The 72089-nt window shown below is 39.5% G+C and overlaps 1 protein-coding gene across 2 annotated transcripts; it reads left to right on the top strand.

Annotated features, from left to right (window-relative positions):
* Positions 1-7408: 7408 nt before the first annotated feature.
* LONRF1 (LON peptidase N-terminal domain and ring finger 1) lies at positions 7409-45286 on the top strand. 2 transcript variants are annotated; one of them, XM_043560463.1, is made up of 12 exons: positions 7409-8270; positions 18135-18253; positions 19235-19357; positions 30331-30480; positions 30971-31211; positions 31308-31404; positions 33257-33371; positions 36244-36365; positions 38565-38723; positions 38834-38996; positions 41542-41694; positions 43955-45286. In XM_043560463.1, the coding sequence occupies exons 1-12, from the start codon at positions 7556-7558 to the stop codon at positions 44111-44113; spliced, it is 2316 nt and encodes a 771-aa protein (XP_043416398.1). In that variant the 5' UTR covers positions 7409-7555; the 3' UTR covers positions 44114-45286. The 2 variants fall into 2 exon arrangements, with proteins under 2 accessions (XP_043416398.1, XP_043416408.1); XM_043560473.1 differs by lacking the exon at positions 41542-41694 and having other exon boundaries at positions 7465-8270.
* The last annotated feature ends 26803 nt before the right edge of the window (positions 45287-72089 follow it).

Raw genomic sequence — 72089 nt, forward strand, 5'->3', positions numbered from 1 at the left:
TCTTGCTAGCTGCATTGAGCTGTCTAGTTACATTTGGAGCCGAATAACTTGGCTACATCAAATTTAGGAGAAACAAAAATGGAACTGTTCTATTACTCAAAATGCCTCTTCTGGTCAGAAAGGTTTGATCTAAATCTGGAGAAGCACTTTCTATGGGATAGGCCTAATTCTTTTAGGCCTGAGTTGATGTAATAGGGAGAATGATAAAGTGATACCTGGACAAATAAATCCTCTAAAGCCAAAGGCACTTGTAGCAAAGTTACCCTGGTAATAAATGCCTTTTCGGGAAGCTTTGGTTCCCTCCACGCTGGATCAGAAGCACTGTCACCTAACAAATGAGTCAGAGTCAGAGATCTCAGGTTCTGAATTTTATAGAGATCGGGGTCAGAATCGGATTAAATTAGTGGCCAGAATTCTTGGAGTTCATTTGAGCTAGTCAGGAATGAGAAGAAATTAACATCAACCAATACATGTGCTGATAAATATGAACATATTCCTGTATTTTACAATCTGCTAACAGCTCAAGTCAAGACATTTTTGATTGCAAGGCATTTTATTCGAAGCTATTATGTGTTTGTGATTTGGTTTCCTAAGGGTGTTGATTAGTCCCTTAGTCTAATAAGTCCTAAGGACTTATTAGAACAACACATAAGAATGCAGGGACCAGGGGCACCTGGGTGGCTCAGTCGGTGAAGACTGTGACTTCGGCTCAGGTCAGGATCTCGTGGTTGATGAGTTCGAGCCCCACATAGGGGCTCTGTGCTGACAGCTCAGAGCCTGGAGCGTGTTTTGGATTCTGTGTCTTCCTCTCTCTCTCTGCCCCTCCCCTGTTCATGCTCTGTCTCTCTCTGTCTCTCAATAATAAATAAATGTTAAAAAAAAAAAAAAAAGAAAGAAAAAGAATGTAGGAACCAACTTACCGGATTAGGTCCTCGGACCCTCCAGCCCAGTATTCTCTTATTGACAAAAGCACCAAAGGATGCATCATGGGAAAGCATCACTGTCTTTCTTGCTAACCTAAAGCTCCACTTGAGTCTGACTTCCCTCAGTAGTATTTTAATGTATCCATCATTCTTAAATTTGTTCAAAACCCTTTATTTTTGTGACAGTTTTCCATGCTGGGGGACAAGAGTCTATGTTGTCATAGACTCAATTTATTTCACTTAAGTTTGAAAGAATGTGACTTCATCTAGCTATTTCAGAATTGGAAAAGGGATAGAAAGAGATCCTTCCCCATTGTCCAAGGCCCCAAGCCAGCCTGGCCTAAAGCATGCACTTCACCCTGAATAAAGATGGTTTGTAATGCACACCCACCTGAGCATTCCATATCTTCCTCTTCCTCTGGTTTTCTCTTAACCCGAACCCTCCAACCTGTTGCTCATTCCACCATTACGTCCTTGCTCTGACTCTCTCGTCTGTACATTTTCATCTCCTGGTTGTGAACTCTTCCGTCATCTGAGGTCCTTATCTCTCCTTCTTTGGAGAATGTGTGGACCAAATTGGGACACAGATCATCTGGCCTAATCTAGTCACATGTATTTTCCTACCTAATCTGGCGGATCTCCTTCACCAGCTTAAATGCCCACCCCGCCCAGATAACTTCCTCCAGCATCTCCCTTTATACACATCAGCCATTCTTTTACGAATTACAATCTTGAATTTTTGCAATTTAATAACTCAGATTCTGAAACAGTCACACAGGAGCTGAAAATGAGCCAGGGAAAAGTGTGTTGCACTTCTGGCTACATTCTGAAGGTAGAAGCAAAGGATTTGTGAGCCTAGTGTATGTGAAATATGAAAGAAAGAGCAGAGCTGAGGGTGGCTCCAGGATCTTTTGGCCCATACAGGCTTCCCACCGTGCCTTCTCAAATCTTCAAAGGCTTTCTACTATTCCCACTTTAGCAAGCATTTCTACATAATAACAGTAGTAATAATGCTAGATTCAGTCCAGATTGTTAGTGCTTTTCAAATTATTAAAGCTTCATTTGCTATGTTAGGTGGGTACACAGTTGCCTCCTGAACAATGCAGGGGACAGAGGCACTGACACCCGCCCCCCATGCCGTCCAAAACCCACGTGTAACTTTTGACTCCCCCAAAACGTAATTACTGAGGGCCTACTGTTGACCAGAAGCCTTACCGTTAACATAAACATTTGCTTAACATATATACTGTATGTTATATGTATTATATACTATATTATTACAATAAAGTAAGCTAGAGAAAATAGTATGAAGAAAACCATAAGAAAAAACACCTTTATTTTTTTTTTTTTTTTTTTTTTATTTTTTTTTTCAACGTTTATTTATTTTTGGGACAGAGAGAGACAGAGCATGAACGGGGGAGGGGCAGAGAGAGAGGGAGACACAGAATCAGAAACAGGCTCCAGGCTCTGAGCCATCAGCCCAGAGCCCGACGCGGGGCTCGAACTCACGAACCACGAGATCGTGACCTGGCTGAAGTCGGACGCTTAACCGACTGCGCCACCCAGGCGCCCCGAAAAAACACCTTTAGAGTACTGTATTGTATTTATTGGGAAAAAAATCCACGTGGAAATGGACGTGCACAGTTCAAATTTGTGTTGTTCGACTATATATTTCTTTGATTTCTTGATTTGTGTATACGTATATATAGTTGAACATAATTTTTATCTGTTTCCATTTGCAAAACTATTTCTCTTATTCTAAAGAATACCACAACTCAGGGCACCTGGGTGGCTCAGTCGGTTAAGTGGCCCACTCTGGATTTAGGCTCAGGTCCTGATCTCATGGTTTGTGGGGTTGAGCCCTGCGTTGGGCTCTGTGCTGACAGCATGGAGTCTGCTTGGGATTCTCTCTTTTTCCTTTTTTCATCTTCCCTGCTTGCTAGCTCTGATCTCTCCCTCTCAAATAAATAAATAAATAAACAAACACTTTTTAAAAAATACCCAAACTGGTTACTTTAGGAGGAGAAATGTTGATAGCCTGGGCGAGGGTGACTGCGGGGAGTGTGGAGGGGGTGTGGGAGGGAGCAAAAGGTTAGGGAGCAGAGTGAGCAGTGAGGAGGGGTCAGATTGTCAATACAATCTGCAGGCAGAACCCAAAAACTTTTCTGGCAGACCAGGTGGGAGGTATGAGAGAAGGAGAGGAGAAATGAAGAAAATAAATTGTCCTAGTGTCTTAGTGGTAAATGTGTGTCCATCACTAACAAGAATGAAGAATATTAGGTGGCATCATAATTTGTCGGTGACTCATTCAACAGTGACTAGCTAGGGTCTTTTCAGTGCCCTAGGTGTTAGAGACACATCAGTGAACAGGATGGGCAGAAAATCCTAGCTCTTGAGGAGTTTACATTCTCCAGGATAGAGACAAATAATATAGATCTCTATATAAATATAACATGTCAGATGATGGTAAGTGCTAAGTGCGTGGGGGCAGGGTGCGGACAAGGGAGGAGGAGAGAAAGTACCGGAGGAATTCATATGTGGTTAATTCTTAGAACTTGTTGAATAATACATGGCATTTATTCCTGCATCTATTTCTTTTTTAACAGCTTGATACTGGGAAATACATTCATTTTATCAATTTGACTACCATGAAATGGAATATGGGTTACATACTTAGTATTTCTAGATTCTTTTGAGTATTGGAAAGAAGAATTAAGAATGGTGCCCGTGGTAAGGGTGGTGCCCCTTTGGCACACTGACAGTGTTCCCCATGAGGATAGCAGAATATTTTAATAATCAGTAGTAAACTGCACTTGGTTAAGACAGTAGTCATTGCAGACGATTGGGTTTCGGCATCTACTTAGCATCACCTCTATTTAACCTACTCAGGTTGTCCTCATTAGGGCTTTTCACTTAGAACACCATTATAGCAATCATATACTGTATTTTTAGCATCTTATATAAACTTCCCCACAAATGCCCAAGTTATATAACCACCCCCCCCCCCCCCAGACTTTCCTCCAGCCTCTCACGGAATTACAGTAGGGGCGAGGAAGTGCGTGTGGTGGGGGGATCCCAGTCCTGTGACAAAAAGTGTTCATGTCCCAGAGACTGGTTCCCCCTCCCCTGGCCAGGGCTGGGCGTGTATCAACAAAGTGTGCTTCCTGATACCCTCCTCTTCTATTCTCAGCCTTCCCTCTGCTATTACATTTTCATCAGGTGTCACGTTGCTGTGTTCCTGAGCTTGGAAGACTCTCTGCCTCCTCTCATTGTGTTCAAACAAACCCCTGGGGCTCAGCTCCAGAAGTAGAGGCACCCAAGAGATTGTTCCATTCCCTCATTTTACGGATGGCAAATGAGGCTCTCTCGGGGCAGCCAGACGACTTCCTCCCAGACACAGAGGGACAAATACGGTCAGCACCAGGTCTCTGCATTGCCTCTCCATTATGACTTCCATTAAACCAGGAGCTTCTCAGATCTCAGTGTTCTCATCCACATAAAAATAAGGGGTAGGAGAGGTGATGTCTGAAGACCTTTTCTTCTGTGCATTATGTACAGATATGCTATTAGGTGTGTACTGATTATATTGGACTTTAGAGTTTACGGTTTCCAATGCATTGACTAGGATGTAACCAGATGAAATAAATCAGGAAGAGGACATCATTTTGCTTGGCTCTTTAAAGCTCAAATTCAGTCTTTTTTAATGGTAAGAATGTGAAGAAACAAATGGTAAATTCACCCACGGCAAAAAAAAAAAAAAAAAAAAAAAGGCTCAAATACACATCTTCAGCTGACTCGTGTCCAGGAAAAGCACTATGTTACGTTATTCTTAAATAGGAGTTTACCTAACTATATCAGGAAAAGTCTCCTTCTGGTGTGGCGGGGGGAGGGCAGGGATATGAACGGAATGATGGTGATAAGCATTTTCCAAATTAGGAAACAGATATGCTTTTCTTCTTACTCTCTTACATAACTGATCTATTTTAGAAGACAACACTAAAAAACTGAAATGAAATACAAATCTCATGATTTTACTACTTGGTTAGCTGAGACAGAAGCAAGTAATGCTCGGAGGAAGAGAGAGGAGAGCTTCACCCTTAGTGTTCTCCTCCTGGCCCCCGGGGGGGGGGGTGTATTTCGCCGGCTCCCTCTTCTCCAACTGCAGCCTGCCGGGTGAGCCAGAGACCAAAGTCCGAATTTTAGAACGTGAATGAAGAAAGGTACTAATTTTCCTCTCCTCTTAATCTAAAAAGCAGTCACATCAAAGTGCATATCCTCTTGTGGTGGCACGGAATGATGGAAGAAGGACCTGTCTCGAGCCGGTGATTGTCTTGCCCCAGACTTCCTGTTTCAGAGGGAAACTGTGCAGCACACAAAGGCCACAGAGGCAGTACAGCCTCTTACATAAATAAGTTACATAAATGAGAACCAGTTATGTAAATGTATAAACCAGCAAACATGAATTATAACCATTCACAAATGCCAAGGAGATCACGGCAAGATTCCTCCCACAGTCCCATTTTTTTTTTCCCCTCTCACATTATCGTAATTGTACCACTTCATTTCACACCAGAATCAGATGTGGTTATCTGTCACATTTATTAGGGAGAGAAGCTCCAAAGGACAAATGATACTTCACACTATTTTCTGAACCATACATTTTACTTTTGGGGGAAATTCCCTAATAAAACCAGATTTGAACTGTATGTGATAAGAAATATAAGCATATTTATGAATTTGTTATACTTTGTGTATAATCATGAACTTATGTATGAAGTATTTACTATTGTACATTTTGCAAGCTGTTAAGGACCGGAATGTATCACAAAAACTCAATATCCACCTACATATGGATATTTGTTTAACCACTTAGGGTTTCAAGTCTTAAATGAGTATGTGAGCATCTGTGTGAAGTCATTCTTCTGCTTATCGAAGGGGGGTAGTACCATGGTAGGGAGGTTAGCATTAAATTCAAGGTTATGCTTATGAATTAATCCCAATATTCCCCACCTCAAATGATGAGGAGTTGCTCCTGTATCTTGGCCACAGTTTGTTTCAGGTGCCATGTGGATGGTACATGAACCTGTTTGCTTCTGTGTCCTGTTGGAACAGAAGCCTCAGTTTTTCCTCAGCTAGCTTTTTCCTTGTTCCTTTTAGGGCAATAGATCTACATCTTTTCTGAAGTTACAGGATTTGCTCATTGTGTAGTAAAAACATATGTAACTCAAAGCAGTTTTGAGCCCAACTGCCTGTTCCATATAAAGAAGGCTGTTAATTAAACGTTAGCCAATTTCAGGCATAGCATGCTCAGGTTAACATTCCATTTACCAACTTCCTTTATTTTGAAAATCTCATGTAATATATTTCTAAGATCTAACACAGTGACCCAACAGTGAAATGAGAGAAGAGAGCAGGGCCTCTGTATATTATTAGCTGTGTGATTTGAGACAGGTAACCTTCCCTCTCTGGGCCATTGTTTCTAACCATTTGAAAAAGGACTAAAAGTTCTAAGTCACTTCCAGCATTAACACTCTAGTAGCCTATAATTAAATCTGTATTTTCAGCTGAGAGCTTTACACTCGCTGACATCAAGTTTAAAGGAAATTTAATCCATTATACAAAACCCAGATTGTCTTTTTTCTTCCGTTGGCAATACTTGGGTTGTAGTGGTATTGTGACCGCCGTAGGAAAACTATTCATCCTGGTGTCTTCTCTTAAAAATGCCAAACATAGGACTTAGCCAGCTGTGGAGCCCCGAATGAGATGTAAAGAGTACGTCTGATACCTTGGGAACCTGTGGGCTTTCTTCCTCGAGGTAGGGGTGGGTTTTAAAGTGGAAAAGCAGCAGTAACTTGCCACCATAGAAAACTGTCTTGCCCTCTGGAGGGAGTCGGCTCAGAAACATGGGTGGGGTTATTTTGTTTCTAAAGTTGACCTAGTCTAGACGTGAGGAGTCACAAAGTCATCAGACTGACTTTGCGCATTCCTAGGCCCTCTGCCTCTACATGTCCATCTGTAACTTGGGCATAAAAAAATGCAGACGTGCACCTGACTACTACTCCGGGAGGCTCCCGCCGGCCAGGAAAAGGGGGCGAGTCGCCACTCAGGAAGCCCGGTGTGTCAGGAGACTGTTGGTGATCTGGGCTTTAGTCCCGGGAGGCCAGACGCCTGGCAGAAAAACCGCCCACCAAGCAAGCATCAGGAGAGAAGCCTTGGCAGGTGAGGGTAGTTGTCCCGCGGATTGGCGACAGGGGCGGAGGCCTGGGTTCCAAGAGGCTTTGTTCAATTACAAGCCAGGCCCCAGTTTCGGGAGAAGCCAATTAGATCCCCGCTGGGGGATCATCTGACCTCGCGTTCCTCCCCAGGAGGGGCTTCGTAGGGGGCGGGGCCAGGCGCGAGGCTCCTCCGGGACCGGGGCGCCGGCCGTGCGGGGGAGTCCCGGGCGCTTTAGCGAAGCCCCGCCCCGCCTCGCGCCCGCCAGGCCCCGCCCCCGGGGCTTCCCGGGCGCGCGCCGCCCCGCTGTGTCCGCGCGCCACGCCCCCCAGCTCGCGGGCCGCGTGCGGAGCCGCGCGCCCCGGAGGCTCCGCGACCGTGGCGGCGGGCGGCGGCGGAGGAGCAGCCCTCCGCGGGCCATGTCTTCTCCGGTCGTGGCGAGGAGCTCCCCCGGAGGGAGCCAGGAGATGGCCCCCACGCCGCGGAGCCGGGGCCGGTTCTGGGAAGTGGGCGGCGGCAGCGGCGACCGGCTGGAGCGCGCGGCGGCGGAGTCGGAGCGCTGGGAGCTGCTGCTCCGCCGCGGCGAGCTGCTGGCGCTGGGCGGCCACCTGAAGGGAGCGCTGGAGGCGTACGCGGCGGCGCTGCGCCGCGGGGCCCCGGTCAGGCCCGAGTGCCTCGGCACCTTGGTGGACTGCCTGGTGCTCAACTACCGGCTTCGCCACGGGCTGGGCTGGAGCGCGACCCTCGGAGCGAGCGCGGACCCCGGCGCAGGCGGGCTGCTCAGCTGCTTGGGCTGCCGGGGCTTCCTGAACGAGCCGGTGACCGTGCCCTGCGGCCACAGCTACTGCCGTCGCTGCCTGCGGAGAGAGCTCCGCGCCCGCTGCCGCCTCTGCCGGGACCGGCTGCCGCCCGCCGCCGCCACAGATGCTGAGGGCACCACCCCGCGGCCGCCGCCTCTGGCCGCCGCCATCGCCGCCTCGGGCTTCAGAACCAGCGTCGTCCTCAACCACCTGGCCGAGAAGTGGTTCCCGGGCCAGCGGGAGCGAGCCCGCGCGGCCGGCCGGCTCGGGGAGCTGCTGCACCAGGGGCGCTACCGGGAGGCCCTGGCCGCCGCCTGCGAGGCGCTTCGAGCAGGTGACCGCGCGGGGATGCGGCGTGGGCCCGGGCGACCCCACCCTCCTTTCCCCGACGGGCTGACTGCCCGGCGTCTCTGCCTCCCCGAGGCTGCCTGACTCCCGTGCGTGGGGTTTCGGGGTCCTCGAGGGTGTGGGAGGGGGCGGCGCCCCAGGGTGCTTCGGTCACAATGGGGATCGCCTTCGGAGCCGACTGTGACGCGGCGCGGGGAGGGGCGCGCAGGCTCGGGGTTCCCTTGGCCGCGGCCCTGCGGTCTGAAGCGGGCGTCCCGAGCGGAGCGGGGGGCCGGGTGGAGGCCGCCGGAGCGCGGGATGGGGTGGAAGTTGGGCGAGCCCGAGCGGCCGCTCGCTTCCTGCCGCGCTCTTTCCGGTAATTGGCCGGCCGGGCCGGGCCCGCCGCCGGCAAACGACAGCCGGGGCGGGGAGAGGATCTCCCCACCGGAGGATAGGCGTGCAACGTTTACCGTCGTCTCGCACGAAAGTCATTGGGGCAATTGAAGCCGCGGGAGGGCAGAATTGCATAAGCTGGTGGGGGGGGGGGGGTTGTGTAACGGGTGACGTCCGGTGGGCGTGGCGGGAGCTCGGCGCCCGCACCCAGCTCCGGGAGGCCCCGCCGGCCACTGGGCTTGGGGCGGGTGTCGGAGCTGCCAGGGGGTGTTAGGTCTTACCTGAAACGTCTGCAACCTTGGTTGCTCTTGATGGTTTACCTGCCTATTTCAAATAATACTTATTTCATAAACACACGTGTGCTTACTTTCCGAGCACTCCTAGTTCTCGGTAAAGAAAAAGAGGTAGTCTCTGATCGAGTTCTTTGACACGCTTTTGTTTGCCTTTCCACTCTTGATCAAGCTGTGGGGAAAAGCCTTTTAGGTTTTTTGTTTGTTTCTTTGCCTCCAAGAAGCAGCATTGGCTTCCTAACCTAGGTTAGCACTCTTAAGGTGGTTTCGGGCTGCCAAAGGGGACCCTGCCGGACTTACCTAGGTGAAATGAAGATTACTTTAAGTCAATCGGTGGTTCTCTACCAGAGGTATTTTAGCAGCCCCCCCGCCCCGGGGGACATTATCTAGAGCAATATCTGGTGATAACTGGAGACACCCCTTGTGGGTGTAGTGCTGGTACATGTGTTGGGTAGAGGCTAGGGATGCTAACATCCTACAGCGCGCAGGACAGCCTCCCACACAGTTGTCAGGCCCCAAATGTCAATAGTGTCACTGTTAAACCTTGTGTTAAATAAGTATATTGCAAGAGTAGTGTCTTTATTGGCATGAAATAATGCTTGAGGGAATTATCCCCGAGAAAACAGACGTCTAAAATATAAACCGGTATTAGGTAAATTTATAAACTGTGTCACCAAAACGATCTTTTTGCAGGTCTTTTATCCTAAGTGCTTAGTCATTTTGAACTAGTGACAATACATTGAGTTACTTAATACCTTTGGAGTTCAAAGCATAAACTTGGCACATGTTCATAGTCTTTCAGTATCTTTATGGGAAGTGTAGGCAGTTATAAAATGGAATAGAATGATAGAAAGAAAGAGAACAACAGTATTTGGAATACAGAATTCAAATACAGACAGCTCTGCCTCTCTGGGTAAATGGAGCATGAGTAAGGAAGCACAAACCATCTAGGCCATGGGCCTCATTTCAACGATGAAGCAGAAGCTAGGGCAGTGAAATGACTTGTCCAAAGTCACACAGCTAGCTGGTTTTAGAGGCAACATCATATTCTCCATTTCTCCTAAATGTTGCACCAGGGCCCATTCTGCCCTTATAGCTCACCCAATGAAAAGTGTTTGATACAAATTTCCAGGGAAGTTTTTCTCTCTCTTTCTTTCTTTCTTTCTTTCTTTCTTTCTTTCTTTCTTTCTTTCTTTCTTTTCTTTCTTTCTCTTTTCTCTTTCCTTCCTTCCTTCCTTCCTTCCTTCCTTCCTTCCTTCCTTCCTTCCTTCCTGTCACTCGTATAAAACAAAGGATGAAACTTATGGACAGCACTATGCAGTATTAATTACTAATTTGACCTCTTAAATTAGACACTTCATAAAAATTCATATCCTAATCTACAGAACAGTGAGCACATTTACTAATTAAGGTCTGGCTTAATATTCTCTAACCAGTAATCTTTTAATTAAGGAAGACTCTGGGCCTTGGGTTAAAGACATTTTTTTTAACAGAAAAAAAAAAAAAAGACCTTTTCTCTCCTTTTTCCAATTTGCATGGACTGCCCACGGGGATTTTGCCTATTTAGCTACTTAAGTCTTACTTTGGCAGAACTAGAACTCAAGTCTTTTGACTTTCACCTCATTAGCTTCTTTTCCCTTATTCTCTGAGGTCTTTCAAAAGTCATGAATTCCATACTGAAAAGTGTGTCTGAATGTTACTAATGAAGAAAAATTTTTTTTATCCCTTAAATTTTTAGTGCAAAGTGGGAAGGAAAAAAAAAAAAACCTTATAGCTAACAAATTGTAGTTGGTCAACTATAGATACCAAGTGTTTAACAATATATGGGGTAAATAATAATGTTTAGTAGAATTATACATCGGTATTATTAGGCTTTGACTTTTCAGAGTCAGCTAGTTCGCTAGATAGGCATTTGAAATGTGTTTATATAATTGTACAGTTCTGTGGTTACTAATGATAGATACTTTTCATTATTGCTGATGAGAAGAAAGACCACTATAATTTCTTCATAGAATTCTTATGATGAAAGAACTAAATACTATTAACTAGAAAAAGATAATCTAGTCTACAGTTAGCCCACACCCGTCCAAATTTATCCCTGTTGACAAGAAAGGCAAGCTTGAAAACCTTTGCCAAAATCAGAAGTTTCCCATTGAGATTACATAAGTTTCTGTTGAATTGAAATATATTTAGATAACATTTAATCTATTGATCTTTTGGTATTAACTCTCAGATGTTTCATAACTTTCTGTCTGTTTAGGATTCAGGAATATTATGTAAAAGTCCTTTCTACATGGAATCTTTATACAATATAAGAGCCTATTGAAGTGATCTCACTTTGCTATGCTATTTTCCTTTTATTTTTAATAAATTTGTATGCTGGCTTGCCTCTTCCCTGTGTACACCCCTCTCACCCAAAGAACCGTATAAGTAACAGTTTGAACTGATTAAAAGAAAAAAATAAAGGTCATAAGGGGGAGAATAGTGTATTTAAAATACTTGTAAATTTTTGTCTTTAAAATTAATTATGTAGTTCTTACCTGTTAAGCATTTAAAAAAAATTTTTGTATCATTTGGTCTTCACAAAGAATCCTCGGAAGGAAACTGAGGGATCTAGAAGTGGAGGTGCAGTGTGGTCTAGTGGTTAAAGCTAGCTGACTGCCTCAGTTTGAATCCCAGGGCAACCTTCCACTTACTCTCTGACCTTGGGCCTGTTGTCTAACCTGTCTGTTTTGGTTTCCTTATCTGAAAAAGCGAGAATGGTATCTGCAAGATAGATACCAGTAGTAACAGCTACCTAGAGCTGTTGGGAGAGTAAATGCCTAGTAAATAGTAACAAAAATGTTTTTAAAATATGAAAGTTGTGCTACAGCCAGAAGGCGATTTGGCTAAAGTTAAAATCTAAACTTTGTAATGTCAAGTCCTGTTCTTTTCTGTCTACCACATTAATAATATTACCCGAGTGAGGGTTGAATCTTGATTCTAGCCTGTATATGTGAATTAGTAACATTTTTGGCATACATTGATAAAATACAGATACTACAAGGCTTTAGTTATAAAAAGAATAGTCAGATTATAGGTATCTACTGAATACATTTAAAGAAGATATGAAGGTGTTTAATATCTTAACTAGGTTAATGTGAAGAAATTTCAATTTATTTTATCAGTAAACTTCTGCGTGTCCTAACTTACTCTGTAAGACACTTGAAACTGTAAACACTTGGACGTTTATATGATGTTTCCTAGTTGACAAAATATTTTCATTTCCATTATCTTAACTGATCCTTAGGAAAGCTCATGTGATTTAGGAGGGCAGCTTTCGCATTGCTAATTCACAGACTGAAGATGGGAGCTCCAAGACTTTTCAGTGACTTTCTTGAGGCAAGTAAATAACCAAGTTGGAACTGAAAGGTAGAAGCAGTGGATATTGCTTCTAAGACTAAAATTGATATAAAAAATGAGCATATAGGGGCCCCTGGGTGGGTCAGTTGGTTGAACATCTAACTCTTGATTTCAGCTCAGGTCACGATCCCGGGGCCCTGGGATCCAGCCCTGGGTCGGACACCCTTGGGCTCCGCACTTAGTGTGGAGCCTGCTTAAGATTCTCTCTCCCTCTGTCCCTCTCCCTCTTTCAAAAAAAATTAGCATAAAATCAAATCTCAAGTATCCATACTGTCTTTTCAGCAGATACTTACTGAGTACTTAGTACATAAACGGCATTGTTTTAGGTGCTGGAAATATAGAAGTGAACAAAATAAAATATCTGTCCTTACAGAATGTGTATTTTTTCGTGTGTTTCCTTTAAAATTGTAGCAAATTGGTATTTATTGAAAATCACTACAACAGGGGTTTATATTGCTAAATTGACTTCTAACAAACAGACCCTATAACGTGGTAGATCTTTGATTCATCCTTTCTTTAAGGATGTTACTTTACTTAAGTTTGAGGATTTTTACAGTGCCTCAGCATCACTACAAGGATCAGTTAAATGGCATACTCTTATTGATACAGAAGATGGGAAAAGGGGTTATGTAAATATTATATTTTCTGTTTTAAATAATGCCATTTTTTATCTTTTTTGATTCATCAGACAATGAAAAATTTACCAAAACTCCATTGTCTTAGATTTCTAGTTATTTGTACATTAACCTTTGGTATATTCAGAATTGTTTTTCTGTTTAGTGGAATATTTCTAAGAGGCTTAGATATATTCGTGTGAAATTTTAAATGAATTTATATAGTATTCTACCACTCGCATTGGAGAGATATTTTTCAAAATCGTACTGTGTTTTACTGTACAAGATGAATGACTTAGACTCTAAAATGCAATACGGAAACTTCTGTTCAGATTTCCCCCACTTTGGTAGAATAGGATCAGTCTTTTTTTTTTCTTCTCCTCCCTCTCTTTTTTTTTTTCCTTCACCTTCCTCTCTCTCTCTCTTTTTTTAATGTTTATTTATTTTAGAGAGAGAGCACGAGTCGGGGAGGGGCAGAGAGAGAGGGTCTCACAGAATCTGAAACAGGCCCCAGGCTCTGAGCTGTCAGCACAGAGCCCGACACAGGGCTCGAACTGACCAACCGTGAGATCATGACCTGAGCTGAAGTTGGACTCTTAACCGAGTGAGCCACCCAGGCGTCCCTCTTTTTTTTTAACTTATTTATTTTGAGAGAGTGTGTGTGCGCGTGCCACGTACATACATTAGGGTTTGGGGCAGAGAGAGACAGAATCCCAAGCAGGTTCCATGCTGCCAGTGCAGAGCCAGATGCGGGCCGAACTCCCAGACCCAGAGATCATGACCTGAGCCAAGATCAAGGGTCTGGCGCTTAACTGACCGAGCCACCCAGGCGCCCCTCTTCTCCTTTTGTTCAGTCTGCACTACTGATCCCTAAAGATGTTGCTCACTGGCAAAGATCTATTTGGATAAAAGAAAGTACTTTTCCTAATGCCTTGTATCAAGAGCAAATCTCACTGCTATCCAACTTATTTAGAAATGTTTTGTAATACTAACGTTTATTGAGCATTTGTGTGGCGGGCATTGTGTTGTCAACATGCGTGGTCTTACGTAGTCTTCACGACAGTCAGAAGATGTGTCACCAGCATTCTCTAGGTCCTCGAGGAGACTGAGGTTTAAAGAGTAAGATAGACTGTCCAAAGTGGATCTCAAACAGATGTTCTGAATCCAGTGGTTATGATCTTAAGTATGCCAGTTACTATTCCTGGAATTTATTAATCACTCCCTAATAACTTGTCAATTGGCAGCTTTTAGTTTATGATAACAAAGTCCTACCATACTGAACTTGAAAAAGTAATCGAAGCAAAGAAATTTGGCATTTTGGTTAGCTGCTGAAATTGTTGAAATAGCTCAATATAGAAATCCAAGAAAAAAACACTCCGAAGAACAAGTAAAAGATTATGAACATGGAAGGCTTATTCTTATGCATACACAATCTAAGTAATCAATAAATATATATTGTAAAGGTCAAACTTACTAAAGTTTAAGCACATTAAAATAAATTTTTTTGTATTTTTCCAGGAAACAAAAATACATAGCTTGTGGGAATATAAAATAAGTTTTTATAAAAGGAGGGTTAGCAGAATGTATTGAAAACTTTGCCATTCATCTTTGTAGACTGTGACTAAGGAAATAAGCAGATAATGTAAAGGCATACAGATAGATGTTCATGATAGTACTTTTTATATTAGCAAACATTGGAAGTAAATGCTGAGTTGGACATTTTTAAATTGTGAGCATGGTAGAATACTTTGCGACCATTAAAAATCATGTGAATTTAATGACATTGGCAAAAAAGCAGGTTATAAACTGTATATATGGTAGATTTCATAAAACTATAAAATTACAAATATAATCTACACACAGAGGAGAAAGATGTGTTTTATGCCAATACTAGTTATTTCTTTATGATGGGGAGAAAGGTTTTTATTTCTTAATATTGTATATTTTTCAAATTTTTATAAGTAAACATTTTATAACTTTTATAATCTGAAACAAAGTTTCTTGAAGATGAACTAAGGAAACAACCCATAGACCCATTACTGACCATTTACCCCTAAGGATTAGAACAAAGATGAGGAATTGGAACTCCGGAGAACGTTCCTCAGCCCATGAAATTCCTCAGATTGCTAAAGACCTGATTTCCTCAGATGTGTAGCAGAATTTTATTTCATTTTTTTAATTTGCCTGATGACTCACGATATTACTAGGTCTAAGAGAAAATGGGAGCAATGAATTAAGGAGCATAAGGGGACAGATTTTAATGAATTTCCCCTTGTTCGGCAAACATTTAGCAAAGCCGGGATTTGAGAACACAAAGACAGGAAATAATGGAGGGAGTTCAAAAATAGATTTTAAAATGAATGCAGTGCACGTAGAGTGAAGGAACATGATCATACAGCGAACACTTGCAAGGTACCAAGTCTCTTGTGTTTTGCATACATTAACTTGCACTGGAGTAGTCCTGGGAGGTAAATGCTGTTATCTGCATAGAAGTGCAAGCGAGTACCCCGGAGCCAGACTGCCTGAGAGAATCTTGAATCCTCCACTTCTCAGTTTTTATATCATGGGCCAGGTACTTAAATTCTGTGCTTGGTTTCCTTATCTATGAGAATGTGGATAATGCTAGACCCTACTAGGATTGTTCTGAAGGTGTAAGTCATCTAGAATAGTATACACCAAGTGGTGTTTCTTAAACACAAATAATTTTTTTTAAAAATCCTCAATTTTATAGCTGAGGAAACAGTACAGAGGTGTTTGGCAGTTTGTCCCAGTCATGCCGAGCAAGTGGAGGAGCCTGGAGTTGAACCCAGGCAGTGTGACCTCAGGGCTGCTGCTCCTGATCCTTGCAATGTGCCAAGTGAAGGCGGGCTCAGGCTAAAGCATCTTGGGAAGAGACTGCTGAGCGGAGTCATGCTGAATGAGAAACCGTTCCCCAGACCATGGGGCAGCAGGGCGGCACTGAAGCAGAGCTGTGACAAGGAGGGACTTCTGTGAGCAAAGGAAGGAGGCATGAAATAGAATGGCACGTGTGGGGCAGGGTGAGCTTAGGTATTACTGGAGCCCAAAGGGGGAGGTTGACCATGCAGGAAGAAAGGCTGGAGGGATGGGCAGATGCCGGGTGTGTAGGGATTGGTCTGTTGTACTAAATACCCATCTGATCTTGTGGATGGTGAGGATATAGTAGGGTAAAACTGGATGGAGGCAGTGAGAGCAGTTAGCAAGCTGTTGAAAAAATCATAGAGATGCGGGTCTGGACCCTTAACAAAAGCTGTTAGCAGTAAGATTGGAAAAGACCAGGGTCAGATTGAAGAAATGAAGGATGTAAAGTTGGCAAAGTCAAGGATTTGCAACAGTGAACTCCCTCTCTCTGAGGTGCTGGAGCAGAGGAGGGGGTCTTAAGGAGGCTACTGGAAGCACCCCAGCTCTGGGTGAGCAGTCCTTTGCGGCTCAGGGTTTTAGATGCTTTTGCGTTGACTACTCATTCTTGGACTATTTTGGCACGCTGCTCTCCGTTTTCTGAACTCCAGTTGTGTTTGTCAAATGAGGATTACATGATCCCATTTCACAATAAAATAAACATTTCTAATTAGATTGTAAGCTCTTCAAGGGATAAAATGGGGATAAAACAAAATCTTTTGAACACTACAGGGTCAAGCTTTGTGCCAGGACTCTTCATTCTTGCCTGATGATGAATCATACTGAGCTTTCACTTTCCATGTGCTTTTGTTCAGAGATAATGGTTTCCAATTATATTACTTTAAGAAACAAAAGACAAAATATTCTAGACATGTCTTTTTTATTTGGGAAGCATGAAATATTTTCCTGAGATACTTAGTTCCAATTCTTAAGCATCAGCTGAAAAAGGCCAATTTCATTGTTGAGACTTACCTGTAGGAAAGCAGTCCTTTAAAAACTAGAGTAAACCAGGGAGCTCTTGGGGAGTTTTATTAGTGGTTTTTTTTTTTCTTTTTAATGAGGCATTATGGGTCTTTATGCCCTTTTCATGATGAAAGCTTTAGTTGGTAAGCATACATTTTTGAAGGCTTCAAAGATGAATAGCTTTATTTATTTATTTATTTATTTATTTTTATTTTTTTTTTCAACGTTTTTTTATTTATTTTTGGGACAGAGAGAGACCGAGCATGAACGGGGGAGGGGCAGAGAGAGAGGGAGACACAGAATCGGAAACAGGCTCCAGGCTCCGAGCCATCAGCCCAGAGCCCGACGGGGGGGGGGGGGGGGCTTGAACTCCCGGACCGCGAGATCATGACCTGGCTGAAGTCGGACGCTTAACCGACTGCGCCACCCAGGCGCCCCAAGATGAATAGCTTTAAAAGAAAAGTCAGATTAATTTTGTCTAGATGCACTGAAAATTAGTTTCTGGCTCAGACTTCAGTTTTACAATCTGTGTACCTACAGTAATTGATTATAGTATCATATAGGTGAACCAGCTAACCAAAATTCTGAATGCTATTGAATACTACTTTGGTTTCTCAGGTAAAGATGTAGAGGGTAGTAGTGAAATTATCGACAAAGCTTTTTTCCTCAGAAATACTTGAAATTAAATCTGTTTGGGGATGATCCAATACCAGTGTTTGCAAATGGCAGGAATTCAAATTTTGACCTCTTAAATTCTCACCCCATTTCCTCCAGAATCAGGACCATTGTATACCCTCCTAAGTTTGAGCCTTGGTTAGTCTTTGTTACTAGTTTGAGCCTAAGACAGTCTTGGTCAGTCTTTGTACACTGTTCACTAGTTACATATATGGTTGTTTATAAGTAAGGACTTAGAATTTAAGGTATAAAAAATTAAGATTTATCATAGCATAAGATTTATCATTGAAAGATAAATCTTTAAACATCTAAGACCCGTTTTTCAAATTTGTATAGAATGCCCTATTTTAAGAAAACATTCATTTTCTTTAAGGTGATTATTCATATTATAAAATATTTCCAGTACTTAAAAACCATCATTTCCTGTGCTCACATTATCTACTTAATAGTCATGTGATAAAACTTCTAGATAAAACTCAACATGTAAGTGGGTTGCACCTGTATTGTACTTTGGTGGTTATTGGCTGGAATCACTAAGTCAGTTCTTAATCTGGTATGTATTTTGTAGATTATACAGTAATATTTTTAAAATAAACCTTTATAAAACATGTGTTTCAGAGCCCAGCGATGTGACTCTCAAAATTTACCGAGCGGAATCATATGCTGGTCTCCAAGAGTTTAAAGCAGCCATAGAAGATTTAAATGCAGTTCTCTTGGAACTGCCAAATTGGCCCGAGGTAAAGTTACTGTTTCACATTTGCATACGTTTCAAGTTTAACCTGTAGGGAGCATGCATTAAGTTATGGTTATAAGTTTTAACAGAATAGATTGATTGACTCTTAAAGTATATGGAGCTCTAGAAATCTAGGGTTAATATTTTGAGTGGATGGCTATCTAACAATTTTTTTAATTATAAGAGACCTCTATTTCCTAACTAAAGAACAGCCTGAATTCAGGCACAGAGGGAAAAAAAAATAAGAGATCTTATTATACAGAATTTCGTCACATAAAACTGGTCACATTGTAAAGGTGGAGCCAAACTGAAAACTGATGAAGGAAGTTTATTGATGGAAAGAGAAGAGGTCCTTCAGGCTGTAAATTGAGGCACAACGATGGGGATCAGATTAGGCAGTGATTTAATGCAGTAAATGGGAACAATGGAGGTTGCCTTGCCCATATGGTTTTAAAAAAGACTTGAGGCAAGTATATTATAAGTAATCAGTTTATTAATTCTCCTTTTTATTAAGTTGCCAAGGCAAATCAGTTCATGTCTCATATATGTCCTTTTAAGCCAGAAGTTACTATTTTATATGATTTCTTCCTGTTCAAAACCATGCTTTTGAGGACACAATAGTAAGGATGTTGTAAAAATTCTAAATTAATAAGGAAAATGATACAGAATCCCATGATGCCCAAGGCAAATATATATTAACAAGGGAAATAATCTGTATGCACAACTTTAAAACTGTTAAAAAAAGAAAGAATCTCTAGATTTATTACTGAAGTGATATAATTAGAAATTTGATTTTGAAGTCATTTTCCCAGAAGTGCTTCTCCAGGGAAGTGTGTAAATATACCTTTGAAATGCTTCGGACTCTCAGAGTCATTTAGAGTTTCAAAATGCACATTTCCAAGCAGACCATTTTTATTTTCCTTGATATGGATTTCTAAGAAATAATTCTGTTAGTAAAGGTTGTGTATGTGTGCTTTCATTGAAGGTCTACTTCAGGAAAGGAAAAGTACTCCATGATGCTGGTTTTTTAGGTGATGCCTTACAACTCTTTCTTCAATGCTTAGCCCTTGATGAAGATTTTGCACCTGCAAAGCTAGAAGTAGAAAAGGTAACTGGTTTACCAACTATAATAGTTCAAGGCACATCTAAGACATAGGTCTTTTTAAAAATGCTTTTTTGGAATCTTGGGAAAGAGCATAAGGAGTCCATGAGTCAACTTTAGTAGCAGTTTGACAAGTGGTTTTAAGGTTCATATACTTAGTATATTGAGTTTTTACTGAAATCAAGCTATTTCATTCACAGATATTTAAAAGCATTATTTTTGCTTAAATTTAGGTGTTTTTAATAGTTTGTTTGCAGCCAGACTAACCATCCTTAATTAAATATTGTTATCATGATATTCCTGCTCAGAAATTTTTTTTAATTGAAACAAAATGGGTATATAACATATATAAGTTTCAATGTACAGCATTATAATCCAACATTAGTATACACTACAAAGAGATCACCACTAAAAGTCTGTTTACCATTCATCACCATACAGTGCCTCCTTCCCTCATTTTATCCAGACCCCTTCCTCTCTGGTAACCACCAATCTGTTCTCCATATCTGGGAATTTGTTTTCCTTTTGTTTTGTGTGTTCATGTCTATCTGTTTTTTGTTTTTTTGTTTTTTGTTTTTTTGAGATTCCACATTTGAGTGAAGTCATACAATGTTTGCATTTCTCCATCTGACTTATTTCACTTACCATAATACCTTCATGGTCCATTGATGTCACAAATGGCAAGATATCATTTTTTTTTTTGGCTAAGTGGTAGTCCATCGCATATGTATACTGTATCTTCATTCATCTATTAATGGACATTTAAGTTGTTTCCGTTTCTCAGCTATTGTAAATAATGCTACATGTACATAGGAATGCATATGTACATAGGATGCTATGTAAAGAATGCTATGTAAAGAATGCTACATGTACATAGGAATGCATAACAATGTACATGGGAATGCAAATCTTTTCAAATCAGTGTTTTTGCATTCTAAAGATACATACCCAGAAGTAGAATAGCTGCATGATGTGGTATTCTGTTCTTAATTTGTCAAGGAATCTCCATACTGTTTTCCATAGTGGCTTTACCACCAACAGTTCACTTTTCTTTACATCCTCTCTAACACTTGTTATTTCGTGTCTTTTTGATAGTAGCCATTCTAACCATCGTGAGATGATACCTCATTGTGGTTTTGATTTATATCTCCCTGATTAGTGATACTGAGCACCTTTTTATGTTCCTGTTGGCCATCTGTATGTCTTTGGAAAAATGTCTATTCAGATCCTCTGCCCATTTTCTAATTAGGTTTTTTTGTTGTTGAGTTGTAGGAATTCTTTATATATCTTGGATATTAATCCCTTGTCAGATACATGATTTGCAAAAATCTCCCATTCAGTAGGTTGCCTTTTTGTTTTGATGATTCCTTATACTGTGCAGAAGCTCTTTAGTTTGATGCAATCCCATTTGTTTATTATTGCTCTTTTTCTTGCTTTTGGAGTCAGATCCACGAAAATACTGCTAAAACCTGTGTTGAGGAGTTAACCATCTATGTTTTCTCTTAGGAATTTGCGATTTCAGGTCTTAAATTCACATTTTTAATCCATTTTGAGTTAATTTCTATGTATGGTGAAAGATACTGGTCTAGTTTCATTCTTTTGCCTGTGTCTATCCAGCTTTCCCAGCACCATTTATTAAAGAGACTCATTCATTCTCCATTGCATGTTCTTGGCTCCTTTGTTGTAAATTAATTGTCCGTATATGTATGGGTTTGATTCATTTCTGGTCCATCAGTGTGTGTGTGTCCGTTTTTATGCCGCCATTGTACTGTTTTGATTACTGTAGTTGAAATCGGGGAGCATGCTCCAGCATTTTTCTCCTTTCTTAAGATTGCTTTGGCTATTTGGGATCTTTTGTGGTTTTCTACAATTTTAGGATTACTTGGTCTAATTGGATGGAAAAATGCCATTGGGATTTTGATAGGGATTACATTGAATCTGTAGATTGCTTTGGGGAGTATGGATATTTTAATAATATTATTCTTCCAATCCATGATCATGGTATATCTTCCCGTTTATTTGTTTCTTTCTTTTATCAGGGTCTTAGAGTGTATAGATCTTTCACCTCCTTCATTAAATTTATTCCCCAATATTTTATTTTTGATGCAATTGTAAATTGGATTATTGTCTTACTTTCTCTTTCTGATAAATCCTAATTAATTTATAGAAATGCCACAAATTTCTGTATGTTGGTTTTGTATCTTGCTAAGTTACTGAATTCTTTTGTTAGTTCTAACAGGTCTTTTGTGGAATCTTTAGTTTTTTGTATGTAGTACCATGTCATCTACAAATAGTGACATTTTATTTCTTTCTTTCCAATTTGGATGCCTTTTGTTTCTTTTTCTTGCCTAATAGCTGTGACTAGGATTTCCAGTACTATGATCAGTAAAGTGGTGAGAATGGGCATCCTTATCTTATTCCTGATCATAGAGGAAATGCTCTCAGGTTTTTGCCACTGAGTATGATGCTAGCTACAGGTCTGTCATATGTGGCCTCTTTATGTTTAAGTGCATTCCCTCCGTATCTACTTTAACAGTTTTTGTCATACATGGATGTTGACTTTTGTCAAACCCATATCTAATGAGATTATCATACGATTTTTATCCTGTTTTGTTAATGTGGTGTATCATGTTGATTGGATTGATTGGTTGTTTAATCATCCCTGCATCCCTGGAATAAATCCCATTTGATCATCATGCATGAACCTTTTACTGTATTGTTGAATTCAGTTAAATAATATTTTGTTGAGGATTTTTGCATTAATTTTAATCACTGATAATGGCCTGTAATTTTCTTTTTCTGTGGTGTTCTTGTCAGCTTGGTGGCATCATAAAATTATTTTGGAAGTGTTCCTTCTTCAAGTTTTTGGAAGAGTTGAGAAGGATAAGTATTAAATCTTCTTTAAATGTTTGGTAGAATTCACCAGTAAGCCATCTGGTCCTAGACTTTTGTTTGTTGGGAGGTTCTGATTACTGATTCAATCTTCTTACTAGTGATTGATCTATTCAAATTTTCTGTTTCTTCATGACTCAGTCTTGGAGGAATGTATATGTCTACAAAGTTATTCATTTCTTCTAGGTTGTCCAATTTGTTGGCATATAATTGTTTGTAGTAGTGTCTTATAATTTGGTGTGTCATTTGTAACGTCTCATTTCTCATTTTGTTTCTCTGAGCCCTCTTTTTTTGGATTTGACAGATTTTTTTTTTTTTTACTGTTTTTTATTCTAGTAAAATTGACACACACATATATTAGTTTCATGTGTACACTATAGTGATTTAACAATTCTATACATTATTTAGAGCTCATCATGATAATGTATTCTTAACCCCTTTATCTGTTTCACCTCCACCCCACCAGCCTCCCCTCTGGCAATCACCAGTTCTCTATATTTAAGAATCTGTGTTTTGTTTCTTTTTTTCTTTGTTCATTTGTTTTGTTTCTTAAATTCCACGTATGAGTGAAATCATATGGTATTTGTCTTTCTGTGACTGATTTATTTCCCTTAGCATTATAACTTGTAGATCCATGTTATTGCAAATGGCATGATATCATTCTTTTTTATAGCCAAGTGATATTCCATTATATATGTGTGTGTATACACACATCTTTATCCACTCATCTGTTGTTTCCATAGCTTGCCTATTACGAATACTGCAGTAAACATAGGGGTGCACCTGTCTTTTCAAATTACTGTTTTCATTTTGGGTAAATAACCAGTAGTGGAATTACTAGATCATATGGTATTTCTATTTTAATTTTTTGAGTGACCTACACAGTTTTCAGTAGTTGCACCGGCTTGTATTCCTACCGACAATGCCTAAGGGTTCTTTTTTTCTCCACATCCTTGCCAACACCTGTTATTTCTTGTGTTTTTTATTTAGCCATTTGACAGGTGTGAGGCAATATCTGATTATGGTTTTGATTTTCATTTCCCTGATGATTAGTGATGTTGAGCACCTTTTCATGTATCTGTTGGCCAGGTGTATGTCTTCTTTGGAAAAATGTCTATTCATGTACTTGCTCATTTTTAATTGGATTACATTTTAGGGGGTGGTGAACTGTAGAAATTCTTTATATGTTTTGGATATTAACCCCTTATTGGATATGTTATTTGCAAATATCTTCTCTCATTCAGGAGGTTGTCTTTTTGTTTTGTTGATGGCTTCCTTCGCTGTGCAGAAGCTACTTATTTAGATGTAGTCTCAATAGTTTATTTTTGCTTGTGTTTCCCTTATCTCAGGAGACATATCTAGAAAAATGTTGCTATGACCAGTGTCAGAGATGTTATTGCCTGTGCTATCTTCTAGGATTTTTATGGCTTCAGGTCTCACATTTAGGTCTTGAATCCATTTGGAATTTATTTTTGTGTATGGTGTAAGAAAGTGGTCCAGTTTTCCCAACACCATTTGTTGAAGAGACTGTCTTTTTTCCAACTGGATATTCTTTCCTGCTTTGTCGAAGATTAATTGACCAAGTAATCATGTATTTATTTTTGAGTATTCCATTGTGCTCCATTAATCTGTTGTCTGTTTTTGTGCCAGTACCATACTGCTTTGATTACTACAGCTTTGTAATGGATCTTGAAGTCTAGAATTGTGATTCCTCTAGCTTGCTTTTCTTTTTCAAAATTGCTTTGGCTGTTCGAGGTCTTGTGTGGTTGCTTACAAATTTTTGAATTGTTTGTCCCAGTTCTGTGAAAATAGCTGTTGGTATTTTTGTTTGTTTGTTTTTTCAACGTTTATTTATTTTTGGGACAGAGAGAGACAGAGCATGAACGGGGGAGGGGCAGAGAGAGAGGGAGACACAGAATCGGAAACAGGCTCCAGGCTCTGAGCCATCAGCCCAGAGCCTGATGCGGGGCTCGAACTCACGGACCGCGAGATCGTGACCTGGCTGAAATCGGACGCTTAACCGACTGTGCCACCCAGGTGCCCCAGCTGTTGGTATTTTGATAAGGATTGTATTAAATCTGTAGATCGCTTTGAGTCGTATAGACATTTTAATAATACTTGTTCGTCAGCCTATGAGCATGGAATGTCTTTCCATTTGTGTTGTCTTCAGTTTCTTTCCTCCATGTTTTATAGTTTATAGAGTACGGGTCTTTCACCTCTTTGGTTAGGTTTATTCCTGGTATCTTATTATTTTAATAAGATTATCAATTATCAGTAAATAATTTATTTGTAAGTGGGATTGTTTTCCTGATTTCTTTCTGCTGCTTATTAGTATATAGAAGTGCAACAGAATTCTGCACATTGATTTTGTATCCTATGAGTCTACTGAATTCATTTGTCTGTTCTAGTAGTTTTTTGGTGGAGTCTTTAGGGTTTTCTATATAGAGTATCATGTCATCTGCAAATAGTGAAAGTTTTACTTCTTCCTTACCAATTTGGATACTTTTTATTCCTTTTTCTTGTCAGTTACGTGGCTAGGAATTCCAATACTATGTCAAAAGTGTTGAGAGTGGATATCCTTGCCTATCCCCTGACCTTAGGGGAAAAGCTCTCAATTTTTCATTACTGAGTATGTTGTTAGCTCTGGTTTCATATATGGGCTTTATTATGTTGAAGTATATTTCCTCTAAACCTACTTTTTTTGAGGGTTTTCATCATGAATTGTCAATTGTTTTTACTGCCTCTATTGAAATGGTTCTGTGGCTTTTATCCTTTCTCTTATTGATGTGATGTATCACGTTGATTGATTTGTGAATATTGAACCACCCTTGTATCCCAGGAATAAATCCCACATGATTGTGATGAATGATTTTTTTTTAATGTGCTATTGGATTCTGTTTGCTAATATTTTATTGAGGATTTGTGCATCTGTATTCATCAGAGATATTTGCCTTGTAGTTTTCTTTTTTGGTATTGTCTTCATCTGGTTTTGGTATCAAAATAATGTTGGCCTCATAGAATGAATTTGGAATCTTTCCTTCCTTTTGATTTTTTGGAATAGTTTGAGAATAGACGTTAACTCTTATTTAAATATTTGGTTAGAATTCCTCTATGTAGCCATCTGCTCCTGGACTTTTGTTTGTTGGGATGTTTTTGTTTACTCATTCAATTTTTTTAAACAACCTTATACAATGTTTTATTTATTTTTAAGTTTATTTATTTTCAGAGAACGTGCCACAAGTAGGGGAGAGGCAGAGAGAGAGAGAGGGAGAGAGAATTCCAAGCAGGCTCTGCACTGATAGATGTGGGGCTCTAACTCAGGAACCATGAGATCATGACCTGAACCAAAATCAGGAGTTGGACACTTAACTGAACCCCCCAGGCGCTCCTACTGATTTAATTTCATTGCCAGGAATTGGGCTGTCCAAATTTTCTATTTCTTTCTAAGTCAAGAGCCCTCTCTCTCTCTCTCTTTTTTTTTTTTTTTTTTGGTTAGTCTAGCTAAACATTTGTCCATCTTATTTATTTGTTCAAAGATCCAGCTCTTAATTTTTTGACCTTCCCTCTTTTTGTCTCTATTTCATTTATTTCTGCTATGATCTTTATTATTTCCTTTCTTCTATGACTTTGGGCTTTGTTCCTCTTTTTTAGCTTCTTTAGGTATAAAATTAGATTGTTTATTTGAGATTTTTCTTGTTTCTTGAGGTATACTTCTTAGAACATCTTTTCCTGCATCCTAAAGATTTCAGTACGTTGTATTTCTATTTTCATTTGTCTCTAGCTGTTTTTTTTTTATTTGATTTCTTTGATGAGTAATTTGTTGTTTAATAGCATGATGTTTAATCTCCACATTTTGGGTTGTTTTTATTCAGTTTTATTTCCCCCTTGTAATGGCTAGTGTAATACCATTGTGGTTCTAGAAGACGCTTGATAGGATTTCAGTATTCTTGAATTTGAGACTTGTTTCAACATGATCTGTTCTGCAGAATGTTTCATGTGCTCTTGAGAAGAATGTGTATTCTGCTGCTTTGGGATGCAACGTTCTATATATACCTGTTAAGTCCATCTGGTCTAATGTGTCATTTGAGACCAATTGCTCCTTATTAGTTTTCTATCAGGATGATCTGTCCATTGATGTAAATGAGGTGTTAAAGTCCCTCATTATTATTGCTGTCAGTTTCTCCCTTTAGGTTCATTTTATTTGCTGCATATTTTGGTACTCCTGTGTTGCATGTACATATGCTTATAAATGTTGTTTCCTTGTTGAATCTTGTTTATTATTATGTGCTGCCCTTCTTTTAAAGTCTTCGTTTTAAAGTCTCTTGTCTGCTATGAGTACAGCGTGTAACTTTCTTTTCATTTCCATTTGCTTGGAACGTCTATCCTTTCACTTTCACAATGTGTGTATCCTGAAGTAAGTGTCTCGTAGGCAGCATGTAGATGGATCTGGGTTTTTCATCTGTTTAGCCACCCTTTGTCTTTAGATTAGAAAGTATAGTCTGTTTTCACTTAAATATTGATAGTTATGTGCCTGTTGCCATTTTGTTAATTATTGTTTGCCTGTTTTCATCATTCCTCTCTCTTCTCCTTTTTCTCTCCTCGTAGTTTGATGGTTTCCTTTAGTGTTATGCTTCGATTCTTTTCTCATTTTCTTTTGCATATTTACTGTCAGTTTTTGTGCGGTCACTGTAAGGCTCACGTATAACTTACTTTGTAATGGTCTGTTTTGAGTTGATGGCAACTTAAGTTTGAACACATTCCAAAACTACATTTTTCTCCCCCTTCACCTTTTATATTTTTGATGTCACCTTATACATCTCTTTATTTTAGACATCTCTTAACCAATTATTGTAATTTCAGTTAATTTTACTATTTCTGTCTTTTAACCTTCATATTTGCTTTATTTATAAGTGGTTGCTCTACTCACCTTTACTGTATATTTATGTTTCCCCCTGAGATTTTTCCTTTGATATGTTTTCTTGTTAATATTAGTGCCACTTCTTTTCAGTTTAGAGAAGTCCCTTTAACATGTCTTGTAGAGCCAGTTTAGTGGTGATGAATTCCATTAGCTTTTGCTTGCCTGGAACACTCTTAATCTTTTTTTTTTTTTTTTTTTTTTTCTAATTCTGAATGATAATCTTTCTGGGTAGAGAACTCTTGGTGGACGGTTTTTCCTTTCAGCTTCAGCATTTTGAATATGTCATGCCATTTTCCTTCTGGCCTGCAAAGGTTCTGGTAATAAATCTGCTAATGGCCATATGGGGTTTCCCTTTTGTGTAATAAGTTTTTTCTTTTGCTGCTCTTAGGATTCTCTCTTTAAACTGTCCTGTTTGAGCTATCATGTGTCTTGGTTTGGATCTCTTTAGGTTCATCTGATTTGCAACTCTGTGCTTCCTGAATCTGGAAATTCTGTTTTCTTTCCCAGGTTAGAGAAGTTTTCAGCCACTACTTCTTCAAATAAGTTTTCCTACTCTTTCTTTTCTCACTTTGGGACTCCTATTCAGGAATTTTTGTTGACTTGCTTTTTTCGTTTAATTTCCAGTCTAAGTTTTGCTTATTTTCCATGGTTGCCCATAGTATTGCCCGGTTCGTTCTTCCTTAATTTTTTCAGTAATCCATCTACCACTTTCCAGAGTTTGTTTTGTGGTGTGTTAGTTGGTGTTAAGAAAAAAGGGAGGAGGTTCTCTGATTAAATGACTTCGGGAAACATTGGGTTAAACAGGTTTGTTCAGAAATTCTGTTTTTGCTGTACTAACATGACGGTAGCATTCAACTTTTGTCAGACTTATGTAGAGTATCTGGAAGTACTAGAGTCTTTGAAAAGTGTTTTTGGAAAATCTACCCTGATACAATTGCAGTGCCCAATCACGATGTTCTCCTCAATATCTTTAAAACATGCCGTGTTATTTATCACCTCTGTAGTGTTTTTTACATTGTGGCTCAATTTAGAATCACCTTAGGGGCATGGTAAGTATAAAGATTCCTGGACTTCACCACAGACCTTTGGAATTAGAATCTCTGGAATTCAGGCATAGTTTTACAAACACCTAGGAAAATTCTTGTGCAGTTTGAAGTATGAGAATTTTGAAAATTTTCTCAGGTCCCGGATGCCTCATACATACAGCTAACCTCTGCGTATCTTCTCTGAGGCTTGCTTGCATATACCTTCCAGCCCATCGATTTAACAAAAAATCGTTTACTCCCATGTGTTTTCCAACTGTTTTATATTTGTTAGTGGTATCTCCCTGGGGACACTGCAGACCTTTTTAAGGGCTTATAATTTTGCATTTTCTATGCTACTAGATATCCTTATATTTCTGTAAACATTTGTTTGTTGTTTAATAAGGTCAGGTAAATGCAAAACAAGTGATACTTTGAAATATTTGGTTTTCTCCCAGTACGCTTTTTGTAAATTGTGGTATGATTTACATATAATAAACTGCATGGATTTTACAGTCTGGTGAATTTTGAGAAATTAAACATCCATGTAACAGCACGATATAGACTATTGTCACCATGCTGGAAAGTCCAGTCATTCCCTTTTCAGCAAATCGCCTCTATCCCTGATCCCAGAGACAACTACTGTTTAGATCTTTATTACCACAGAGTAGTTTTGCCTATTTTAGAACTTCATACAAGTGAAACCACACAGTGTGTGCTCTTTTGTGGCTGGCTTTTTTTGCAGAACATCATAGTTTTGGGATCTATCCAACAATTTTTTCTTGTTCACTAAGTATTCCATCGTAGGAACATACCACAATTTGTGGTATTCACAGTTAATAGTGATTTTCATTTGGATTGTTACCAGCTGCTGCTATGAATTAACATTCTTGAACAAGTTGTTTTGTGAAGTTTTATATCTCTTTGGTAAATACTTAGTGGAGTTGCTGGGTTCTAGAGTAGTTGAGTGTTTAATGCATTTTTTTAAGCCAGGAGAAGAGTAAAAACATACAAATTTTAAAGGGAATATTGTTTGTTCATTAAAGGAGATATTGCTTGAGCTCCTACCAGATAAGCACTTTTATATACATTGAATATATCTCCTGTTTATTTACCTTATAGCAATGATTCAGGAGTAATCTGATTTTTGTGAGTTTGAGAGGTAATGCAACTGAAAAACTAAACATCCACGTTTAGACTTTAAGAAATGCTCTGCTGTTCATTTAATATAGTTTATTCGACAATAACAATCATTTGGGTCCTACTCATTTCCTTCTAGCCAGGTTCTTCCCTCGCTTAACCTACCATGGTTTTAAGATGTATTCCTGATAGAAGCACCCAGAAATTCTGATGGGACAGCTGCCTCCCAGGTTAACTCACAGCTGTTAAGGGACAGCTGCCATATGGTGCTCCCAACCGAGAGAGCTGGGCAATGGTGGCTACCCGTGTAGGTTACTCAGTGAGAAGCTAAATTCAGGGTAAATAAGTGGAATTTTAAGAGTTTTGTAATTAGAATTACAAGTTCTTTAATTCGCTTAAACACTCTAAGTCCAGTCTTAAAGTATACTTTGGGGTGAACTGTGAACTTGATAGGCTGGGACTCACTAATGTTGAGAGGTAAATATTTTCTACTTCTCTTGAGATCTCTTCTTTTTACAGGGCACCTGGGTGGCTCAGTCGGTTAAGTGTCTGACTCTTGGTTTCAGCTCCGGTCACGATCTCATGGTTCATGAGTTCAAGCTTGTGCTGGGCTCTGCTCTGACAGCGCGGAGGCTGCTTGGGATTCTCTCTCTCCCTGTGTCTGCCCTTCCCATAGTCCTTCTCTCTCTCTCTCTCATTCAAAAATCTCTTTATAATCCTCCATTAAAAAGTCAGTTTTAATATTGGGTAACTTCTAGGCTGGTAGTCTAGCCACTCCAATGCTTTTCTTTTGAATTATTTCTTTGACGTGATCTGACCCCATTCAGGCACACCGTGGTTTTACAAGACTTTTGAATGGTTTGGCATTTCTGTTTATTGCTTAATCTCTTCCTCCTCTGCTCATTAAAAACAATGTCTGCTGTGAATTTTCTAAAATTTCTTAGATAGCTTTATATTAAATTATCCCTAATCATACATTTTCCATTACCTTTACATTTCTCTTACAGATTTTATGTGATTTATTGTCACCTGAAAACTTAAAAGAAGGCCTGAAGGACTCTTCCTGGAGTTCATTGCCATGTATTAAAAACAAACCTTTTGGTTTTCCTGTAGTGATGGAAGAGTCTCACTCTGCCACAGAGCTTAGCCCAGAGCAGGTAAGGGGTGAGAAAAGATTTTCATGGGTTGAGTGCATCTGTTTTTTTACAGGTTAAGATTTTCACTTTCTGGGTTTCAAGAAATAGAATCTATTAAGCATGGTCTGAATTAGATTTTTTTGTCTGTAGCCTTTTATTTTACACTGAACTTTTATGTAAAATATGTGTTCATTAATCACAATTTTAGGTCACCTGAATATCAGAAGACTTTAGTCTCATGGGAAGTGTAGAACATGGTATTTATTTTAGTTTCTTCAGGGCTGTAACAACTATATTAGCATAACTGCATCGACCTCATTATAACATGTCAGCTTGATGTCTAAGGTTATAATTACTAGTAAAATGATTTATTTATCAGGGTTTTAGAATTAAAAGTTGGTGCTTTTAAATGAATGGTAAAAAGAACATTCTCAGACAGTGGAATTTCATTTCAGTTTGGTTCGTGGTGAGAGCCGCAATACAGTTACCCTTGTTGATTGTACTTTTGTAGAACGAAGAAATACCAGAGGTCACTTCAGAGCTTATCAAAGGAAGCTTAAACCGTGCATGGTCAGCACAGGCTATAAATTCAACAGAAATGCCTGCCAGAGAGGACTGTTTAAAAAGAGTGTCCTCGGAACCTCTACTCTCTGTTCAAGAAAAAGGTGCTCTGCTGAAAAGAAAGTTGTCTCTTTTAGACCAGGATGTGATTGTAGACGAAGACGGAAGAAATAAGCTTAAAAAACAAGGAGGTAAAAATGTCACTACACTCATTTAGAACACATTTATTTATTTAGAATGGTCTTTAAACTTTTTCCTAAAGATGATAACCCTCTTTGTTTTAATAGAAACTCGCAATGAAGTCTGTACGTTTTCATTAACTTACGGTGACATCCCAGAAGAATTAATAGATGTTGCAGATTTTGAGTGTTCTCTCTGCATGAGGTAAGTGTATAAAATTTTATAAAGATGATTTTATATTACCAAATAAAATACAGAGTACATAAAGGTAATCTACTCTAAAGTGACAGAATACTGGACTAAAAAGATATGAATTTTAGTTCTGGGCTTACCTTTCACAACTTGGGCAGGTAATCTCTGAACGTTATTTGGATTTTCGTTACTTACAAAGTGGGGTATTTCCATAGCCTATACAGGTGTTGTAAGAATCTAATGACTTACATATTGTAAAGGACTATAAAAGTTATACACATTATTGAAACTTAGACACATACATGGTTTTAGATTTGGGTAAAAATGCTAACAACGTGTTGTATATATATGATTCTGTCTTAACTATAAAGTCCTTTTTAAGTAAAGTTGGATAAAGGTTTCCATTGTGTGGAAATGCAAGCTGGCGCAGCCACTCTGGAAAACAGTATGGAGGTTCCTCAAAAAACTAAAAATAGAACTACCCTACGACCCAGCAATTGCACTACTAGGCATTTATCCAGGGGATACAGGTGTGCTGTTTCGAAGGGACACACGCACCCCCATGTTTATAGCAGCACTATCAGCAATAGCCAAAGTATGCAAAGAGCCCAAATGTCCATCGATGGATGAATGGATAAAGAAGATGTGTACACACACACACACAATGGAGTATTACTCGGCAACCAAAAAGAATGAAATCTTGCCATTTACAACTACTTGGATGGAGCTGGAGGGTATTATGCTGAGTGAAATTAGAAAGACAAAAATCATCTGACTTCACTCACATGAGGACTTTAAGAGACCAAAGAGATGAACATAAGGGAAGAGAAACAAAAAGAATATAAAAACAGGGAAGGGGACAAAACAGAAGAGACTCCTAAATATGGAGAACAAACTGAGGGTTGCTGGAGGGGTTGTGGGAGGGGGGATGGGCTAAATGGATAAGGGGCACTAAGGAATCTACTCCTGAAATCATTGCTGCACTAGATGCTAACTAATTTGGATGTAAATTTAAAACAAATTTAAAAAATAATAAAAATAAATGAAAAAAGATTTCCATTGTGTAGAATGCTTGTAATTCTAGAAGACTAATAGTTTTGAAAGACATGTTCCATTTACTTGAGTTGTGGTGGAGTCAGAGGAACAGTGCACGGAGACCCGGAGACCTGGTGGCTGGCCACATCAGGCTGGTAAGAACGAGCTGTGTTCTGAGCAGGTCCCTTATCTCTGAGCCTAGACTGCTTCATCCACCTGTGAGGTGAGGGCATTAGGCCAGATGATTTCTCAACTACCTTTTTATCTAGGAAATTCCGAAGTATCATGTTTCAGGAAATAATTATGTAAGTAAAATTAGTATTTCTATATTGTTCATTACTTACTGGTATTAAGCCTAATATTTCTTTACGAATTAACTGTGAAGTTTATTATTGGGTTATTCTTTTTCATGGATTTTATATAGTAAGGCTTTTATAGGCTTATTAAGAAATAATCTAGTCAACAACTAATAATTACATATTTCATATTGTTTATTTTACACACCAAGTTTCAGAGACTATGTGCATTTTACATTTATTGCACTTCTCAGTTTGGACCAGCCAGATTTCAAATGTGTAGTAGCTCCCATGTGGGCTGTTCCATTGGTCAGTATAGCTTTCACCCCTTGGCAGAGTAGTACCCCTGTTGATGGAGAACTTTTAAAAGGTTCAGGAGGGGATAATTGTATGTATCACTGCCCCTTCCTTCCTCTCCTGCCCACTAGACCCTCCTTCTTCCTCAAATAGAGATTAGTCTTATGGTTCCATTATTTCTTCACTTTTTCCCATGGATAGTTTAATGTGAAAACATGTATTTTGGTTGATTTCAGGTTGTTTTTTGAGCCAGTAACAACCCCTTGTGGACACTCCTTCTGTAAGAATTGCCTTGAGCGCTGTTTAGATCATACACCGTATTGTCCTCTCTGCAAAGAAAGCTTAAAAGAGGTAAACATTTGCATATTTATCTGTTTATTGATCTTAAGCTTGGCAATACTGATTTGTATTTAGCCCATAGAAATAGAGTGATTATCATGTTCAGAATACATTACCCAAAATGCTAGTGCTGGAGAAATGTGAATTTGGAGAGCATAGGGGAAAGGAGGGCCATTCTGGAGGCCAAGCCCCATGTTTGTTTGTTTGTTTTTTTTTAAACAAAGGGGGGTATGGTCAAGTACCTGGCCGAGACTTGGTTCAGTTTTAATGATGACAGACAGTATTGGGAAAACCCAACTGCCTTGCCTTCCACCCTCAATAATACCCTGGATTTCAGCCCTAGTCTTGCCTTCTTAACATCTGGAACAACTAATAGAATTTTTTGCATTGATGGAAATTCTCCATAACTATGCTGTCCAACATGGTAGTCACATGTGGCAATTGAGCACTTGAAATGTGGCTAGTGTGGCTGAAGACCTGTATTTTAAATTTTCATTTTCATTTAAGTGGACACATGTGACTGGTGGCTACCATTTGGGCAGCACAGCTCTAGAAAGTGGTGTACTTACTGGAGGCACAGCTTCCCACACCCCCTGTACAGTCATGATCAATGCTATTCATAACCTGTGTTAGGGAAATAGCTGGATCTCAGGTACATATCTTTTGTAACCAATGGGAAGACAGCATTTTCCCAGTCCTGCTTGGGTGTCCTTAGCCATCAGGTGAGGCCCCAGTGTTATAATTCTAGGTCCCCATTACGACTGTAGCATTGATCACGAGAATGATCCTATCTCTGGGGGGGTGACAGCATTGCTTTAAAAAAAGTCTTCCAAATATGAATAAAAAATTAAGCCATTTTGCATTTGAACGTACATAGTTAATTCCGATGCAGAAAAAAACTCGGTACAGATATTATAATAGCATATGTGTATTAAATACATGGATAGGAGTCTTACATAACAAGCCAATATGTCAAACAGAAAACCATATATAGAATTTTCACAAAGTCCAAAAACCTAAGACAAACTCGTTCTTAAGTTTATTAATTACATTTCCGCCTATATACTTCATGTTTTCAGGTGAAGTACTCTAATCATGTTTTTTTTCTGTGTTTCCAGAGTTTTTAAATATTCTGTAGTATATTGTTTTTTTTTTCAAATTAACAATTAGATACGTGGCTTTAAATTTAGAGCTACCTCACCTTAAGAAATGTCTGGAGTTTGAAGGAAAACAAGCATTATTTAAAAATACAGCCAGCATACTGTTTGAAAATAACTTTATCCTGTGTCCTAAAGGTATCCTGTATTAATAGGTAAAATCTAAGTATATATTTAAAAAAACAAATTGATACGCTCTATCATTTTATGCTTTTCTTGTCATTTTCTTTTGTTCTTCTTTCATCGGAATGTATTTAAGATTTTTTTATAGCAGAATAATCATTGATTTAACATTTCCCTGTTGTTGGGTATGTAAGTTGTTTTGTTCTTTTTTTTTGTATACCATGATTTGCGTCTTGACTATTTCCTTAGGATAAATTTCTGGAAGGTGAATGGCTGATCCAAAACCATGTATTTATAAGACTCTTAAAACCAAATGCTGGGTTACCTACATCCCCCAGAAATATTGTACAATTTAGATTCCTATTTCCCCCAAATTAATACACGAGTATTATATCTACTATTTAGCCCATTGGTTTTCAAAATGTGTTCCCCTGACGAGCAGCATCTGTATTACCTGAGATCTTGTTACAAATTCTCAGACCCCACCTCAGAGCCACGACATCACGAACTCTGGGGTGGGGCTCAGCCATCTGCTTTTCAACAAGCCTGATTTCATGCTAAAGTTTGAAAACCACTCCTGTTACCCTTTCCCAACCTCTCCCCCTTCCTCCTCCTCCATTCTTCCTTGGATAATGACAAACCCTTATTTTTGCTGCAACTGCAGATTAAAAGTATGTGGCTTCTCTTTATCTTCTGATTGTCTCCCAAGAGTCGTTCCTAACTTTATTATATGGGTTATTGTTCCAAAATTCTGTACCCACGTCCTGACCTGGTCCCAGCCTTATGCAGTTTTTTAACTTACCTACAGAAACATGTCTTTTTGTCCATGGAATACAGTGCGGTGTGTGGTAACTGTCTTTTATGGGATAAAGGCAGTAAAATTGGGCTTCTCGGGAGACAGAAAAATTAAGGCAGACTTCATGAAAAAGGTAAAGTTGGAGGCAGGCTTACAGGCTGGAAGGAGAGGGATGGCTTTTAGCAGTTGGAATAATGACGCAGAAATGCGAGTGGCGGTTTTCCGGAGTGTTAAGGGAGTGGTACAAATGTACCATTTTATATAGAGTTGGGGGGTGGATCGTGTAGGAAAAGCAACCTCTTGATAAGGGTCTGAGTGACAGTGGGTGACATGGGAAGGAAAATCGTCAAGAAAAATGATCTGGAGACTCGGCCACCAAAACTGGGACAAAAAGAATAGTTTCACTTTTCCTAAATAAGGCAAGTGTATTATTTTCTTTATTCCTTAGCTTATTTTTTTGGTTCTCAGTTAAAATGCTAGTCTGAAGTACCCACGAGCTGTCAGATAGAAATTGGCCTTTGGTGTGGGAGAGGGCAGGGCCTCCTGCTGCCCAGAAAGGATCTGAGGTCGTAGCAGGACAAGGGTCTTCTGGACGGTGGTAGTCTCCACCGCAGCCACGTGTCTTCAGTGCTTTGGGGCAAAGCCTGCGCAGATTGACCTGTGTGGCATCATCACTTGTCACGTTCTTCCTCACAAATTAATTCAGAATCGACTGTATAAATATGTAATAAAGGCTTTACTATGAACTGTTTTGCCTGTTTTCTGCTGTAGGAAAAGTACTGGAGTGTGAAATAACACTGTCTTTTAGTATCTAGCAGATAGGAGGTACTGTGTGACACAGCTGTTGGAAGAATTGATAGTGAAGTATCTGCCTGATGAGCTGTCTGAGAGAAAACAAATATATGATGAAGAAACTGCTGAGCTGTCACAGTAAGTTTCTTCTCATAAAGCTAATGTGATCAAGCCCCGAGCCACCACCCTTTAACACAGTAAGGAGAGACCTTCTCGCAGCCAGCTGGATCCTGTCTCGAGTTCAACCTAGTGTAGCCCCAGGCAATTTTCAACAAACACGGGTCAGGTTCCCCTCTCCTCAACAGACAGAAGTTTTTAAAAGTTCATTTGGTAACTTCCAGATGTTCCACTGGGGGTTGTTGACTCAAGCCCTTTGCACCGCAGTGGCAGTTTCGGTGGAGGAGGAATTTCCTATGGGACCTCAGGCAGTGGAGTTGGGAACTGAACCCTCAGGAACCAGGCAGGGTTAGCAGGAAGGTGGAACATAAACGGCCTGGACTGGCAGCTGCTTTAGCCACTGAGAGGTCGGGAAGTGGGTGGGACCTTGAGGCTGAAATTGGTAGGAGTGGCTTAGGGGCCAAAGTCTCAATTAGTCAAGATTACCGGTAGCAGATTTAGTGTCGGGAGGTAATTTAGGGATAGAGTGGTACAGACCACTTCTGAGAGCGAGCACGCACTGGCTAGTTGGGGCTGGGTAGGTTGGACCTGGTTTTGGTGCTTTGTATTCTTTCTTCCTTGTCCTTTTCTGACGTTCTTTTCCCTTCCTGTCTTTCCCTCTTGCTCGAGTCACAGGAGTCTCTTTAAATTTCTTTCCTGCGTAATTTCTTAACTTTCTCTTTCACTGGACACACCAAAGAAACAGAACTGCACATTTTACATGCCGTGTTTATGTAATAGATTTTGGAAACTAATGGAAACAGTTATTTTTTTCTTACTTTCTAAGAAAAAATTGTGCTTGCAAACTTAGTATGTGTCCACCAAATGTCTTCACTGGGCCAGTGCCCTTTGATAGAAGAACGGTGTCCATTCTTCTAAGTTGGTACTGATTCGTCTTCCATGATACTGATATTTCATTGTGATTTTGATAGAAAATGTCCTGATACGAGGATTATGAACTTTCTTGATCAACACTGCCAAAAGCTGGTTACAGGAAAGCCGCAGATATGCTTTTGAAATCTTAAGTATAGTGACTGCAACCCGACCCCCCGGCAGACGAGTGGAATCGGCAAATGACAGATGAAGTCATCACATGAGGGGGGCTCAGTGTGATGCAGAGAAGCTTGAGGGAGTCTTGGTTACTTACTACCAGGGCTGTTTTATGGGGTGCTCATCTTAAGTACTCATCCCCTGGTACTTCAGAGTTTTGCTGATTAATATTAGCAGAAGAACTGAAAAAGACCAAATGGAATGCTTAGTCATGGTAGATTACACATTTTTTAAAAGAGGAGCTAATACTTGTATTACTTTCACATAATTATGTCATTTTGAAGAAAAGCTAGAAGATCCTGTAAATAAGCAGGGGTGGCAAAGGTCATCTATAACCCAAAAGGAATCACCGTTGGCATTTCGGCATGTATCCTTCCAGATTTTAAGATGTGTAAATACATTTTGAACAAAAGTGGGATCTTTTTTTCCGTATCACCGTGTGTATGTGCACACACACACATACGTATATCTTCATTTTATGGTTATGTCAGTTTATTTTACTAGTCCCCTCTTCTAAGTTTTGGTTACTGTACACAATGTTACAGTGAGCTTTCAAGTGCTTGTACAAGTTTTTCTAGGAGTTTAAAGGATATGAACTTTTTAAAGGGTCGGCCAGATTCTTCTTCAGTTTGGTTGTACTGTTTGAAACTGCCCTCAGCCCTGCCAGTTTTTCCCATGCCCGTGCCAGAACTGGGCGGTACTGTTGTCCTCCTTCTTTCCTGCCAATCTGGCAGTGAAAAATATTCTATAATTTTAATTACCTAGAAAAAATGTTACTGAGTTACGTTTTTGATTGTGAATTTGAAAATATTTTAATGCACTAGGAATTTTAATGATTTGCCTTTTGTGGACTGTGGGAGCCCATTTTTTTCTTATTATCTATAAAGGAAGAGTATCTGATGGATAAAAGACTAACTGTTCTAAATATTTTAAACAGATTAATACAAAATAGAAACAAAAGTTTGTATTAATACTAACTGTACTCCTGATTCATAAAGATAGTTAGCTCTGTATGACAAGCTGGTATCTTAAATTCAGATTTAGTTTTATAAATAGATGCTGATGAGTGTGGCAAGCTTCATTTTTGTGGTACGTTCTGATGGATGATAATGAGACTTTTTTCCTCTTCAGCTTGACCAAGAATGTTCCAATATTTGTTTGCACTATGGCCTACCCTACTGTGCCTTGCCCTCTTCATGTATTTGAGCCAAGATACAGACTGATGATTCGAAGAAGTATACAAACTGGAACTAAACAGTTTGGGATGTGTGTTAGTGATACCCAGAATAGGTATGTTTTTGTACAGAAACATTTTTGTTTACATTGGAACTTGCTTTGAATATTGAGAATTTGCATTCTTGTTACTTGAACTTTGATATTAATCAGAAGTTTTCTTTTAGTTTTGCAGATTATGGGTGTATGCTACAAATTCGGAATGTACATTTCTTACCTGACGGGAGGTCTGTGGTTGACACAATTGGAGGAAAGCGGTTTAGGGTCTTAAAGAGAGGAATGAAAGATGGATATTGCACTGCAGACATTGAATATCTGGAAGATGTTAAGGTATTAAATGCTTCTTGAGCACACCTCGGGGTACTCTGTCCTTGGCATTGCACAGGCTGGTAGTCTAGCCGCATACAACAGTTCTTTGTCCCAGAGACTCTGGTCGATACTTACACAAGTTAGCTCCCAGTTAGCTTTTGCTTATCTTGCTCTTACTCACGGTGTGTCAACTTGGAAGAGTCCAGAGCACAGATCCTCTTCATTTCTGCAGGCTCCCCAACCAACGTGGTGTCTAGAGTGTACGTGGGCATGGTGGGCACTTAACACCAGCAATGGACTGAATTGAACTTAGAACCCATCTAGGTTATGAAAGCTGCTAATCCCTGCCTTTAAAAACTGTTCTGTATGTATCTGACGTAGCCTTAATGACAACATGGACACAGTGAGGGGAGAGGTGTTCAAACTCTAGGGCATCACAGAGAAAGTACTGTCACTAGCCTCACTGGTGAGATCTTTCCTGGAGTGCATTGTGATAACCTTCTTGCAAAGGGTTAATGTGGGCCTTTTGATGATTCCAGTAATTCACCATCTGCAGTTAGTTTAGGTACCAAAAAAATGATTTGTGATGCTATGAGTATCAGATGAAAGGCAGTTTCTTTTGGAAGGGCATTATAAAACCATTGATCATGTGCTCTCCCTGTTCATTGATTTGGGCCCTTCATTTTAATCGTTTATTGAACGCTGGCATTACAAACATTAGCTCTTTGAATTTTTAGAACTCTGAGATCCTTAGATGAGGAAAGTCAGATCCAAAAGTGGTAATAAATATACCTTAGAGTCATAGAAATGATTTAAAGCTAGCTCTCTGGCCCCAAGTGCTGTGCTTCATCATTATGCCATATTGCCTCTCTGATCAACTTGATTGGGCTGATATTTCCTGTCCTGTCTTATGATTAAGATGCTATGGGGAGACTTTTTTGTGCAGTAGGCCAAAAGTGTTGTGGAAGTTGAAATTTTGAGCTGATTGATAGTTTCTGTGCCTTAGGCATGCTTAGTTAATGGAATCATTTGCTAAAGGCAATATTCTTTGTAAGTTTACATCTTCACATTTGGATTAGATGACACAATCCCTTGAGTATATGGCCAACCATATGCCTAGATAGAAATATAGGACAATAGAATAGCATCTTGAAAGCATTATGAGTTTGGTGTTTAGAAACTGTTTGCTGTCTTTGCAGTCTTAGGAATGTCTAATAATTTTTCCTCATCTTCATGTCTCATCTTTGTAATGATTTCTTGTCCCTTCCTTCTGGAAAAGCTTCTCAAATTTTCTTTATAAGCAGTCTTTTTTTCCCTTAAAGTTCTGCCTGCTTTTTAGCCAGCTCCTTTTTCCACGTCAGACACTTGTCATTTGTGTCGTTCCTTGTTTTCTACAGCCCATGGTTTGTTTCCTTGAATTCTGTAAGGGTGCAACGTAGAGGTTTTCTTTAATAGTTTTAACAAGTCACAAGTTTATTTCCAGCTCATGTCAAGACCAACGTGTGTTAGCAGGGGACTGAATCTTGTATAGTCATTGCAAGAGCAGAAGTCTTCAACTGGCTCCTCTACCTTTTCATTAACCCAATTTACCAGTTTAATCATAGCTAAGTATTTAGCTCAGTGGTATTAAGTACATTCACAGTATTGTGCAAAAGGCAGGTGCTTTTTAGTTTTTTCATTTCACATCTTTCAGAAATAAAAAGTATGTGTTCAGAGTCCCTTTTATAGTGAGTCATTCTTGAAGTATGAAAGGCTGAGTCAGGCCTGGTATTTGTTCAGATGAGTTAATGTATGTGAACTAGAGCCCTCCCCGGCACATAGCGAGTGGGCTAGAAGAGCGTGCTACAGAAATCAATAGAAGATGGAGGAGTTAATGCTCTATTTCATCTCCTGTGTCCTGTGAGACTACTTCTTCTGGATTTGAGGCTGCAAAGCTGATGCATTTAATTTTATGTTTGTAGTTTGGTGATCTGAAGGGTGCAAGGAGGAATGATGGAGGTAGCCACAGCCTTGCCTTTAGAGAACTTCCTCCTTGCATAATTTCTTCTCTTATCTTTTGATATACTGGTTTTCTATGCTAAGATTCTTGTTGTGTTTTGACTCTCAGTTCCCTGGTAAAAGGTGTACTTATGCTTATTGTCCCTCCTGTTACCTGCTTTCTGCCATGTTCTCTCTGCCTGAAACCTCTCCCAATCTTCCCTCTTATTGTAGTGACGATATTCCTTTCTTATCCCACTGCTTTCAAAAACCATCAATGCAGAGAGACAAAAAAATTCCCAACTCACTGTCAGTTGTACCCCTCCCAGCTGGAGGCCGGCAGTAGGGTTCCGCCGTATTGCATTGCTTTGGTGACGAGGCCAGGTGGTGGTCACACCTTGTGGTGTCTCTTTAGTCTGGCCATTGGCGCTCTGTGAGGCAGAAGCACAGGATATGTATTGCATAAGAATACTCTGATCCAGCACTGAAATTGGGATTGCCTCTTCTTACATTTTTATTTTTGCATTTCTGTTGGGTTAGTGATCTGGACCAGGGGGACTAGATGCAAGTCTTACTGTTTTGTTTCTAGGTTGAGAATGACGAGGAGATCAAGAATCTCAGACAGCTTCATGACTTGGTATACTCACAAGCCTGCAGCTGGTTTCAGAATTTAAGAGACAGATTTCGAAGCCAAATTCTTCAGCACTTTGGCTCAATGCCCGGGAGGGAGGAAAACCTTCAGGTATGATGGCTTTGATGTTGTTTCCAAAAGTCTCACTTTTTTTTTTTAGCAATGGGTTTTTAAGTTTTTTTGTTTTCCTTTTTGCACAGCCTTTCCATTGTCCCCACTGTCTTTACAGTGATGACCGTATTTCCAGAGCAGTGCTGTCTGCTATCTGTAGGGGAAGGGGATGGACAGAGCTGGGAGCTGAGGGGTCCATAGCTGTGACTGCACAGAAGGAGAAAGCCCTTCACTGAGGATTTGCTCAAAGGCGGGATGAGGAAATTAACAATGGGACATTACAGTAAATTATTGGGAGATCTTTTTTTCACCTCTCCTTTTCTCTCCAGGTTTTTCCCTTGTGTCTCTTCATGTTTAATGCTTCACTCCTCATGAAATTATTGTTCTGATGGTCTTGTTCAAGTGCTTAGGGGTGACGCTTAACTTTCTGTGCAAGCAGATCGGTGTGGTAGGCACTGGAAGACGCACAGAAAGACGACTCTGGAAAATCTGATAGACTGATCAAAGTGCTAACTTTTAGACAAGCATTTTGAATTGAATAAAATGGTTATGGTCAGAAGGTAGATTACATAATGGAATGGCTATAAATATATGGAGATGGAGAGAAAACAGCCCACTGTGATGGACACTGCCTCTCATTCTGGTTTTCAAAGGTTGACCTCAGTCTGTCTGAATCCCAATTGAGTCCTTCACCTGAACTTGAAATTATAACATCAGATCATCTCTAAACTGAGCACTCATTCGGTGTCGTACATATTATCAGTTGCTCATGTTTGTTTTATTCTGGCTTCCTAAATCTGATTAAACTTGATAGAAATAGCCTTTGCTAAGCATAAAATTGAGTAAGTACATCTTAAATGTAAAAACTTTCACCACTCTTGCCTTTTATGATTCAGCCCTCTACCACTGCTTTGTTGGTAGTATTGTGAGTCAGGACTTGGTCAGTGAAACAAAAGCAGCCACTCTTGCATAATCCAGGCACGGAGGGTGTGCTGTGGGATGGAGGGCTGACGCAGCTGTCTGCAGAGCTGGAGGAGTGAAGATGAGGGTCATCACGGAAGGAGGATGGGGGTACCTGACACAGGGGAGCACTGTGCTTTTCAAGAACTTGCAGGGAAAATTTCGTATTTCTTAGGAGTACGAGGGAGGTACCCACCAGTATCTCTCAGTCTGGAGCAGTGTAGCAGGTGGTTAAGAATTCTCTGGAAGGCTCCTGCAAATCTGCCGACACTTGGCAACAGTCTCCAGTGAACAATGGCTTCTTCTCTTCCAGCTTCCACATTTCACGGGATTATGCCTCTCCTAGGCCAAGTCTAACCCAGAACCATGCAACAGATAGTACACAACTACAGAAATCTAGTGTGAATCTAGAGGGAGCTTACCGGGATCAGGAGCTCCTTTTGTCATTCTGAAACTTCAGGTTCCAGGTTCAATAAAAACCAATTCGGTGTGCAACAGAGATGGCTTAAAAATTCTTTTGTATAAATTCCAAGTTCTTTCAATGGCCACTAGTCAGCCTTTGCAACATCGGAAGGACTTCTTTGCTGGAAAAGTTTATTTTTCAAACAAAACTAGAGGCTGAGACCTTTTCTTATGTCTTGCCTAGGATCTTACATCTTGCCATAGTTCCTTGGAGACATTTTTAAATATTAATTAACTTAATGCTTTAAATATGTGTTTTCAGAAAGTAGCTCTGAATTAGGGCAGTTTTGCCCCCCTGGCATATTTGGCAGTGTCTTGTTCTTTGACAGTGGGGAGATGCATCATTTCCTATACTTTTAGCAAGTCTTTTCTAACTTTTTTCCCTTGCTGCTTCAATTTATTTGTGGCTCTATCAATGTTTCACTCCTCATGAAATTGAAGATATTTTGCACTGTCACAACTGGGAGGTGCCATTGGCATCTTATTGGTAGAGGTCAGAGATACTGCTCAACATGCTTCAGGAGCACAGGACAGTTCCCGCATCGAAGCATTATCCAGCCCCAAATGTGAGCAGCCTGAAGTCGAGAAACCCTGCATTCAGCCAGTGCAGGAGACAGAGTGTTAGTCATGGAAGTCAGGTCTGGATTTCAGTCTTGGACAATTCACATTTCTGGTCTTTAGTTTCCCCATTTTATAGGGACATAATAGCCTTGCTTCCGTGATCGCTAAGAGTTTGAGATAGGATCAGATATATGAGCACTGTTTTTGTTACATAGACATATATTGTATTTGTTAGACATATATTGTATTAATACTGTAAACTGTTGTTTATTTTTAGGCGACCCCTAATGGGCCCGCGTGGTGTTGGTGGCTTCTTGCAGTTCTTCCCGTAGATCCCCGATACCAGCTATCGGTTTTGTCAATGAAGTCTTTGAAAGAACGGTTGACAAAGATACAGCATATACTGACCTATTTTTCTAGAGACCAATCTAAGTAACTAACTGCTTGGATCTTCCTTTAAAGTTACCCTAATCTGGCTGTGTTGACAGCCAGATTGTCTGCTGCCTTTTGCACATCCAGTGCTGGTTTGAGAAATGTAACGAAACTTTTTTTTCCTTCAACCTCCTGAATCATGTGGTTCTGCAAATGATTACCTTCAACTAGGACTTAGACCACTAAGAACTTGCACAGAAAAACACGCACTGAATGTGTGTTAAACCTCTACATTGTGATGAAGTTGCACTATGTACCATATTCTAAAACGAAATGAGAACTGTGTGTATGTGGGGTGTGTGTGTGTGTGTGCGCGCGTGCATTTTCTCTGGCTTTAAAATTTTAAAAGAAAAAAAAAAAGCCATAGAGAGCAGAACTTGCTGAGGGTTTTTATTGCCCAAGTTTACAACAATAGCGATACAAGTTTTTGCAAGTTGAATTTGCCTCAGATTTATCTGTCCTAATGCTTATATTTGCACAAGTATGTAAACTATGGTATTGAGTATCACTCTTTGTTGGAAATACTGCTCTTGCTGAACTGTCTTGACCATTGACTATGACACAGTTTCTTATTTATGTAAATACTTGCATCCTAGCGGCCAACAGGCTTTGGATGCAGAACCTAGAGCCAGTTTTCAGGAACAATTGCAAACCTGCCATGGTACTGTGCATCTATTCATAAAACACTTAAAACTGTGAAAATATGGTTTACATTTAATTGTACATAAAGGTAAATGGAGAACTCAATTCAGTACCAGTTAGTTTGTGCATTTTAGGGGGCTTTTCACATCAACTGCCCATCAATATAATTTATAGTTTGACATGATGTGTTTAAAAAAAAAAAAATATTACGTAGTATAAACCCATTAAGGATCTGGGGGAAGAGAAGAAGCTTAATGTAGAAGTAAGCTTTTAAAGTATGTTTTATTTTTTAATTCTAGTCTTGGTGCAGATGTTAGTTATGCCTTATTCATATCACAATTAGATCACCATGCTGTGACATGGTTTATATTCATGCTGCCCTAGATACTTTTGTAATTATTTGTTGCAAACTTGTGACTGTCCGGATTAACTTTCTTTTATGTAAGTACTTTGTAAAAGTTTCTTAAACTTTTGCTTTTGCTTATTTAATTTTGAATAAAAGCTAAATTCATAATAATTGTTTTCTTAAATTTTAGGTCAGTATGAAAGATGAGTTTTGCTTACTGTTTACTTTTTTTTCTTGGCAGTATCTTAAGGAGACTTCGGGCCCTAGAACAATCCTTTAAAGTACTATTGGTTCAACATTTAGAAAAAAGCCATGTCCCTTTAGGATAAAGATGACATTTTTCATGTTACCCTTATTTGACACCATTAAACAGAACTGACCATTTCAGGCCCCCATTTCCCAGCTAGGATTTTCCAGATATAAAGAAATTATTGTTTAATAGTGAATCTTTTTATGAAAATATATTAAGAAATGACTACCTGGAAGACCACCCTTTGCCCCCACAATTACACTATTGGAAAATCTCCAGAAAACGTGGTCTCAAGAGTGGGCCATTCCCCCCAAAGTTACCTTACCCATAGTCCTGCTGAAGTGTTCAACATTCTTATAACCAACTATTCAATGCCTGTTAAGTAGTGTTTGGGTAGTAGCATACATGCAAAGTTTACCTATAGTTCTCAAAGCATGTATGAGAAGGAAGTAGGATTTACCTGGTGCCCAATCTACATCTGCGGTATGCGCGTGCACCCACAAATGGGCATTAAATGATCTCTGTCTGTAGAGAGGATACATAGGCTACTAATGGGAATTCATGACTTTTATCATTTGACCCTAATTTTCCGATGAATGTTCAGTTATTCTGTGTATAGATTTTCACATCTCCAAATGATTTTTTCCAACTGCACCTTACATACCATGTAACTAGAAAGATACGTATCTGACAGAGTCTTACCCTTATCGCTTTAAGTGACTAAGTTCTCAGCATTTCAAGCCAGAGTCAAAGTAGCCAGTTGTTGCTTTTCTCATCTTAATACACCTGTCTCAACATGTCCAGATCTTCCTGTTAGAGGTCCAGTTCTGATGCCTTCACTCAGCTAGAACTCCGAACTCCACAGCTTCCTTGTACTTTGCACTTACAGGAGATAAGTGGCACTTACTTTGTACTTTGGCACTTATAGGAGATAAATGAATCATGCATGAGCCAACCCTCTTGTGAATATTGTGACTGGTGTCTAGCACTTTCGACAGATTTCATAGGCTGACCACTGAACAGAACCGAAATAAATGCCAATTAAGAAGGGAGACTGGATAAAGATGGTTAGACTGAGAAATAACCTTTGCCTTCTCTTCCTTCCCCAAATCCAACAAAAATGACAGTGAAGTGAATGAAGTCTAATGACATTGTGAAGACAAAAACCCACCCATTGACAAATGCTTATGAGGAATTTTCTGAGATCTGTGTCAAATGCTGTTCCCCTAAGACTGAGGAGACCACAGCTTTGCAGAAGTGGAGGAATATACCCCACGCTAGGGGAAGGTCTTGGAAAACCCCAGAGGATTTCTTGGGGAGACTATACCTGACCTAGGTGGATCATCTGGCTTCTTCCCTACTTGGGCCGAGCAGTAGGCAGAAACAGCAATTGTTCTCAGACCAAATCACAGAATGTGGACATTGGGCCAGAGAAGACCCTGAACCATTAGTTACAGATGCCCAATAGGATGGAGAACCCTCAAAGGACCACAAACTACTGACCTACCTCATGCAGCAGTGTGTTCCAGGGTTCTCCCACAATCAACAGAGGCAGACTACCTGTGATTGAAACAGCAACCCCAAAAGAATGAACAGGGATCCCAAATGACAAAGAGAAGTAGACAACCAAATCCTAGAAATTTGAGGAGAAACGAAATGAGACAAACCTCAGTATCCTTAGAATTGAGGATGTGCAATCCCAAAAAAGATCTAGAGATCTAAAAAATGTCCCAGTCTCTGGTACCACAAGCAGTCAACACAAGTTTGTCAGATTGGTGAATGAGTCATAAGAATAAGTAGATGAAATAAATAGAAGAATGAATGCCAAGAATGAGTTAATAAGGTAGAAGGTTGAATTACGGCCCTTTCCAGAACACAGTGAGAGACCAGTTCAGCCAAAGTATGAGAGAAAAATTGAGACATAGAAGGTATATTCAAAATTTTGACATCTAATAGAAGTTTTTTTTATTATTTTTTAAATGTTTATTCATTCTTGAGACAGAGACAGAGCATGAATGGGGGAAGGTCAGAGAGAGAGGGAGACACAGAATCTGAAACAGGCTCCAGGCTCTGAGCTGTCAGCACAGAGCCTGACACGGGGCTCGAACTCACGGACCGCGAGACCATGACCTGAGCCGAAGTCAGACACCCAACCGACTGAGCCACCCAGGCACCCCTCTAATAGAAGTTTCTTAAGGAAAGTGGAAAAGAATATCATTGTCTCCAACCTGAAGACAATAACCTACTTGCTTTCCCAGGGACCAAATTCACCCATTTAAAGGGAAACAAGGCAAACTTAGGGGACAAACGCAGGTAGAGGACAAACAACAGTAATAACTCAGCTGTCTGGCATTGATCTACAACACAAGGAATGACCCAATATGAGTTTGATGATTTTTCTTCATAAACCAATGTTTAAATGCCAACATTTTAAAAATGTTAAACATTTCTGATAGATAAAACATTTATAATTCAACTTAATAAATGAGCTCTTTTGCCGACCTGCCTCCAAATAGCTTTTGGCTGTTCACCAAAATTAAATATATCCTTAAAGATTTGGGGGTGGGGGGGGTCACAATTTAGGGTATGGAAAAGAATATAGGCTTACTTTCAAAATGTAAGAGTTAAACCACACGGGGGGGGAAAACTGAAGCAGGCAGTCTCCTTGTACAGATGAGAAAACGGGAAAGACTGATTTGTCAAAGGATTTACACTGCTAATGTGTGGTGAAACTGCCATGTCAAGTTACAGAAAACAGATCTAAGAAGGTCACTGTGTAAAGAAGAGAAGAGTCTGGAAATGAGTCACTCGACTTTCTGACATAGCAGACTTTACATGTGGCAGTGAGTGCATTGTACACCTCTGGAATTAGAACTAGTTCGTAAGCACCTCCCCGAGATCTTGAGATGGCCAAACCAGGTTTAGCCATGTGCTTTGTGGCTAACAAATGGCTAACAATCTTTTTAGTAAGTTATGTTGCAATGTATGTATCAAGGATTATTAAAATGGTCCTATTCTTTGAACAAATCTTATGTTAGAGGAAGTAACTTCATAATTCAAGAAAATAGAATCCACATGAATGAGGATATTCTTTTAATGCCTCTAGAACAGCAAAAACTCAAAAACCGGTGCCTACGACTGGCAACAAATGGACTGTGTGAAAATGTACAATTCAACAAAAGTATAAATTATACCACCATTACCATGTATATTAAGAAGTAGAAGATATTATGTAAAAATGAAATCAGTAAGATCAGCAGGTAATATATTTTTCTTTGGAAATCCTTGATGTCCTTCTTGTAGGGATGGCCAGCCTTCTAGTTCAACCCACAACTACATTACTCTTTGGTTTTACTATTTGAGATTGTGACCACGTGAACCTTTATGAACATCATGATTATACTGATCAACTTTTGTTTCAAGTACATGAAAGTTTGAAGGCCTGAAACTAGAAACGGTAATAGCAGTAAAGAATGATTATATAGGCATGCACCTTTAAAAAAAACTCAGGGTACTTGGCATTGTTCTTTCACTGTTCAGTATTAGGAAATACAAAGAGAAGTAAATGTGGAAAACTATTTTAGTAGTAAAACTGTTAAGCCATGGTAGCCAGAGGACTTCCAGTGAAGATGGTGGAGTAGGAGGATGTTAAAGTCACTTTGTCCCATGAATATACCTAGACAACACCCAATCGGCAAATAATCCAGAAAATGACCCAAAGGCTGGCAGAACAAACTCCAAAGCTCAACATGAAGATGCCACATTGGAAGCAGTAGTAAGGGCAGAGACCAAGTCGGGAAACAAGCTGACCTGTGAGACTGTCCACAGGAGGGAGGGCCACTGCAAGCACAGGAAAGGGAGCAGCACAGACCCCACACCAAGCATCCTAGGCATGGGGGACCCACACTGGGAGGAGGAATCCCCCTAACACTGGTCTTTGAAAACCAGAGGGGCCTAACATGACAAGTTCGTACGATCAGTGAGGTGACACCTGGAAAGTTAAAAATCAGTGGGCTCTACTTTGGGAGGGCAGGAGTACAACAGGAAACTGAGTCCCCACCCGTAAAGAGACAGCACAGCACATATCGACACCGAGATACAACCTAGAAGCAGCAGTTTGAAAGAAGACTGGTATATACAGGAAGAAGGTTGACCTACTCATCTCAGAACACGCACTCTAGGGGCAGGGATCTTTAAGAGACTTCTCCAAGAACAAAAGAGCTGGAGGGTACCTTTTCCTTCCCCTGCCCCCCAGCCTAGACACAGACACCTGCCGAAACCTGTGCAGCTCCAACACTCTCCACCTAGGTCGCTCACAGTGAGACCAGCCCCCATGTTCTCCTACAGACCCACCCCCTCTAACCCACCCTCAGCAGACCACCCAAAATGGTGCCACAAGCCTGGCAGTGTGCAAATGGCCCAACAGGACCAAAACCACTCCAAAGTGACTGGAGTCACATGGAGAGAGGAAAATAACCACACATCAGTTTGACATTGGTCAAATGGGTTGGGGGCAGACATCTGGTTTGACTGCAGACCCTACCCACCCAAAGCCTCGGGGTACAACACAGGGAGAGGGCTCTGCAGTTTAGTGCTGCCACAGCTCTGGCAAACATCTGTTCTGACTCAAATTAAGCCCAGGGCAGCCCAATACTGGCACATGAACAACACAGGCACCAAACCCTGCCCACTACAGACAAAGCCATTGCAGACGACTGAAGTCAAATGCAGCTCAGGCACAACAGTAGGGCACGTGCAACACACACAGACACCCAAGAAGCACCAAGTTCTAGCAAACGGGACACGGCACTGCAGGCCACCGTTTGCAAGAGCATGGCACATAGCAGACTTTCTTAAAACGCAGAGACACACAGACAAAATGAGTAGGCAGAAGAAGATGTCCCGAAATAAGGAACAGGACAAAATCACAAGACCTGAAATGGAGATAATATGACTGATAGAGAATTTAAACTAATAGTCATAAAGATAACTCACTGAACTTGAGGAAAGAGTGGAAGACCTCAGTGAGACCCTCAACAAAGAGAGAAAACATAAAAAAGAACCAATGAGAGATGAATAACTCGATAATTGAAATTAAAATTACACTAGACAAAAAAAATATATACTAGAGGAAGCAGAACAGATCAGCAACCTGGAGAATCAAGTAATGGGGAGGAATCAAACTGAACAGAAGAAAAATTTTTTAATTAAAAAAAAAATGACATGGGTGTCTGGGTGGCTCAGTCAGTTGAGTGTTCAACTCTTGATTTTGGCTCAGGTCATGATCCCAGGGTCATGGAATCAAGCCCCATGTGAGGTTCCATGGAGCCTAAGTCTCACTCTCCCTTTGCCCCTCTCCCCAACTCACACTCTATAAAAATAAAAAAATAAAATAAAAAATGAAAGAAGATTCTCTTTCTCCCTCTTCCTCTGCCCCTCCCTTGCTAGGGTGTCTAGGGTGTGTGAGTGCTCTCTCAAAAAACAAAAAGAATAGAATAGAATAAGGGAACTCAGTGACTCATCAAGCCTAAAAGCATTCGCATTGTAGGGATCCCAGAAGGAGAAGACAGAGTAAAAAAGGGGCAGAAAATTTATTTGAAAAAGTAATAGCTGAAAACTTCCCTAATCTGGGGAAAGAAATAGATTTATGGATCCAGAAAGCACAGAAAGCCCCCAGTAAAATCAAAGAGGTCACACCAAGACACATAGTAATTAAAATGGCAAAAAGTTGTGATAAAGACAGCATTGTAAAAGAATTTTAAAAGAAAACTATTACAAAGAAGGGAAACCCCATAAAGTTATCAGTGGCTTTTTCAGTAGAAACTACAAGCCAGAAGGGAGTGGTATATTCAAAGTACTAAAAGAGAAAAACCTGCAACAAAGAATAGTCCATCCAGCAGGGCTATCATTCAGAATAGAAAGAGAAATAAAGAGTTTCCCAGGGGAGGGGGGGGGGGAAGCCACAAAAAAACTTAAAGGAATTCATCACCACTAAACCAGCCTTACAAAAAAATATTAAAAGGCACTCTTTGAGTATAAAGGAAAATCAATAACCAAGAATAAGGAAAGTAGGAAACATGAAAACAATAAAAAGTATATTGCTAAAAATCAAAGATTTCACAAAATAAAGGATGTGAAGTATGTCTGTATATATAAAATGGAGGGTTGGGAGGAAAGGAGTAAAGGTTTAGTGCTTCTAGAATGTGTTCAAACTTAAATGACCATTAACCTAACATAGACTGCTATATGCACGAGATGTTGTACAGAAACCTAATGATAACCATTAAAAAAGAAAATGGTAATAGGCATGCAAGAAAATTAAGAAAAGGAACAGAAGCATATCACTAAAGAAAGCCAACTATAAAAGAAAAAAAAAGAATAAAGGGGCAGAGAAAAAAATAATCATAAAACAAGTAACAAAATGGCAACAAGAGACCTATCAATAATTGCCTTGAATGTAAATGGACTACATGTTCCATCACAAGACACATGGTGATGGAATGGATAAAAAAGCAAAACTAATCCATATGCTGCCTACAAGAAACTCCTTTCAGACCTAAAGACACGTGCACATTGAAAGTGAAGGGTTGGAATAGCAGTTATCATGCAAACGGCAGTGAAAAGAAAGCCAAGGTAGCAATATTTATATGGGTCAAAATCTACCTTAACACAAAGACTGTAACAAGAAACAAAGAAGAACACTACATAATCATGAAGGGAACAATCCAAGAAGATAGAACTATTATAAATATTTGTGCACTCAAAATGGGACCGTCTAAATACATAAAGCACCTATTAACAAAGTAATTGATAGTAATAAAATAATAGTAAAGCACCTTAATACCCCACCTACATCAATGGATAGATCCCCCAAACAGAAAAACGAGGTAACAGTGACTTCAAATGATACATTGGACCAGACATATCTAATAGATACATTCAGTACATTCCAGCCTCAAAGAGGGGAATACACATTCTTTGCAAGTGCACATGGGACATTCTCCACAAAACAAGTGTAAACAAATTCAGCAAGACTGAAGACATACCATGCATCTTTCCCCGACCACAATGATATAAGCAACTAGAACTAAACCACAAGAAAAACTTGAGTGAACACAACTACATGTAGGTTCAATACCATGCTACTCAACAATACATGGGTCAACCAAGAAATCAAAGAGTATTTCAAAAAATACTTGGAGATAAATGAAAATGAAAACACAATGGTCCAAAATTTGGGGGAGCAGCAAAAGTTATTCTAAGAGGGAAGTTGATAGTAATACAGGCCTGACTCAAAAGCAAGAAAAATCTCAATCAACCTAACCTTACACCTAAAGGAACTAAAGAAGGATAACAAAACCCAAAGGCAGCAGAAGGAAGGAAATAATAAAGATTAGAGCAAAAATAAGTGAAATAGAAACTAAAAAACAAACAAACAAAAACAATAGATCAAATTAATGAAGCCAGGAGCTGATTCATTAAAAGATAAACAAAATTGAGAAGAGAAAGGATTTGAAATAATAAATCAAGGAGAAATAAGTACCAACACCACAGAAGGACAAAGAATTATAAGAGAATATTATGAAAAATTATATAACAAAATGGGCAATCTTGAAGAAATGGATAAATTCCTATAAACCTATAACCTCCCAAAACTGAAGCAGGAAGAAATAGGAAATATGAGCAAACAAATTACTGGCAATGAAATTAAATTAAAAAAACAAAGAAAAGTTTAGGACCACATGGCTTCACAGGCAAATTCTGCCAGATATTTAATGAAGAGTTAATCCCTATTATATTCAAACTATTCCAAAAAAAAAAAAAAATAGAAGACAGAAAGCTTTCAAATTCATTTGAAGATGTCACAATTGTCCTCATACCAAAAGCAAATGAAGATACAAAAAAAGGAAAACTACAGGCCAATATCTCTGATGAACATGGATGTCAAAATCTTCAGAAAAGGATTAGTAAACCAAATCCAACAATACATTTAAAAAAATCATTCATCATGACCAATGGGATTTATTCCCGGGATGTATGTGTGGTTCAATATTCACAAATCAACATGATACATCATATCAATAGGGAAAGGATTAAAAACATATGATCATTTTAAAAGACACAGAAGAAGCATTTGACAGAATATAACATTCACTCATGATACCTCAGCATAATAAAGGCCATATATGAAAAACCCACAGCTTAACATCATACTCAGCAGTGAAAACCTGAGAGCTTTTTCCCTAAGATTGGAAACAAGAATGTCCAGTCTCACCACTTTTATTCAAAACAATATTGGAAGTCCTAGGCACAGCAATCAGGAAAGGGAATAAAAGGTATCTAAATTGGTAATGAAGAAGTAATACTTTCACTATTTGCAGAGGACATGATACTATATATGGAATACCTTAAAGATTCCACCCAAACCCTACTAGAACTGATAAATGAATTCAGTAAGATTGCAGGTTACATAACATATAGCAATCTATACACTATACACTAATAATGTATTAATCTAATAATGTAATAATCTATTTCTATACACTAATAATGAAGCAGCAGAAACAGAAATTAAGAAAACAATCCCAACTGCAAAAAGAATAAAATATCTAATAAACTTCACCAAGATGTGAAAGACCTATACTGTGAAAACTGTAAAACGTGGATGAAAGAAATTGAAGAGGACACAAATGGGAAGATATTTCACGTTCATGGATTAGAAAAACAAATATTGTTAAAATGTCCATACTACCAAAAGCAATCTATGGATTTAATGCAATCCTTATCAAAATAACAGCAGCATTTTTCAAAGAATAATCCTAAAATTTGTATGGAACCAGAAAAAAAAAAAATCCTTGAGTAGCCAAAACAGTCTTGAAATAGAAAAACACAACTGACGGTATCACAATCCCAGATTTCAAGTTATACTACAAATCTGTGGTAATCAAAACAGTATGATACTGGCGCAAAAACAGACACATAGATCAGAATTGAAAGCATGGAAATAAGCACATGCTTTATGGTCAATGAATCCACGACAAAGGAGTCAGGAATATCCAATGGGAAAAAGACAGTCTGTTAGATAAATGTTGGGAAAATTTGACACCTACATGCGATAGAATGTAACTAGACCACTTTCTTACACCACACACAAAAATAAACTCCAAATGGGTTAAAGAGCTAAATGTGAAACTGAAACCACAACAATGCTAGAAGACATCACAGGTAGTAATATCTCTGATTGGTCATAGCAACATTTTCCTAAATATGTCTCCTGAGGCAAGGGAAAGAGAAGCAAAATGAAACTATTGGGAATACATCAAAATAAAAAGCCTTTGCACAGCAAAGAAAACAATCAACAAAACTGAAAAACAACCTCCTGAATGGGAGAAGATATTTGCAAATAACATATCCAATAAGGGGTTAGTATCCAAAACATATAAAGAATGTACACAACTCGACACTCACACACACCAAAAGAAGATATGAACAGCCATTTCTCCAAATAAGACATTCAGATAGTCAACAGACTCATGAAAAGATGTTTACCATCACTTATTATCAGGGAAATGCAAATCAAAACTATGATGAGACATCACCTCACACCTGTCAGAATGGCTAAAATACATGGTTGGGGAAGATGTGAAGAAAAAAGGAACCCCCATGTACTGTTGATGGGAATACAAACTGGTGTCATCACTATGGAAAACAGTATGGAGATTCCCCAAAAAGAAAAAACAGGATTGTCATATGATGCAGTAATTCCACTACTGGGTATTTATCCAAAGGATAAAAAACACTAATTTGAAAAGATAGGTGCACTCTTTTTTTTTATTGCTGTATTTACAATAGCTAAAATATGGAAGCAACCCTATTGGCTTTTGATTGATAAATGGATAAAGAAGCTGTGTATTGTATTGTGTATATGTATGTATGTACACACACACACACACACACAATGGAGTATTGCTCAGCCATGAAGAAGAATGAAATTTGAGCATTTGCAAAAATGTTATACTCTCTGGATGGGTGGAACTAGGGAGTATCATGCTAAGTGAAATAAGTCAGTCAGAGAAAGGCAAAATACCTTATGATTTCACTCCTATGTGGAATTTAAGAAAAAGGTGAAAATAGAGACAGAGAAATCAAGAAGCAAATTGATGGTTACCAGAGGAGAGGTGGGTAGAGGGGTGGGCCTCTGGGTATTATATCTAAGTGACGAATCACTAAATTCTACTCCTGAAACCATGGTTACGCTATATGTTAACTAAGTTGAATTTAAATTAAAAAAAAAAAAAACTATTTCAAGGAGGTAGCTCAATTTTTAACTTCCAGCTTCAAGGGATTTGGGTCTAGCATGTATATATGTATATAGACATGCATATATACATATACACACACCTGTGTTTTGTTGCAAAAAATATTTATCATGATTAATGAAAGACTTTCAAGTATAAAATGTTATATAACCATAACATTCTTAGAGGGTTAGTGGAATGGAAATATAAGCTAAAGAACTAAAGGATTAAAGAAATTGTATATGTAAAAGAAAAATGGTTACCAGTAAACATCATATCATATTTACTCCATTAGATACATTTAAAAATAGTCTTAGGGAGCCTGGGTGGCTCAGTCGGTGAAGCGTCTGACTTCAGCTCAGGTCATGATCTCACAGCTCATGAGTTCAAGCCCCGCGTCAGCACAGAGCCTGGAGCCTCCTTTGGATTCTGTCTCTCCCTCTCTCTCTGCCCCTCCCCCACTCAGGCTTTCCCCTCCCCCCCAACCTCCCCCCAAAAATAAATAAAAACATTAAAAAAATAAAAAGTCTTAAACTATTTTATTTTATAATATTGTTATAATAAGTTGAAAATTGCACTTTGTCATTATTCAAATTTATGATAAAAATGTATACTTCAAGTTAAAATATGTGAAGAGGAACATCGTTTTTCAAATTTTTTTTAGGGACTTCATGAGCGAAAATGTTTCAGGACTACTTGTGTAGATCACCTTTCATGAATTATTCTGATAGTCTCTCCATCATTTACCTCCTTCATCGCTTCAAGGAAAATATTTCTAAAATTCCGATCCCCTAGCTTGAAAACCTTTGATGGTCTCTTTTGGAGGAAGGAGAAACCTAATTAGCCTCTTTCACTCTGGCTTCAGCCTGTGAAGCCTCTGCTTCCCAGCCTCTTATTGAATTTGTGTCACATCTGTCCTAAAACAGAGTCTCAAAGAACTCTCCACTAATACCCCTGTACATTGGTTCCTGGCTTTAGAAGCCACATTCCTTTATACTATATAGTGGAATTCTACTTATCTTCCGAGGCTGAACTAAAAAAAAGCACTTTCCTGTCAAATGTCCAACCTCTCAAGCAGCATGAATGGTCCTGCTTTGCCCGTGTTACTTGCTGCCTGTTCGGATTAGAACATCCATCAGGCATTGTACTTTTTACATGTTTTGTATTGTTTACTTGGATTTCATGCAGGATATTCTTATCCCTTCATGTAGTTTCAACTAGCAGAGATCCAAATGAAAACAAAATGAACAAAAATAGAACAATGCTATGAAACATTTAAATCAGGAAAATCTTGTTTGCTTTTGTGCCCCATACTTAAAATAGCTTCTCTGTTCTTTGAAATGCCTTTATTGCTGAATACTCAGTGAATAATTACCAAACTTTGATCCACTTGATTTCTTTATAAACCAATGCCACTGACATTAGTCAAGATATTCCAAGGAAGCAACAATAGATCAGATCCTTTCAAAAGGCAAAGAAAGGAGGGAAGAAGGGAGGGAAGGAAAAAGGTGTGTGTATGTGGGGTTATGGAATGAATTTTACGGTCACCAACAACCGGTCACCAACAACTTGTGTCTGTGGTAAAGAAACAATGATGCACCAGCACACAGAATAAATCATTGTTGGACAGTAGAACATGCTAGAACATGTCTAAGCGAGGACAAAAGGAAACAAAATGGCAAGGTGAAAGGTTTTAAGAACTCCTTATGCAACATGGGGAGTGAAAGAAAAACATACCTTTAGTTCCAAGAATATTTCCACATCAGTGGAATTAGAACAGACCTGTGGTTTACCTCTTGTACTCAAATGCTCAACTCCTAGACTCCGCAGTAAGTGGCAAGTGAAATAGTTGCAATAGTTACTATTAGAGCAAACGCGCGAGCGCTACTCAAAGTATCACACCACACTGATTTCTGTTCTTTTGTTAAATGATCTAGATTTTTACCTGGAGCCTCCAACTTAAAAAGTCATTCAAGTCTAGTAGTTTGTTAAGGCTAGGACTCAAACTTGAACACTGTAAGTTCAGTTTTCTTAGGTACATGGTGGACTCTTAATGTGTAGATTCAGACCTTTTATAAAAAGTTCTCTTGAATATAATTAAAAAATAATTTGCTGGTTTTCTTCATTGACTGTTCTTTCCCTAACTTCTATCTCTCTTACTTTCTCTCCTAGCCTTCTTACCTCTTTGTTTCCAATTCTCTAGGCTGTTTTCATTACCCTCTTCAAAGTCAGTTAAGATGCTCACTTACATCTGTTCTTATTTGATCACCATGTAACTAAGTCTTCATTTCTAAGGTAATTTTCTTTTACTTTTTATCATAATTCAGGTTAACTCAAAATTTTAATATCTTGATTTGAAATTTTCTCTCATCTTTTCAAATACTACTTTAACGATACAAAATTCACTCTCGAGGATTGTGTTACAGTTTCTGTTTCATAGGTTTCTTAAAAATCAGCTTTATTCCTGGCTACAACAAAGATACAAGAAAACTATAGAACAATATTCCTGATGCATAGAGATGCCTTTGTTTTGCAGAACTGAACCAATCCTAAAATTAATGGAAACGCTAAATCATACAAAAAAAGTTGAAGGACTCACACTTCCTGATTTCAAGCTTTACTACAAAGCTGTAGTAAGTAAAGTGGTGCACTTGGCTATGGCAGCCTCAGGACATTAATACAACCTTCATTTCAGATTGACAAGGATTATGATGCAAAAGCCATGAGAAAGCCGGGCTGCAACTGGTTGAAAATTTCCCTTCTCAGATTATAACTTAGTCTAGTAACTGGAGGTAGAGAATTTGTAGATAGAGATAAAAATGCCAAACTTGAGTAAAGGAAGGGACCTAGAGACAAATTAGCAGACCAGACTCACAATAATCATCCCTTTGGATCCAGAAACCTCTATTTATAAATCCACTCAGACTAGCAAGTATATGTGAGACACATAGACAGGAAAATCCATCCTTCCATCCCAAGTCAAATTATCTGGATGGTTCTAGCACCTTGTATATATACTACTTAATAAATGTGTACTGAATGACCATATATCTGGATATACATGAACAAATGATTTCATGTTATCATCAAATTGATGTGATTTTCAAATTAAGATGGCAGAGGAGGAGGATTCTAGGCTCACCTCGTCACTTGGATACACCTAGATAATAGTCAGTGTAAATGATTACCCAAGGATTGGCATAACAGATCCTCCAAAGCAAAATGTAGAGAAGAGGCCACATCGAGCAGGGTGGAAGGGCAGAGACGTGGTCAGGAGCCAAACCGATCTGCAGGAAGGTCCCTGTGAGGAAGGGGTGCTACAGGCACACAGAAGAGAGAGGCACAGACTCAACACCAGGCATCCCAGGCACAGGGGATCCACACTGAGAAGACAAATCCCTGATAACATTTGGCGTTGAAAACCAAAGGGGGCTAAACTTCATGAGTTATTACAATCAGTGGGGCTTACCACCTGGAACTTTAAAAACCAGCAGGCTTGGTTCTGGAGAGCCAGGAGGGCAATAGGAAACCGAGTCCCTGCCATTAAAGACACAGCACAACAAACAGATCCTCTGAGATACAGCAGCGAAGCAGCAATTTGAAAGATGCCTGGAGTATACACAGAGATTTATTTACTCATCTCATATTGTGTGCTGGAAGGGCAGGGAACTTTGGAAGACTTCTCTAAGAACAAAAGAGCTGGCGGGTACCCTTTCCCTCGCCTGCCCCCTGGCCTACATACAGGGATACCCGTGGGAATGAGCACAGTTCCAATACTCTCCACCTAGCTTGCTAACGGCATGCCTCACCCCCAAGTTCTCCTGCAGACTCACCCCCTCCAACACACCTTCCAGAGGAGTACATCCAAACTGGCACCACCGGCGTGGCATTGTACAAGCAGCTGTGACAGGGGCCAGCACCACCCCAAAGTGGCTCGGGCCCCAGGGAGAGGGGAAAGACAACCACACACACCAGTTCAACTACTGTCCCAGCAGTGGGCTGGGAGCGGTCAAATGGTCTGACTACGGGCCCCACCCACCAGCAAAAGCTTCTCCAGGGACAACACAGGGAAAGACCTGTAGTTGGGTACTATTGCATCTGTGGCAACCACGTGATGTGACTCAACTCAAGCCCAAAGCAGCCCAGGCTGGCCAAACCAAACAGGCACCTGACCCTGCCCACAGCAGGCAAAGAGAGCCATTGCAGATGACTGAAGCTCGGCCACAACAGTATGGCATAAGCAACACACACAGGAGACACCCCTGAAGTGCCAGGTTATGGTGGACAGGGGACGCTGCACTGCCGGGCACCACAGGATCTCTTCTTCATACGGCCATATTTTTAAGAGCAGGAGACTTGGCTGGCTTTCCCAACACACAGAATGGACACAGAGGGTTAGACAAAAATGAGGCGACAGAAGATGTCCCAAATGAAAGAACAGGACAAAAATCACAGTAAGAGAGCTAAATGGAATAGAGATAATATGTCTGATAGAGAATTTAAAGTAATGGTCTTAAAGATACTCAATGGAATTAAGAGTGGAGGACCTCAGTGAGTCCCTCAACAAAGATACAGAAAACATAAAGAAAGACCCATCAGAGAGGAAGAACTCAGTAACTGAAATTAAAAAATACACTAGAGGAAATAAATAGTAGACTAGAAGAAGCAGAATAATGGATCAGTGACCTGGAGCACAGAGTAATGGAAAGCAATCAAGCTGAACAGAACAGAGAACAAAAGTAAAAAAATGAGAATAGACTAAGGGAACACAGCAACACCATCAAGTGTAGCAATATTCACATTATAGGATCCCAGAAGGAGAAGAGAGAGAATAAAGGGGCAGAAAATTTACTTGATGAAATAATAGCTGAAAACTTTCTGAACTTGGAAAAGGAAACAGAAACCTAGATCCAGGAGACACAGAGACCCCCAACAAAATCAACCCAAGAGAGTTCACACCAAGACATATAGTAATTAAAATGGCAAAAAGTAGTGATAGAGACAGTTTTAAGAGCAGCTGGGGGTGAAGGGGGGCAGGGACAACATTTACATACAAGGGAAACCCCATAAGGTTATCAGCAGACTTTTCAGCAAAAACTCTGAAGACAAGAAGGAAGTGACACGGAGAAAAATCTGCAACCAAGAATACTCTATCCAGCCAGGCTACCATTCAGTATAGAAAGAGAGATAAAGAGTTTCCCAAACAAAAGTTAAAGGAATTCATGGCCACTAAACCAGCCCTACAAGTAATGTTAAAGGGGATTCTTTAAGTGGAATGGCAAGACCATAAGCAGGAGTAAGAAAAGTAGGAAACACAAAATCAGTGAAATTAAGTGTATTTATAAAAATCAGTCAAGAGATTCACGAAATAAAAGGATGTAAACTATGATACTATATACGTACATATACACACACACACGTGTGTGTGGATATATGTATATATAATAACAATGTGGGGGAGTAGAGAGTAAAAATTCAATGCTCTTAGAATGGGTTTAAACATAAGCGACCATGGAGGCACATGAGTGGCTCAGTCAGTTGAGCATCCAACTAAATTTCTATTAGGTCATGATCCTAGGGTTGTGAGATTGAGCCCCACATCAGGCCTGGAGCCTGCTTAAGATATTTTATTTTTCTCTCTCTCCCTTTTCCCCAATTCATGCTCTCTAAAATAATTTTTTTTTAAATAAAAACATAAGTAATGATCAACTTAATATAGATGGCTATATGCATAAAATGTTATATATAAATCTAATGGTAACCACAAATGAAAAACCAGTAATATGCAAAAAATGAAGACAAGTACAAGTGTATCACTAAAGAAGGCAGCAAACCATGGGGAAAGAGAGCAAGAGAAGAAAAGTATTATCAGAAAAGAACTACAAAAACAACTGTAAAACAGTTAACAAAATGGTAATACATATCTACCAATAATTACCTTTGCATATAAATGTACTGAATGCTCCAATCAAGACATAGAGTGACAGAATTGATAAAAAAAGGAAGACCCATTTATACGCTTCCTACAAGAGACTCATTCAACACTAAAGACAACTGCAGATTGAAAGTGAAGGGAATGGAAAAGTAGTTATTATGCAAATGGAAGTGAAAAGAAAGCCAGGGTAGCAATACTTATATTAGACAAATTAGAATTTAGAACAAAGACTGTAACAAGAGACAAAGAATAACCCCACATATCATAAAAGGAACAATCCTACAGAAGATAGAACAATTGTAAGTATTTATGTACCCAGCATGAGAGTACCCAAAACAAAGCAGCTAATAACAAACATAAAGTAATCAATAGTAATACAATAAGAGAAGGGGACTTTAACACACCGCTTACATCAATGGATAGATTACCCAAATAGAAAATCAACAAGGAAGCAGTGTCTTTGAATGAACATTGCACCAGATGGATCTGATATATTCAGAACATTCCACCCTAAAACAACAGAATACACATTCTTTTCAAGTGTACATGGAACATTCTCCAGAACAGAGCACATGTTAGACTACAAAAGAAGTGTCAACTAATTCAAAAAGTTTGATATCCTACCAAGCCTTTATTTCGACCATGCTATGAATGTAGAAATTAACCCCAAGGAAAAAAATCTAGAAAATAACACAAGTATATGGATGTTAAATAATATGCCACTAAACAATGACTGGGGCAACCAAGGAATCAAAAAAGAAATAAAAAATACATGTAGACAGATGAAAATGAAAACATAATAGCCCTAAATCTTTGGGGTATAGCAAAAGCTGTTCTAAAAAGGGACATTTAGGGGCACCTGGGTGGCTCAGTTGGTTAGGCGTTTGACTCTTGATTTCAGCTCAGGTCATGATCTCACAGTTCATGAGTTTGAGTCCCACATCAGGCTTTGCGCTGACAGTGTAGAGCCTGCTTGGGATGCTCTCTCCCCATCTCTCTGTGCCCCTCCCCCATTCGCTCTCTCTCAAAAATTAACATTTAAAAAAAATAAAAGGGAAATTTATAGCAATACAGGTCTGCCTCAAGAAGCAAGAAAAATCTCGAATAACCTAACCTTACACCTTAAAGGAGCTGGAAAAAGAACAAATAAAACCCAAAACCAGTACAAGGAAGGAAATGATAGTGATTAGAGCAGAAATAAATGATATGGCAACGAAAAATCCCAACAGAAGAATGAAACCAGGAGTTGGTTCTTTGAAAATATAAGAAAATAGATAAAACTTTAGCCAGACTCATTGAGAGATAGAGACAGAGACAGAGAGAGAAAGAGAACTCAAACAAGATGAGAAAGGAAAGAGGAGAAATGACAACCAGCATCACAGAGAGACAAAGGGTTATAAGAGAATATTATGAGAAATTACATGCTAACAAACTGGGTAACTTAGGAGAATAGATAAATTCTGAGAAACATATAAAGCTCCCAAAACTGAATCAGGAAAAAAATAGAAAATTTGAAAAGCTCAATTACCAGTAATGAAATTGTATCAGTAATCAGAAAACTCCCAACAAACAGAAGTCCAGGACCAGATGGCTTCACAGGTAACTCTAACAAACACTTAAAAAACAGTTAATACCTATTCTTCTGAAGCTATTTCAAAAAAATAGAGGAAATAAAGCTTCCATATTCATCCTATGAGGCCAGGATTACCCTGTTACCAAAACTAGATAAGACACTACAAAAGAAAAAAGGAGAACTTCAGGCCCAGATCTCTGATAAGCATAGATGCCAAAATTATCAAAGGAGTATTAGCAAACCGAATCCAACAACACATGACCAAAAAAAAAAAAAAAAAAGAAAATCTTTCACCACGATCAAGTGGGATTTATCCCTGGGATGCAAGGGTGATTCAATATTCTCAAATCAATCAGCATGATACATCACATAAACAAGAGACAGGATAAAAAAGAAAGATCATTTTAATAGATGCAGAGAAAGCATTTGACAAGGCACAACATCCATTCATGATAAAAACCCTCAACAAAGTAGGTCTAGAGGGAACATACCTAAACATAATAAAGGCCATATATGAAAAACCCATAGCTAACATCACACACAGTGGAGAAAAACGGAGAGCTTTCCCCCTAAGATCAGGAAAAAGATAAGGATGTCCACAGTCAACATTTTTATTCAACATAGTACTGAAAATCCTAGCCATGGCAATCAGACAAGAAATAAAAGGCATACCAATTGGTAAGGAAGTAGTAAAACTTTTGCTACTACATACAGAAAACTCTGAAGACTCCACCAAAAACCTACTAGAACTGATAAGTAAATTCAGCAAGTTTACAAAAATCAATGTATGGAAACCTCTCGCATTTCTATACACTGGTAATGAAGCAGTGCAAAGAGATATTAAGAAAACAGTCCCATTTATAATTGCATCAAAAAGAATATAATCTCTAGGAATAAACAGGAATAAACTTAACCAATGAGGTGAAACAGCTGTACTGTGCAAACAGTAAAATATGGATGAAAGGAATTTGTAGATAACAAATGGAAAGATATACCATGCTCATGGATTGGAAGAACAAATATTTTTTAAATGTCCATACTACATAAAACAATCCATAGATTCAACACAATCTCTATCAAAATACCAACATTTTTCACAGAGCTGAAACAAAATCATCCTAAGACAAACAAAAAGCAAAAACAAAAAAAACCAAAATACCCTAATTTCCTATTTACATGGAACCACAAAAGACCCCAAACAGAAAAAAGAATCTCAAAGAGGAACAAAACTGGACACACCATAAACCCAGATTTCAAGTTATACTACAAAGCAGTTGGCACTGGCACAAAAATAGATGCATAAGTCAATAGAACAGATTTGAGAGCCCAGAAGTAAACCCATGCTTATATGTTCAATTAATCTTTGACAAAGCAGGAAAGAATATCCAATGAGAAGAGGGCAGTCTCTTTAACAAATGGTGTTGCAAAAACTGGACAGCTACTTGCAAAAGAAGGAAACTGGTCCACTTTCATACAAAATACACAAAAATTAACTCCAAGTGGATTAAAGCCATAAATGTGAGACCTGAAACCATAAAAATCTTAGAAGGGAGAGCAGGCAGTAGTTTCTCTGACACTGGCCATAGCAACGATCTTCTAGCTCTGTCTCCTAAGGGAAAGAAAAGCAAAAATAAACTACTGGAACTAAATCAAAACAAAAACTTTGGCACGGCAAAGGAAACAAGCAACAAGACTAAAAGACAACCTTCTGAATGGGAGAAAATATTTGCAAAGGACGGGTCCCATAAAACGTTAGTATCCAAAACATATGAAGAACTTCTATAACTCCACGCCAAAAATTCAAACAGTCCAATTTAAAAATGGGCATAAGACATGAACAGATACTTATCCAAAGACACCCAGATGGCCAACAGGTACATGAAAAGATGCTCACCATCACTAATCAGGGAAATGCAAATCCAAACCACAAGGAGATATCACCTCACACCCGTCAGAATTGCTATCAAAAATATAAGAAAGAAGTGTTGACAAAGGTATGAAGAAAAAGGAACCTCCGTGCACTGCTGGTGGGAATGCAAACTGGTGCAGCTGCTGTATGGAGATTCCTCAAAAAATTAAAAATAGAACTATTATTCAGTAATTTCACTACTATTTACCCAAAAGGATATAAAGACACCAATTTCAAGAGCTACATGCATCTCTCTGTATATTGCAGGATTATTTCAATAGCCAATTTATGGAAGCAGCCCAAGTGTTCATTGGTGGATGAATGGATAAAGTGGTACACATACACACGCACATGCAATGGAATATTAGTCATAAAAAAAGAATGAAATCTTGCCATCTGGATGGATATAGAGAATATAGTGCTAAATGAAATAACTAAGAGACAAATACCATGATTTTGCTCAAAGAAAAAAGACAAGCAAAAAACCAAAACAAACAAAAACCCAAAAAACAAAAACAAAAACAAAACAGACTCTTAGGGGCACCTGGGTGGCTCAGTCGGTTAAGCATCCGACTTCGGCTCAGGTCATAATCTCACGGTTCATGGATTTGAGCCCCGTGTCGGGCTCTGTGCTGACAGCTTAGAGCCTGGAGCCTGCTTTGATTCTGTGTCTCCCTCTCTGTCTCTTCCCCAGTTCGTGCTCGTGCTCTCTCTCACTCTCAAAAATAAAAAAATAAAATAAAATAAAAACAGACTCTGAAATATAGAGAACAATGTGACGGTTACCAGAGTGGGGCACAGGGGGTATTGGGTAAAACAGGTGAAGGGGATTGAGAGTACACTTATGATGAGCATGGAATAATAATGTATAGAACTGTTGAATCACTATGTTGTACACCTAAAACTAATATAACACTGTATGTTAATTATACTGGAATTAAAATTAAAAATGTTTTAAAGATGGGGAACCTGGGTGGCTCAGTTGGTTAAGGGTCCAACTCGATCTCAGCTCAGGTCATGATCTCACGGTTTTTGAGTTCCAGCCCCCTGTTGGGCTTTGTGCTGACAGTGTGGATCCTGCTTGAGATTCTCTCTCCCCCCACTTCCTCCTGCCCCTCCCCCGTATTCTCTCACTCTCAATTAAACATTAAAAAAAAATGTTTTAAAGAAAGATTTTAAAATTAAAACATCAAGGGGGTCTATAGGGAAATAAAAATTTTATGAAGTCAAAGGGATCCACGCATTTATTGGGACAACGCAATTGTCTTTAAGTTATTTTCATTCTTAATTTTACAGATTCTAATGCTACCTGTGTTTCACGTTGTTGACGGTGCATGAAGGTTAGGAATTCCACACAGAGACAATCTAGATCTCTTTTATCAACACTCCTATTCACAGTTAGATCTTTGGTTCTGAGAATACGCACTGGCATCTACCTTGTGCCTAACGTTGGGACAGGTGTTTGGGATTCTATCAGCCTTTTAGAAGCATATAGTTCAGTAGGAAAAAAACAGGTCCATGGAGGTCGAAGTGCCTGATCAATGCGCCAGGGTCAGCTGTGCTGTCTGGGGAGTAGATGGCAGCTCTCAAATAGATGAAGTGAGGTAGCAGATAAGTGATAAACAGCCAGGACCGGACAGGTGAAACAATGGGTGGGGAGTCGTCCACACAAGGGGCTCAGCAGAGATATGGGGGAGTAAGTATTGCTTACGAAGTGGCCAAAAGCAGAGTAGCGGAGGTGAGAAGGGGGCCTAGAGGAGGTTAAAGCGGTGGGTGGTGTCAAATTACAAAGGTAGCAGAAAGAACGAGGACTTTCTCCTCCAGAAGGGTCCCTTATCAGATATTCATCTGTTGATCTCACCCTGTTGTTTCCATACGTGACAGACCACAAAAAGTTCTTCACGGTAGACTGAAGTGATGTTATTCCTGTACTCTAGAATTTATAACAAGACATCCAGTCAGAATGTCAAAATATGAAGATGGTACAAGAACGTAAACCAGAACCTAGAAGTTCCTCTTGCACCCACTCCGAATTACTACCCTCACCTCCTCCCCAAATTTACTACCTTAACTTCTAAAACCACAGGTTCATCCTGCCTGTTTTTGAATTCATAAAAACGGAATCATATGCTTTTGGCATCCAGCTTTTTAAAAAATGTTTAAGTGCACACACATGTGTGCACACACATAGGAATAGGGGAGAAGTGGAGAGAGGGCAGGAGAGAGAGAATCCCAGGCAGGCTCTGCACTGTCAGCACAGAGCCCGAGTCGGGGCTCAATTTCACGAACCACGAGATCGTGACCTGAGCTGAAATCAAGAGCCCCAACGCTCAACTGACTGAACCACCCAGGCGCCCTGTGTCCAGTTTATTTCAATCATTATTCTAGTTCGTTCACTTTCCTTGCTATATGGTATTCCATTTCATGAACCTACCACAATTTATGTCTTCTACTGTTAGTAAACACGCATATTCTTTTTGCACTTATCAGTAATACATTTGTGTATATGTCTTAATGAGGAAAAAAAACACATTAGGAAGGTCAAAAAAAGGCCTTGAGTCCAAGAATGGTGGCATCAGTTTCCACTGCTGGGGAAACCCACGAGCTGACTGGAGCTGGGTTTTGTGCCATCTTCTGTTATATTAATGGAAGACTGTTGTGCAAAATAACCCAAAGTCAGGAAGGAAACATGTTTTTCAGTTACACTGTGGGGGAAGCTAAGTCTAAGATAGGTCTTGACTTTTTTACTGCATGGGGGCACCCAAAAATTTGGAAGGAGATGAATATGTATATGCTACATACATTTTGAGTGATTGTTAACTCAATGTTCATAATCATATATCAATGTAGAGTTTAGATATGGGGATGTTCAGGCAGAAATAAGAATGTTATCTTTTCCTAATTGAAAACAGACGGTCTTACCAAGATAAAATTTTCCGACCTGCTCATAAAAATGTGTCAAGAAAACATGTATACTCCACTTCTCCTTGGGTTAATTTGACAATTTGTCCACTGTTTCTAATTACTGAAAATTTCTAAATGAAGGTTTCCTTGTAGAGGCACACCAGTGTCACCTAGTGTTCAGAAGATCAACTTCAGGCTGAAATAAGCTTGTAGAACTCTTTCTAGCCTATTTTCCCACATAGTCCTGGGGTGGGGGTAGGGGAGGGGCAGGGGCAGTAGAGGAAATAAGGGGATTTGCATGTAAATGTCTGCTTCAGACTTCCTTCCCACCCCTGCCCCATCCATAGAGGGACTTGTAAATGCACTGGGGAATGCTGCCCAAACCCTGAAAAGTGATTTAGAGGATTGTTTAGTCATTTGTTTTAATATGATTACAAGCATAATGTACATTTTTAAGAGAAGATATGGACATTTAAAAAGAAGCAAAATTTCCCCATCATTCCAGTTATCCAATCCTTCAAGCGCTCTGTTTGCTGTTTGGACATGTTTTTAGACAGAAGAGGCTTACTAGAGGTTTCTTCATACTAAATTGGTAGAAACTTGGAAAAAACAATACAGTAGGAAGCACCATCTGCCACCATTTCCTCAGTTGTAGCACAGTCTCAATTAATAAGTCTAAAAATTCCCCCCATCAGCTTCCAAAGATCCGAAGTTTGTAACAATTGACACGAATAGAGGAATGCATACCAAATCTCAAGCTTCATACTATCTATTAAAATGATACCCTTTAAAGACAAGATGTGGCACATTTTCATCCTCAACTCTTACTAGTTTATATCCCATTTGGTTGAGACTTTTTTGCTGCCGACAGTTTTTAAGTTTTTGAAGTTTTTAAGTTTTCTGGTCCTAAAGACATCCGCATCTCTGGGAGCCGGCTGAATTCCCAATTCTCTCCTCTCCCTACGTTGGTACTATTCACAAGACCTTGCGTTCAGGCTAAGGAAATTAACCAGAAGAATCCCCTTCAATGGTCTGTTACCATGTCATTGTCCTTTGGCCTCTATTTGACACTGTTATTCCTATGGTCCATTCTGACACCTGTCACATCTTAAATTCAAGCCAGTCCTTGCCCCCACAATCTAAGAAATCACTGATAGCCAGGAGAACTTTGGCTATAGAACCACCTGTAAAAGTTCTTTCAGGGCAATTGTGACTTCTATTCATTAACACAAAGAACATCTAGTATGTCCCACCAGGTGCTTGGCCACAAACTAACACCAAATCCATGCCCTCAAGGTGAGCTCATTACAGTGGGAAAAATGAATGGAGAAACACCTGGGGCATTAAGTTCTAAAGATGGTCAGTTAAATCCATAGGAGTGTCGGGTGGTGATGTTGTTGTGCAAGCTTCCTGGAACGAGGGACTCTAGGCGGTCTTAAAGATGAAGTCTGTTTAATTGGGTAAAGTGGAGTGAACTCTAGACACGGGGAACAACCTGAGCAAAAGCCTAGAATTCTCTATCAACTACAGTAATTACTAAGGAAGACAGGTACACGTAGGCACAAAAGCCTACTGTTAGTTAGCCTACAATGGTTCTGCCAACCTCCTAGATGAGAGGTTAACTCAGATGTTATCTGAAAGTTCATAAACTTCACTGCATCGATAAGCACATAGAATATTTGTTTACCTCAACGCAAAGAAATGCATAAATTTATCTGTGCTTCAAACTTCATCATTAGGGGATAAATCTTAGATGGCATTTTGATAAAATAAATGTTAGGAATTAAACATGATGAGGACAAGAAGCTAGTAATTTATCTCCCTTGGAGAATGTCTGGTGGTTCACGCCTCTGAGTTTAGGGCAAACCTAAGTGGCCAGTCACGAAGACTTCACCTATAGCAGCCTAAGAGAACAACTTGTTTACCAAATTCAGAGGCGATGATGGAGTCAAATGGGCAAAACCAGATGTTTGGGGTGGCAGAAGGAATTTTCATTTATTTTTTTAACTTACATCCAAGTTAGTTAGCATATAGTGCAATGATGATTTCAGGAGAATCCAGTGGTTCATCCCCTACATAGAACACCCAGTGCTCATTCCAACAAGTATCCTCAATGCCCCTTAGCCATTTAGCCCATCCCCCCTCCCACAAGCCCTCCAGTAACCCTCAGTTTGTTCTCTGTATTTAAGAGTCTCTTACACTTTGTCCCCCTCCCTGTTTTTATATTATTTTTGCTTCTCTTCCCTTATGTTCATCTGTTCTGCGTCTTAAAGTCCTCACATGAGTGAAGTCATAGGATATTTCTCTAACTTCGCTTAGCACAATACCCTCCAGTTCCATCCACATAGTTGCAAATGGCAAGATCTCATTCTTTTTGATGGCCGGGTAATATTCCATTGTATATATACACATCTTCTTTATCCATTCGTCAGTTGATGAACATTTGGGCTCTTTACATACTTTGGCTGCTGTCAATAGTCGTGCTATAAACACTGGGGTGCACGTGTGCCTTTGAAACAGCACACCTGTATCCTATAGATTAATACCTAGTAGTGCAATTGCTGGGTCATAGGGGAGTTCTATTTTTAATTTTTTAAGAAACCTCCACTGTTGCCCAGAATGGCTGTACCAGTTTGCATCCCGGCCTTGCAAGAGGTTCCTTTTTCTCCACATTCTCACCAACAACTGTTGTTGCCCGAGTCGTTAATTTTGGCCACCCTGACCAGGGTGAGGTTGGTTGCCAGTGTGTGGTTTTGATTTGTAGATCTCTGATGAGTGATGTTGAGCATCTTTTCACAGGTGTCTGTTTGCCATCTGGAGGTCGCCTTTGGAAAAACGTCTATTCATGTTGGCCCATTTATTCACTGGATTATTTGTTTCCTGGATTTATTTTATAGATTTGGGCTACTAACCCTTTATCCAATAGGTCATTTGCAAATATCTCCCATTCTATCGATTACCTTTTAGTTTGGTCGATTGTTTCCTCTGCTGTGCAGAAGCTATACATCTTGATGAAGTCCCAAGAGTTCGTTTTTTGCTTTTATTTCCCTTGCCTCCAGAGACATATAAAGTTGCTGCCTGTTTTCTCCTGTAGGATTTTGATGGTTTCCTGCCTCACATTTATGTCTTTCATACGTTTTGAATTTATTTTTATGCATGGTTCTTTTGTACTCTGTCTACTTAGTATTTGTTGAATTTTTCACAAGGAGGCAAACATACCTAGTCTTTTTAATTGGAAGCCCCATATTAATCTTGGTTACTATTCAAAGCGGGGATAGTTGTCCAACAAAGAAAATCAACTCACTAGGTCTGGGCTTTTTTTTAACCACTAGGTGGTGCTGCCACATCTAAGGATGAAACCCAGAGCCTTGGCTTCTGAGGACTGGATGAATCCGTATTCTTAAAGACTACTTTTATTTGGACAAAAAAAAAACAAAAAAACACAAAAAACTATGCTCTTAGATAAGGCCATAGCGGTTTTTGTTTTTGTTTTTTAAGAACTTCTTTGTTAAAAATATCCTTCAGGGGCACCTGCGTAGCTCAGTTGGTCGAGCATTCAACTCTTGGTTTGATTCAGGTCATGAGTCCAGGGTCGAGGGATGGAGCCCCGCGATAGGCTTCGGGTGGAGTGTGGAGCCTACTTAAGATTCTCTCCCTCTCCCCCTCCTCTTCTGCCCTCCCCACTCCCCCACTCATGCTCTCATGCCTCTAAAACGTGTGTCTGTATATAGATATACATATATGCATACCACACACACCCTCCATATTACAAGGAGAACACTTTTCAATCATACTCCTTGAAGTCTGAAAGTTAAGTGAATATTTTCACTATTTACTAGATACAAAATCCTCACGTTCTTAACTTGCCCAAGCCTCGGTTCTCTCGTGTAGGAAATGGCAAAATAACTCTATTTGAGGAGGTGGAAGAGGGTCAGAAGTATATCCTCAATCCCAAGAAGGCACTTTAATACCCCAAAAATGAAGCAAGCTACTCCGTACGCGTTGAGGGAGTTATTCACAGCAACTTACTGACGGGTGGGATCCAGCTTTGCTCTGCCCCCCAGTTGGCTCTCCAGCGTCCCTCCCCACAGCCGAGTCTCCAGCTCGCCTGGCCCTCGGCCCA

This window comes from Prionailurus bengalensis, chromosome B1 (assembly GCF_016509475.1).
Source record: "Prionailurus bengalensis isolate Pbe53 chromosome B1, Fcat_Pben_1.1_paternal_pri, whole genome shotgun sequence".
NCBI classification, from domain to species: domain Eukaryota; kingdom Metazoa; phylum Chordata; class Mammalia; order Carnivora; family Felidae; genus Prionailurus; species Prionailurus bengalensis.

What these genes read in the sequence shown, in the direction of transcription:
- LONRF1 (XM_043560463.1), top strand. Translation starts at nt 7,556, where the DNA reads ATGTCTTCTCCGGTCGTGGCGAGGAGCTCCCCCGGAGGGAGCCAGGAG. An exon ending in CAGAGCTTAGCCCAGAGCAG is followed by an intron (nt 30,481 to 30,970) that starts GTAAGGGGTGAG and finishes GTACTTTTGTAG; the next exon opens with AACGAAGAAATACCAGAGGT. An exon ending in GCAAAGAAAGCTTAAAAGAG is followed by an intron (nt 33,372 to 36,243) that starts GTAAACATTTGC and finishes ACTGTCTTTTAG; the next exon opens with TATCTAGCAGATAGGAGGTA.